Consider the following 72089-nt stretch of genomic DNA (forward strand, 5'->3'; position numbering starts at 1 on the left):
ATATTAATTCTTATTTTAAAATTGGAGTTGAATTAGGTGCTGATATGTTTAAATCAGCACACATGCTAATCAATGTAAAATTTATTATATATAATTATATTAATTATATAACTTATAAAATATATTAACATAATTATTTTTTTGCACTAAAAAGCATGGGTGATGATTTTAGAATCAGCACCTAATCCAAATCTTTTAAAATTACTAACAATATTAGGCATATAAAAATATAATAAAATAATATGACAACTCACTATTATTTTTTAATTAAATATTTTTTTTTACCTTAAATAACATATCCTAAATAAAATAAGTCATTTCGAATGGGACAGGGAGAGTTCTTAATTTTCATATAAATGTAAAAAATAAAAATAATTAAAATTTTAATTCGTTCGTATTGTATCAATTCTATATCAGGTACATAGCATTTTCTCATACAACAATGGTCCCGACTTCCTAAAAAATGACATTCGGGTGAAGCCCGACCTTGATGCCTTAGGCGCATTAGGCGACACCGGCTGGTACGTACTTACTATTAAATTTTTACACAACAAATTTCATGCCAAATCTCCTTAAAATATATCGATTTGGTAAATATCAATTTTTTGTATTTACACACACAAATATTAAATTTAAATACATTTCACTTTTTGTAAAAAAATAAAGTAAATATATTACAGTTCAGTCGATTAATATATAATTTTCTTATACTTATATTTTACCAGGTATTGTATAAGAGCAATCTTATGGGCATCCGATTACAACCTTCCGACAAAAGCCACAGCTCTACCAAACGTCGAGTTCAATGAGGCCGGCGTGATCCTCTCTTGTGGCGCATCTCTACAATTCTCCGATGGCAAAATCACAACTTTCTATTGCTCATTTTTAACCAACTTGACAATGGAAATCAATCTTTTGGGAACGGATGGCTATATTCGTCTCCACGATTTTGTCATACCTTTTCAAGAATATAAAGCACCATTTTACGTCCATGCCAATACCAAATTTGGCGAGCGAGCAATCTCTATTGAGCCAGAACCCGTAGAACACATTGTGAGTACGGATCTCCCACAAGAGGCTTTGATGGTGAAGGAGTTTTCGAATTTGGTGCAAAAAATTGAACGTGAAGGGGGAGAACCAGAGAAGAAGTGGGAAATAATTAGTCGGAAAACTCAACTTGTTGTGGATGCCGTGAAAGCATCGGTTGATAAGGGGTTTGTTGCTGTTGAGGTCGGGGAATAATCTTGTGGATGCCGTGAAAGTATCGGTTGATAAGGGGTTTGTTGCTGTTGAGGTTGGGGAATAATCTTAGAAAATATGAATAAATCGGGTTGTAATAATGTAAGAAAATTATGAAGGGCTTTAATGTTGTAATGTGGATGTTTTTGTTGTTGTATTTGAATACATTATAGGGTGTGTTTGTTTGGGAGATTGGATTTCCAATCCACTATTCGTTCCATTTTTTTTCCAAAAAAATATCAAATCATGTTGTAATTAAAATTTAGGAGAAAATATATAGATTGATCGACAAAGACTAGGAGAAAAAATGGCTCACTCCCATTCTTCAAGAATAACAGGATACAATATATAGAATAGAAGACTTAACTAAGGTCCACAAAATCAGGAATATAACTGATCACTACTTCACTACCAGTAAAGTCACTAAAATAGCAGTAGACTTATTCAAAATTATAATTATCTATTAATATCCCCCATTAATTATGATTTGGGAAAATTCCTACTCCAAGAGCATCTCTGAGTTTAGTGAATGTTTCAATCTTTAACGGCTTAGTGAATATATCAGCAACTTGATCTCCGGATTTGTAATACTTCAGCTCAATTTTTTTCTTTTCAACCTGGTTCCTCAAGAAATGATAGCGTAGCTCGATATGCTTTGTTCTCCCGTGCGTAACTGGGTTCTTGGCTAAATTTATTGTTGAGATGTTATCCACATATATTTTCAACAGCATTGTTGATAAAAACTTGACATGGCTCATAACATATTGTAGCCATAATCCTTGAAGAGTTGCAGAAGCTGCTGCAACGCAACATACTCAGCTTCACATGTTGAGAGTGCAACAATCTCTTGCCTTTTTAAAGACCACACACATGCAGTACCATTAATAATGAAGCAGTGACCACTTGTGTTTTTTCAATCGACCAAGTCACCGGCCCAATCACTATCTGATTAACCAATCGACTCACCCTTGTTGCTTGAGGAATAAAACAAGCCATAATTATAAGTTCCCTTGATATATCGCATAATCCTTTTAACAACTTGAAAGTGAGATTGTGTAGGATGTTCCATGAACCGACTAACCAAGCCAACAACAAAGCATATATCAGGGCGAGTACAAATAAGATACCGTAGACTTCCCACGATCTGCATAAAGTATTTAGAGTCTACAGCGTGGTCATCACCTTCCCTAGACAATCTGGTGCCCGTTTCAATGGGAGTTTTGGCAGGATTACAATCAAGCATATGAAACTTTTCCAAGAACGTAGTAGCATACCTTTATTGGTTGATAAAAATCCCCTTTTCAGTCTGAGTTACTTCTAGACCCAAAAAGTAAGACATGAGACCAAGGTTAGTCATTTCAAATTCTATCATCATCGAAGTCTTGATATCTTCAATGTCACCAAGGTTGCTACCTGTGAAAACTAAATCATCAACATAGAGACACAATATGAGTATGTCATTGTTAGAATTAGTTTTCTTATAAAGACCATATTCAGCTGGGCATTTTTCAAATCCAACATTCATAAGGAAACCATCAATACGCTTGTTCCAGGCATGCGGTGCTTGTTTAAGGCCATATAGGGCCTTGTTGAGCTTGTAAACTTTATCTTCTCCATCCTTCTGCAAGAATCCAAGAGACTGCTTAACATATACTTCCTCTTCAAGTGGTTCATTCAAGAAGGCCGACTTAACATCCATTTGGTGAACTTTCCACTGATTTTGAGCAGCTAAAGCAACGATAATTCTCACTGTTTCAATTCCTGCAACGGGAGCAAAAATTTCTTGATAGTCACAACCGGGCCTTTGTTCAAATCCCTTTGCCACAAGTCTTGCTTTATACCTTTCTACCTGTCCACTTGATGACATTTTTGTTAAACACCTATTTTTCACTTTTTATATTATACTAAAAATCAATTTTACATTCAAAACATCACATCAACACCTATTTATATCACATCATACAATTATTCAAATTCAAAATTTTTACTATTCAAATCCCAACTCAAAATCCAAACCCCCAAACAAACACACCCTATAATAATTCGTGTGGATTTTACTAAGGTATCGGAAGATCAAAATTCGATTTTTTATGAACTATAGTTTTTGCCATCAAATTCACTTGAAGATGTATTCTCTGATTTGCAATTTTTAAATATTTATTTTATCTTCATCTTACACATTACAAAATTCATTTTTAAGTTTATTATACTATACTATCATATTGAAAATTTATCAAGAGCTTATTCATTTTTGTTTTTGTCTTACCCATATTAAAGGATTTGAAGAATATATATTCTCTCAATTGTATTAACAAATTTATTATAATTTTATATAATCAAGGTTTTATTTCAACATCGTAGTCATGTTGTAAATTTAAGTATAGTATTTGCATAGTTGCGTAAGGGATGGTCTGGTGGTGTAGGGGTTGGTCTTGTGACCGTGAGGTCATGGGTTTAAACCCCTGACGCTTCCCATCGAGCCTGATTTGCAGGGTATTAGGTTCGGCCGGGGGTTTAACCCAGTGCGTACTTTCGGGTAGCGACTGCGGGTTCCCACGTCATTCAAAAAAAAAAGTATAGTATACATTTTATTAATGAGACGATATTTAAGACAATGATGTTTAATTAATTAATAATAATGAGTTATGATATTATTTTATTATTTATCATATAATTTAAAATAATTATAGTTTTGAAAGAAATTTAATATATATATGATTAAAAAAATTAGAATATATATTTAAATATTTTAAAACTTATATCACAACAAAAATATATGCAATATGAATATCATTTTGTAGAGAATAAAATTTTCTATAATACATGTAAATAAAAAAATACGTTTATTTATTTATAATTAATATACACTAATTTTATAAACAATGTGAAGTTATAAAGGTAGATAAAAATATTTATTTTTTGAGGAGAGAGATTGAACTAAATGAGTTTTTAGTGGGTCCTACATGATCTATTGATATTATGGCGGCGGCTGAATAATACATCGTGTGCTATTAGATATCACATAATATTACTACAAACAACACACTGTATATATTAATATAATACAAATATAACACATAAACAAAACACACATGTTATAGTCTTAACAACACACAATATTATTATAAACAATACACATTATTGCTACTGACAATATATTATATATGTTAATATAATACAAATACAACACATGAACTAACAACACATGTTATAGTCTCGTACATCACACACAATAATAATTAATTTTAGCACATGATATACTTGTATAAGACACACTTGTTATTATTAAAAAACAACACATACTTTTTTTTTTTGATCGGAAAGATCAAAGATTTTATAGATATAAAATATAGAGATATATACAAATATGTCGGGCATCCCCGGGGAATAAAAAAACTAACAAAAAATGAGGTACTACCTCAATTGTAGCCACGCGTCCACTAACCGAATAAATAATTACAATCCAACCCAACATAAACTAATAATTACAATGCAAAAATTCTGAAGTAATCTAGTGCAGAGGGATTATGGATCTGGTCCTCTCCTTCTCGCCACAGAGGTGCTTGCCATTAGGAAATTTCGATAACAGAAAATTTTAATTTTCGTAGAGGAAGTACTCGGTTCTAAAGAGAAATTCTCGAAAATCCCTTTATTCCTAGCAGTCCATATATAATAAACTGTAGCCGCAAAGGCAGCCTGTCTCATAAACTGGAGGCTAGGGTCTGAATTTCGATTGCCTTGGAGCCAAATAAATGATTTCTGAATGGAGTCGAGATTCTGCGGGATTTTCAGCCAAGCGCATATGTCCAGCCACACTTTCGATGTAAACGAGCACTTGAAGAACAGATGGTCCATGTCTTCAACACAATCCTAGCATATGATGTGTGTAATACTAATGTATACTGTTTGTATATATAGCGTGTGCTGATGTGAAAAATCATCGCGGTACTAATTTTTTCAAATCAACACCGTAATCATCCTCTGATATTATATTTTATGTAGTTAATTAAGTTGATTTATATTTGTTAATTATATTTTGATTTAGTAATTTTCACAAAAATAGAAAGATGTCAATTGTTATGGGATAAACAAAAATAAAAAATGTGTCAATTAAATTGGAACGAAGAAAATATTTAATGTAATTTTTTAAAAAACGACCGTATATGTTTTTTTTAACATAGAATTTAAATAGTAAAATACATAATAAAAATTAAAAAGAAAGATAATATTTTTCTAAAAATATGATATATAATATTTATTTATATTGAAAAATATTTCGTTTGAAATTCTCTCGAACATTAAAAAGAGACAAACTCCTCTGTGTAATGTGAAATAAAATTATATATGAATGATACTTGAAAAAATATAACAGTTAAAAAATAATAAATTCGTGGTAATCAGGAAAAATTGAAAAAAAAATTTCACACATATACCCCATTATCACTTTTGTCCTATATTTATCTCGCTGGCAAAATATATCTCATATGTTTGCAAAAATCGCTATTGCTATCATTTGGCCGCACGTGACTGCGTGTGATCGCGCGTAAGGGCGCATGGTGTGAATATTATGCACGGGCAAAAGATATAAATATCGATTTTTGTAAACATGTAAGATATATTTTGCCAACAAGATAAATAAAAAATAAAAAAAAAATAAAAAAAGACTAATGGATTGATAGTAATAAATTTATGTTCGTTCTCCATCCCCAATTTCAGGGCTCGTTCCGCACTGAAACGATAACAAAACAATAAATTAAATACCTATTTTTAGGTACAATATGAATAAATACATCAACAAACACACAATATTAACTAGTCTATTCTACAACCTCCTTTGTACCGCAACATGCAAGAAAGTAATTGTTATACTTTAATCATAAAAGCAACATAACACTTGTATAGTTGAGAATAAGTCTGCTACATGTTGGTCTCATTTTTGCTTAAACCTTCGATTTTTCATTCTTTAGATTAATCTCCGGTAACCTTGAAGTTACTAAAACATATTCAAACAGAGAATGAAACTTCAAAACTTCAAAACATTTGATAATTTTATCTTACTACAATTTTAACACCAACTTGTCGCACTCTCAAATACAGCCAAGTCTGACTTGTTTTTGACCAACTTTGGGACAATGGAATTGAGGTCATTAAATGACCTACAAATACTCTGAAGCACGTTTTAACTTCTCCATATGTTAGGCTTCATGTGACAATTTGAATATGTCTTGTAGCCTTCAACTTTAATCGATTTTGAGCCATGCAAAATGATCTTGTAAACCGATGTCAAATTTATGCAAGTTGTGCGATAGTTTTGCGAAGGTATTAAAGACTCTTTGCACCAAAATGAACATATATACTCTTCCATACGCATCAGACAAAATATTGACTTCAATTTGTCATTTTGATCAAACGTACACCAAATTGGAATGGGATAAAAACATGTCCGGCACCATTCTCCACACCTTCACATCTCTGTACTGTTTTAGTCTCATTTGTATTATTTCGACAAATATGACAATTTGAGATATTTTTGTATTATATATGTTAAAAAAAAGATTTTCCTAACAATTTTTATATAATATTATACTAACTAACTGTTTCATCTCTAAGATTATCAAAATTTAGAGCATGTTTCTTTTGATAGGTTCGGAAAAATATATATATTTTGTGACTTCATCTCTAAGTATATAAATATCAAATAAATATATATTATGTGATATATTTTGTGACTTCAAAAGGGTACATTTTTGTACCATTTTCAATAAATATATATTTAAAATATTAAATAAAAATATTATTTAAATAAAAATTATCATATTTCAAATCACAGTCAAACAAAGCGTTACTTTTTTATAATGTATTTTCATGACCGCTATAAGTTACGAGTGTGTTTCTTTTGGTAGTTTGAGAAAATTTAGTTTGAGTTTGATATTAAAATAATGTTTGATGAGTTGTTTTGTGAGAAAAAAAGTATATACTGCAAAAAAAAAAATAGTATATTTGTAACGGAATTTCATCCATAAAGTTCACGTAGCTAACATAATTTCATCTCTAATTTGGTCTTTAATATCATTATTAATAGAAAAAGTGGATTTAAAGACAAAAAAATCTTGTATTTTCTTGTAGTGATATTTTTTTGAGAATCGCATAGTCTAAATAGTAGAATTTGAAAAATTTGATCTAAAGTTAAAATATATTTATAAACTATATTAAAAATAATATATGTAAATAAAAAAAATTAGAAAAATTGCATGGGGATAGATTTTCGGGGGATTAAACATCCCACCGACACTATTAACCCTCAAAATCACAAATTTGAAATACTCCTCGCAATAACCAGAGATGACCGTACAAATTACTATCCATTATATTACACCACTCGATCCATTTTCCTCCATTCAACACCCCCCCCCCCCCCCCCCCAACCCTATCCCCCTACCTTATCCAATGGCCGCCGCCGAGCCGCCGGTGCGCTATGGGATCCTGGGCTGCGCCAATATAGCGCGAAAGATGTGGCGGGCGATTCTCCTCTCCGGCAACTCCACCGTCGTCGCCGTCGGCAGCCGATCCCTCGCCAAAGCCGAGGCTTTCGCTAAGGAAAACGGCTTCCCCGGCTCGGCTAGGGCTTACGGCTCCTACGACGCCGTCATTGACGACCCAGACGTTGACGCCGTCTACATTCCGTTGCCGACGAGCCTCCACCGGCGGTGGGCGGCCCTTGCGGCGGAGAAGAAGAAGCACGTGCTGCTGGAGAAGCCGGTGGCGCTGAACGTGGCGGAGCTTGACGAGATACTGGCAGCGTGCCGAGTGAATGGAGTGCAGTACATGGACGCCACCATGTGGATGCACCACCCCCGCACGGCGGCGATCGCGGCGGCGCTCTCCGACCGCTGCCGCTTTGGCCAACTCAAAGCGGTACCCCAATAAATGCGCCAGACCCACACACATACATATATATTATAGAAGGGTCTCATTTATTTATTTATTATTAGTATTATTTTTTTGTGTTTGATTTTTTTATATTAATTATTATATTTAAAGATATTCCTTCCGTCTACAAACATTTTATTTTTTTATTTGGTACGTCTAACAACTATTATTTTTAATCTCTACCGTACAATTAAAGATAAATTTATCAATTCATAACAAAAGACAATCACCTAAAAAACCGTGCAAATATATTTTAGGATAATAGAAATTGGACGGAGGGAATAGTATAAATTAAGTGAAAATGACAAAAATAAGTGCCTTATAATACTGTTATAATAAAATTTATATAAAAAATTAAATAAATATAAAAATATTTTTAATGTTAAATACATTGGCACAAATGGGACGAGAGTATTATTTATATATATAAGCACGTTTTAATACAAAATATAAATTAATATTTGAATTAATTAAATTTGTTGTTGAATGGATATATGTATGAGTGACAGGTACATATTATATATTCACACAACTGCGGTCCTGATTTCCTCAAAAATGACATTCGGGTGAAGCCCGACCTTGACGCCTTAGGTGCATTAGGCGATGCTGGCTGGTAATTATCCTTTTTTTTTTTTTTTTTTTTTTATTATTATTTTTTATTTTTAAAAAACTTGGTAAATCCAGTTCATATTCCTTTTAATTTAGAATTGGAAAATCACACGGTTTAATTTTAATTTTAAATTTGAAAATTTCGATAGCAATTTATTCTATTTTAAATTAAAGTTAAATATGAGTCATATATATTTAAAATTCACGAAACAAATGCCCACATTTAATAGTCATATTTTCGTTTTGCATGATTGTACTTAACATTAAAAATATATTTATATTTATATATATATTTTTTTACAAATGTCATTCTATTAGTATTATAAAACACTAATTGAAGTATTTTTGCAATTTTTTTTCTAAATTTGTACTATATTTTGATATAATAATTAATATTAAAAAATCAGCACGACAAAAAGTAAATGTAACTCTTAGAGCTGGACGGAAGTAGTATAATTTTTTTTGACTATATATATGTTTGTTTTAATAGGTATTGTATCAGAGCAATTTTATGGGCATACGATTACAATCTCCCGACAACCGTCGTAGCTCTACCAAACACCGAGTTCAACGAGGCCGGCGTTATCCTCTCATGTGGCGCTTCCTTACAATATCCCGACAACAAAATGACAACTTTTTACTGTTCGTTTTTAGCCAATTTGACGATGGAGGTCAATTTTTTAGGAACTGATGGCTATATTCGCTTCAACGATTTTGTCATACCTTTCGAAGAGAAAGTAACACATTTCTATGAGCATGCCAACACTCGATTTGGCGAGCTAGCAACTTCTATCGAGCCTTTGCCCACAAAACATGTTGTAAGATCGGATCTCCCACAAGAGGTTTTGATGGTGAAGGAGTTTTCGAATTTGGTGCAAAAAATTGATCGTGGGGGAGAGAAAAGTGAGAAAAAATGGGAAATTATTAGTCGCAAAACTCAACTTGTTATGGATGCCGTCAAGACATCGATTGATAAGGGTTTTGTTGCCGTTGAGGTCGAGGAATAGTGTAATAAAAGGGATTTATTGTAGTATGAATTGATCGTATTGCAATAATGTTAAAATGATTGGTAAAGATTCTATTGTTGTAATGTGGATTTGTTGTTGTGGATATGTTTCTTTAGCATAAATTTTTCAAATTTTACTATTTGAACTCTGCGTTTTCCGAAAAAAAAATATATTTTTTCATCTCACAAAACATCTCATCAAATATTATTTTCATATCAAACTCAAACCAATTTTTTTTCAAACTCATCAAAAGAAATACACCCTTAATTTTCCATTTGTTAAATTATATATATAATTTTCCAATCGGGTCTAGTTTGCAGATATTAGGTTCTGCCTGGATTTACCAAATGTACACTTTCGGGTAGCGGCTGCGGTTCACACATCATAAAAAGAAATAAAATAAAATAAAATTACACAACTCATCTTATTAATTTTCTTTCAAGTAACTCTCTCTGCACAAATTTAACCTTATTTTACTCCTAAACGTAAAGTTAGCAAAAATATCCCCGAAAAGTAAAATTACCTATTTATCCTTATTTATACACTAAAATTTAAAAATAAATAGACCATTGAAAATGGATATGTACTAAATTTTGTGTAGCCCAATAAAAAAGACATAGCGATGGTTTGGGCCTAAAATTGTGTAAGAGAGAGAGAGAGGGATTATTATTATTATTATTATTATTATTTATTTATTTATTTAAAGAGATAGAGAGGGCTTTTAAGGATTTTTTTACGATTCTGTTTTTTTTCAACAAAATATATCAATTATACATTATTTTTTATATTAAAATGAAACAATTTATATAAAAAAATATTATATCAATATTTATTTATATTATGTAAAATAATTATCTTGCAACAAACATTTGCAAGCAAGGAAAAGGAAAATAAAAAATCTTTATGCTAAATGTGAAACAAATGAAGGTCAAATAAATTATTAGGTGGAAAGTTTGGATTTCTTCTTAATATGCATATATATATATATTATTTTATTATATGGATTCCATATTGAAAAAAATCTTTCTTATTTAAAAAAAAAATAAAATAAAATAACATCTATATCCAAACAAAGTCAAATATTATTTCAAACTAATATGCTATTTCCTATATATAAAAAAAAATACACACCCGTTCCGTTCCAACTATATAAAAATTTAATTTTTATCATTTCATCTTTCAAATAAAAAATATCAATTATCGATGATTATAGTATAAATAATTATATACTAATACTAAAATATTTTTAATTCTTCCGATAAAAAAAAAATTTATTTTCTTGGATAATGCAAGAAACATCAAAGGTGGAGTAGTAGTGATCTTAAAGGTTCTAGTCATTGGGCAAATGAGAGATGCACGTGCAATTCATAATTTAGAGCATTGGACTTTGAAACCCTTTTTAGTATTTGTAATTAACTAATTACTTAATTAATTATTTAGTAGAAATTTAGAGGAGTGTGCATGCCTCAAATATCTATTATTTAATTATCGTCCCAACAAAACAAACATTCAATTTTTTTGGAGATATATAAAAATAAAAATATTCATGTTTAGAAAGTATATATAAATATATATCGATCACTTCAATAATAGTTAAGTGCAATCTACACTTTTAGACCACTTTCTAATCACTCAAATTTCTTGGACTCATCATAATCTCTTGAAGCGTAGGAATTATTCAATAAAATAAAATAAAATAATAAAAGAAATACCACCCATATTCGAAGTTCAATAAATAAATAAATAAAATAAATACAACCCATATTCGAAGTTCAAAAAATAAATAAAAATATATGATCAAACAAAGATAATTTGAGATCACAAAAAAATGCAAAAACACATAAAAAGATGATAATCTTAGTATTTTGGAAAAAAAGTAATATAATTAAAAAATAAATTTTACACTAAAAAAATTAATAAAATTTGATGACTAGGGGCCCTCGAGCCCCTTCTTAGAGCTACTACTGATATTGTGTGTAAGAGCATAAATACGATCGTAATTTATTTTTCTCTCTTTTTTTTTTCACTCTGAATTATCTCTATTTTTAATAAAATTTGTATAACAGAATTAATAAATTTATTTATATTTATAAAAATACGAGGTGAGCATATATAGATACAAAAGGATTAACACATTGTAAGAGAGGGGCCGGGGGGGGGGGGGTTGGGACACGTGTCATCCATGCAGACGTTGATTCATTAATCCAGCTGCTGCATGCGCTAATTAGGACATGCATATATATATATATATAATATAAATATATGTAAAGTAGCCAATAATATTGCAATGATGCAGACACAGACATGCATGAATATACGTATAAGTATGTATGTATTATGATGAGTGAATAATTGTGAAGTTAATTAAAAATGAAAAGGTTCCGATCAAATAAAATAAATAAATAAATAAATAAAAGATGAAAAAGACAGCTTGCTTCCCGGCGTTACACGCGCCGCCTCACCGCTGGCCGGCGCAACTAACTCCTAGTCCTACCTATCTAATCTCATATATATATATATATATATATATTTATATGTATTATGTATATAGAGATTTGTGCATTATACAAATTTAAATTTATTTATTTATATATATATATATATATTTATGTCTAGTTGGCTAATTAGAGTAATCAGTACCATATTGAGTAATTTTAATTAGCATATGAAATCCGTAACACAAATACAAAATATAATACTACCTCTGTGCACCGCCAATATATCCCTTTACTTTTTGCATGCTAATATTTGAATATTAATTATTATATCAAAACGTAGTACAAATTAAGAAAAAACGACAAAAATATTTTTATTGGTGTCTTATAATACTAATGTAATGACATTTGTACAAAAAATTATACAAATATAAAGATATTTTTAATGTTAAAGACAATGACGCCAAATACAAATGGATAGATTGGTGGTGGACGGAGGAGGTAGTAGATCTATTGCATAGTTCATATATGCCACAATTAATTTCAACATAAAATGTATATTAATACAATTGATATATAAAATACTCGCTCCGTCCGACTCTAAGGGTCTTAATTATCTTTTGTATTATTGTACTTAACATTATAAATATCTTTATATTTGTATAATTTTTTGCACAAATATCATTGTAAGAGTATTATAAGACACTAATTGAAGTATTTTTGTCATTTTTCATTAATTTGTACTACGTTTTCATATAATAATTAATAGTCAAAGATCAACACGTAAAAATGAGACCCTTAGAACCGGACGAAAGTAGTACAAAGTATGAAACAATATATGATAACAATATATATATATATAACATATTTTGTATTAATTCAATTTATGTATTGTCCGCCTATACTTCATGTGTTGATTATGACTAATTAACATTGTACTTCCTCCGTCATTTAACAATCTATCTATTTTTTCATTTTGGTCCGTCTCATAACAAAGTATAATTTCATTTTTAAGTAACTGTACTATCTACCTAGCATTACAAATACGCTTCCAATTTACAATATATTGCACAGGTGCCCTTACTTTTATATAATACAATACTAATAAGTATAGTTTATTTTTTTTTACCTTTATTTCTACTGCATCCTAATATAATACTAATATTTCTAAAACTCCGTACAAAAAGTAAATGAATATAGAGAGATATGAGACGAAGGGAGTACTAGCTAACAATCCCCATGTATGTATATCTACAAATTGTATTTGGGCTGTTGTTTGTGTGTTTTATATATATATTTTTTTGTGTTTTACATAATAAAATTTTTAATTAATAATATATAGTATATTTTTTAATGTCATATTTTTAATTAAAAAAACCAAAATATTGAATAAGAGAAAATTTAGATTGTATTCTTTTAGCATTTAGAAAATTGAGATTTTTTTTCTTTTAGTTACTTAAAATTATGAAAATTTTATAATTTTTTTTGCAGCGGATTTTCACATTATAAAAAAAAAAAAAAAAAATGCAAGATCATGTGACGTAATTTAATTACCTTTTGTTGATTGAGGAAGATATTTTTTTGAGAAATGCATTCATTTTATGGGAAAATGTTTAGTTAGTTTGAAAAAGGTAAAAGTGATTGTTTTAATTAAATTTTTACTTGTATATACCTAAAAGGCACACGTACGCCAACAAAATTAATAAAATCATCATCGATTCCTGGTACAATAACAAACATTAAAAATTATTGCAAAATTATTATTATTACTATTATTATAGGAACCAACAATTGTAAGTAGTACTACATACTTAGGTAATAGGTAGTCTAGATAGCCGCCCAATCTCCTAATTTATGCCAACTATGGTTCCACTTAAGAAAATTACTACCTCCGTCCAATCTAATATGAGTGTATTAGCGTAGACACGAGAATTTAGGTAAAGTATAATTAATAAGTAATTAAGAAATATATTAGTAAAAATAATTATAGATTAAGATTAAGATAACTAAATAATTTAATTAAGATTAAAATTAAATTAAATTTTAAATTTTAAAATATGATTAAAGTGTATAATTAATTTTTCAAAAAAGGAAATGACAAATTACGTGGGACAGATGAAAATAAAAAATAGGGACAAATTATGTGGGACGGATGGAGGGAGTATTAATTTAGGGGTGCTTTCAATTTTATTTAATTATTTCTTTCTTCTTCTTCTACTACTTTTTTCAAAATTTTATTTTAAAGTAAAATATGTTTTCCAAAAAAAGAAAAATACAAAAATGATAGGTAACATATATATATATATATATTACTCCCTCCGTTCAAACAATAAGTATACATTTACTTTTGGCGCGGAATTTAAGAAATAATAGTATTTTAATTATAGTTGGTAGGTAAAAGTAATGTAATGACATTTTTTCCCTTACTTTTAGGTATAAAAGTAATAATGATGTGATGTAAAGTATGAGTATTTATGAAAAAAAGATATTTAATGAAATGATTACTTTGTAATTGAACGCCCCAAAAATAAAAATATGAATATTTTGTGGGTGGACGAATGGAGTATATTTTTTTATTTAAACTATAACATATAAAAGATATCTTCCATACAAAATATAAATTCACAATATCACATCAAACATTTATTTTGTGTATTAATAATTGAAAAAAAAAAAACTCCCAAAACACAACTCATCTATATCTTTGTTTTGTGTATTAATATTAATCACTAAGTAAACAAGTTAATCCTCCTACTAATTCATGGCATTGCAATTCTTTATATATATATATATATATAATAACATCCTTATATATATATATATATTCATAATTTTCAATGACTATTATATAAATATAAATATATTCTTTTCTTTCATAGTTAATTTTGTTTCATTTAATTATATGTACTCTCATATAACTTTTCAAAAAACATATAACAATTAAAAAATAAAAAATAGAAAGCTTCAAAATAAAAACATGCAAAGGATGATTGTGCGTTGTTGTTGTTTAAGTCAGAATTAAATGTATTATTTACCTTGTGGCATTTATTATATTTACCTTGTGCGCACCGGGTAAATCCCCGACTGAACTTAATACGTATGACAAGCAAGTCACACTAGGCGAACCATGTATGACAGGTGACCTGAGACGTCGGGGGTTTGAACCTATGACCTCACGGTCACACACAGTGGCAGAGCCACATAGGGGCTCGGGGGGTCCCGAGCCCCCCGAGCCGTCGTCTCCGCCGTTACGTCGACTATATTATTTGTTACACAGGGTGTGTTTATTTAGGGGGATTTTGGGAAATTTTGGTTTGAATTTGGTTTTTATTTGAATTTTTAGTTTAATTTGAATTTTGATGTTTATTTTGTATTTAGGTTTGGTCAGGGGTTTGAGAAGTTTTGATACGATTGATTAGACTAGTAACAAATATAATAATATAACTGTGTATTAAGTTGTATAATTTAATTATAAATTTATATTATATGTACATATATATTTCTGAATTTTTATTTTTCTGTATTATAAAAAAAATTTATTCGCTATAAAATGACATATATATTGAATATATTTTATTAAATTATGCGTATTATAAAAATTTAAATTTAAATTTATAATTTAAATAAATAAATAAATAAAACATGTGCAGTACAAGAAGCCCGATTTGAGGCCTAAACCTGGGTCAACAGTGATCATACAGTAGTTTTGGCCAAAACACACTTATAGATAATTTGTCCGTTTAAAATATATATTTTTACCATTAATTTCGTTCAAAATAATAAAAATTACTTATTTTTCTACCTCAACGAAGTCTTTAATTAGCCATTCGGCGAAACAAGTTTAGCTCCGCCACTATTCACACATCCAACCTCCACTAAGCTAATACCATATACAAGTTAAATAATCCCTAAAAAATTAAAACAAGTAATGTGGATATAAAGCTCTTTAATTTAATTATTACATGGCGTAAGAGATGAAACTAAAGTCGAACATTCAAACATGACTTTTAGGACCAAGTTGATTGTTACCCCTTTTGTAAGTGACCTAATCGAAGCAAACCCTTCATTTATTACTTGTTTATTCTCCCCAAAAATATCATCTTTTCAAAATTAATTCATAATAATAATAATAATAATAATAATAAAAGTAAAAAGCCCTCCTTGTTCAAGAATTTCCACCTATATATACACCATTTCTTCTTCCCTCATTACCACCTCAAAGTGACAACAAAATCTCTATTCCTCTCCATACAAAAATAAACCCAAGATTTTAATTTCATTGCAATACATAAATATATATATATATATATATTCTAAGTAAATTTTGATTTTGGTTGTCTTAACTAATTGTCAATTCTCAGTTGTCATGGATTTCTCTAACACTTTTGATAACACAAAGTGGATGTTTTTTTACCTCCCCACACTCTTTGAATTACAAAATCTTGATGATTTCATGTCAATCTTGTTTTTCACTTTGGTTGCTTTTCTCATTCATGGGCTAATCATTTGGGCTTTTTCGGCCGGCGGGCCGGCTTGGAAAAACGGGCGCCAACAAATGGGCCGGGTTTCCATTCCCGGGCCAAAAGGGCTACCATTTTTCGGTAGCTTATTCAGCTTGAGCCATGGCTTGGCCCACCGTACTCTTGCCCGAATGGCTTCAAGCCATTCGGCAACTGAGCTCATGGCTTTTAGCTTAGGTTCAACTCCCGTTGTAGTAACTTCTGAACCATGTGTTGCACGTGAAATCTTAACTTCACCACATTTCGCTAGCCGTCCAATCAAAGAGTCGGCTAGGGAACTAATGTTTAGTCGAGCCATAGGATTCGCCCCCGATGGAGCCTATTGGAGAATGCTTAGAAAAATTGCATCGAGTCACCTTTTTGCGCCCAAAAGAATATTGGCCCATGAAGGTGTTCGACAAATTGAATGCTCGGCGATGTTAGGCGCTATAGGGAAGGAACAATCCCTTAAGGGTTTTGTGCATCTTAGGGAACATCTTCAAAAGGCTTCTTTGAACACAATAATGGAGATTGTATTCGGGAAAAGGTACAACATTGAGGAGCATGATACCCGAGCGAAGGAGTTGAATGAGTTAGTGAGAGAAGGGTTCGAGCTTTTGGGAGCTTTCAATTGGTCGGATCATCTTCCATGGTTGAAGTACTTTTATGATCCTTACCATATTAAAGAACGATGCGCGGATTTGGTGCCTAAGGTCAAGAAACTAGTGAAAGAAATCATTAAGGAACACGAGAATGGCGATCATAAAACACGAGATGAATGTGACTTTGTCGATGTTTTGCTCTCTCTCGACGGCCCGGAGAAGCTCGAGGAGGATGACATGGTGGCTGTCTTATGGGTTAGTATATGAATTTTAGTTAAATTGTCTTTCAATAGCTAGTTAACTTTAGAGTTTGTTTTCTTTACAATTTTTTTAGCAACCCTAAATATGATCCAACTAAATCGATGCACAAATTACTTTACAATTTTAAAGTATTAACATACTTAATTATTCTTAAATCCATTATTAATATACTAATTGGCATGATTATGTTCTATATATTAAATAATTAAAATAAAGGTAATCCCTTGAACTACAATCATATATCATTGTTTGATCTAGTTTCATTGATACTCCCCCATCGTATATAGTTTGTTTAATTTTTCATTTTGATATGTCTCATATATTAAATAATTATAACACTTGTATCTACACTGTATCAGACAACATAGCTAGAACGGAGACAGTATAATATCGTAATGTATATATCTACACATTAACTTGCTCTAAACCCTAATGACCAAAACCCTAATCTATATCCACACACATACATACATATATATATATATATGTAATACGAGGCAATCGATGACTTATTTTGTTCATTAATCCACAGGAAATGATATTTCGTGGCACGGACACGACAGCCCTTCTAACAGAATGGATAATGGCTGAGCTAGTCCTAAACCCTAATGTCCAATCCACACTCCATTCCGAACTCCAAACCCTAGCCCAATCCGGCCACGCCGCTGCCGCCAAGTCCCCGTACCTCGACGCCGTCATCAAAGAAACCCTCCGGCTTCACCCGCCAGGGCCCCTCCTTTCGTGGGCCCGCCTCTCGACGGCGGACGTCCGCCTCGCCAACGGCATGGCAATACCTAGCGGCACGACGGCTATGGTGAACATGTGGTCCATAACGCACGATCCGAGAATATGGGACGAGCCGTTGGCCTTCAAGCCGGAGAGGTTCTTGGAGTCGGGGGGCGGCGGGGGGCACAATGTGGACGTGCGCGGGGGCGATCTGAGGCTGGCGCCGTTCGGGGCCGGGCGGAGGGCGTGTCCCGGGAGGGGGTTGGGGATGGCGAGTGTGAGCTTGTGGGTTGGGAGATTGGTGAGGGAGTTTGAATGGGTCGAGGGCAGCCATGGGAGGGTTGATTTGAGTGAGGAGTTGAAGCTTTCTTGTCAGATGAAGGTTCCACTCTCAGCTGTGGCTATCCCTAGGGGAAGTAAAGGAGGTTCCTATTAGGGTTTCTTGAGGATGTTTTGGCTATATATACTTGTTTCTTTATATATATATATATGTATGTGTGTGTAATGTGTGTATCATATAAAAGCACGAAGACAAAGAATAAGGGTTAAGGGTGTAATAAATATATGTACAAGGTGGGATTAATGGCAATCGTATGTATGTGTGTTATGTGTGAGGTATATAGGTATGAAGAGAAAGAATGCGGGTTAAGGTTGTAATAACTATATATATATATATATATGTGATGGGATTAATGAATGACAATTCCATATATATTTGATAACGTGGAAATCACGGTTGTTACTTTTCGAATGTGCACTATTTAGATATAAACTTGTGCTATGTTTGTAATGAAGGTGCATTATGCTATTATTCGATTGAGCAATATATCGCTGACTTGATATGAATACTAGACACTACAAAATAAATAAATGAAATAAAATTATTAATAAAAATTTTCCTCGCAAAATAGACTTGGTCTTACAATTGGAATAATTCTATCCCACCGTCTCATACACACAGTGTGTATATGTACACATGTGTGTACGTATAAAATAATATTTTATACATACACATGCATGTATGTATATACACTATGTATGTTGGGATAGAGAGATCGGATTTGTTTTTTAGACGAGTGATCCTATGGGTACAACAAGCTATTACTAGAGGAAATCGGAAGTAGAGTTTTTGAAGTATCACTAGTGCTCACTTGTAACGAACATACGAACCCACATTTCTCCTTTTTCCCTTGGTAACCGCTTGCGACGGATTCAACAAGGGATGCTGACCCATATTTAAGGAATATTGATATTAAATTGACAGGGGTAAAAACTATGGATTAAAGATTTTTTTTTTTTTTTTCTTGTGAGTGTAATAGTGTAAAAAATAGTGGCAATTGTGTAATAATAATGAAAAAGTAAATGTAGTTTTATAATGATATGGTTATTTATAGAAATAAAACTATTGTTTTGATACGGACAAAAATTGTAAACAAGACTATTGTATTGGGACGGATGGAGTATATAATATTAAAAAATTTTAAAATGTGTATTTAATTATTTTAATAGCTATATTTTAAAGAGTTTTGAATATATATAAATTGGTTGTGGCTACAATAAGCACTGTGTTAAACAACACACAAACAATATTAAAATTATTATTATAATACAAACACAAAACACATAAACTAACAACACAAATAGCTAACAAATAATATAGTGACAAATACATCATTTATATTCATATAATACAAACACAACACATGAATTAACAGTACATGATGATATAGTCTCACACAATACGTGCAGCAGTTTATTTCAGCACATGACATATACTTGTACAACACACGTATAATTCTAAACAAACAGCACGTGTTGTTTTTAATAAAGACTTGTGTTATTTTTGTATTTTATGAGTGCTACTGATTTTTCCAAATCAGCACGGTAACCTTCCCCATATAAATATATTTTTATAATGAAAAGAGAGATAAAAATATAATATTTTGAATGAATTTTGAACGAGTTTCATACAATGTACTCCCTCCGTCCCAAACACCGTGCAACATTTCCTTTTTGATATGTCTCAAACACCCTGCAACATTTCCAAAATATGAAATAATTAATTATTCTTAATTTCTACCTCACACTTTATTCCATCGCATCACTCAAATAAAAAAATAAAATATATATTTCTCTCTCCATCATATCACCTAATTTTTAAACTATTCTACTTAATACTACCCACCTAAAAACTCGTGCCCAAAACAAATGTTGCACCTTATTTAAGACGGAGGGAGTAATAGTTTGGAAAAAAGAAAAAATGAAAGCATAATGTCAACCATAAGTCTCATATCATCGACAACTCATTCAACAATCATATCATAAAACAATATTTACCAATATCGCAAAATAAATATATCGACGGAAGCAGATTCAATACATACATCCCAAAATGGAAGCTTTTACCCCCTACATTGCCATCAAAGCTACGGCGTTCTATATATGCTCGGATTCTACAAAGCTCTTCCATGTCATAACATTTTGGTCGGGGATTGCCTACCCATTCTGCTAGAAGCCCATCATCCAATTGTCCACGTGCTCCATACAATCATCGACCATGCCAAACTACCCTCACATCTCTCAGCTCGTGTCATCTACCGAGGTCTAAATGCCCTCAAAACCATATCTCCAACTATTGTTAATGTTGCTCGACATCGGTATACCTCGAAATATAACCATCGCTACCAAAGGATGAATGATCAATTAACACCGTCGCAACCAAAGCCCCTAGCCCGAAAATGCGATTCTTCTTACATATCTTAAATATAGAGATCAATCATGATATTGTATGATTTTTTATTTTTTATTTTGTCTTGTGCGGTAAATTCATATGTTTTATTCGTATTATATTAACAATATATAATTAGAGTCTGGTTATTTTGGATGATTAAAGTGAATAATATTAGTATATACAAATTAATCACTCATTTGCTTTATCTTATTAAAATCATTAATTAGAGCTCGACATAATCATACAATAGTTAGGACCATTCATCATATTTAGATGGACGTGATTCTCCATACAAAATCGTATTCAAAATTTATTTTCATTCAAAATATTTTATAAGAAACTCTATTCAAAATATTACATTCAACACCTACTAAGATTAATCATATTATGCTCATAACATATGAAATACAAATTGGTCGCATATAAAAAATATAAACTAAAATATAAACTGGTAGCACATAAGATATAGACCGATAGCACAAAATGCATGTTTATATAATAAAATAATACAATATATGAACTAACAACACATGACAATAGTCCACACAATATGTAATATTACCATCGATCCCAGCACGAAAGATATATTAACAGGGCGCTGATTAATTCTTAATCAGTATCCTAACCGGTCCCCTCTAAAACATATCTAAACGCACGATTAATTCAAATATAGTGATGAACTTTGGTACTTACTTGAAGCCGAGACCGGAGCCAAAACCTTTTAACATGGTGCCACAGGTACAAACAAGTTTAACTAGATCCGTGCCCTCCCCTTGCATTACTAATCACTTCCCAATTGCGCCTCTCGCCTTTCAATCATGTCTCACCCGTAGCTTCCATTCAGTTCTGCAGCAATGGCTATTGAACTGAAGAACCTGTATGCTGTTGAAATGATGCTACAAGTTCCAGAAAAAGGCTAAAACACAAACCTCCGGCATATCTTTTGGAAGCATCAGTGAGTTTTTGGCCATTTTCAGTATCAATTGTTTGCATAATCATTGTTTCTAAACACTACAAATATATATATATATACATGTATACGTACATGCAGGATTACGGACGTTTACTTGTGAGCTCAAGAGCAGGAATTGGCTCATTGCCGGTCTCAATTCCACCAAGGCATGGAGGCTTGGCAGCTCCGTAATAGAAGAATGCCATTATCTTAGACAATTCATCAGCTGTTCGGATTGCTAAACACCAGAAAAAAAAATTAAAATTTAATCGTATGGAGAGAACACTTTATGATAGTAGACCCAGTTTACCTTTTTCTCGGTATAAAATCTTCCCAGCTTTAGTGAAAATGAGCTCGGGGAAAGTGGAGACTTGTAGAGCGGAAACCAAATCAAGCTCGGCATTGGCATCTATTGCTACACACTGTTTGATAATACTCATTAGTAGATTGTAACGAACAAATGAGCCCATAAAAAGATGATACTGTTACTTACTCGCGGTGATGGTAGCCGACAATTCCAAATGATTTGCACTGCTTTCTCTAATTCATCTCGGAACTTTTCATTTTCCTTTGGTCTGAAGATAAGCACGACTATTTATATATTTTCAAGCTTCAACTCTATACACATACAAACTTGAAAGCAAATAAGTTGATAATACAAAACATCCACATTCCTCACATGTAATGGGAGTAAATTAGAATTGCTATTTCTTGTAGGAAGCAAATCGTCGAAACATTGAGACAGGTAGCTCATCAACTTTCTTAATTTCTCGGAAATTCCACAACAAATATAAGTGAGACAAAAGCCTAAGATCAGATAACCGAAGGTAACCAAACAACTTGAGTACAAAAGAAAGAAATGACAGAAAAAAAAAATTAGCTCCAATTTGAAACCAAAGCTAGATTCATAACCATTATATATGATTCCTCTATGGTCTTGTTCCGACATTTCTAAATCCTATTTTAAATGCAACGAAACAACCGAATGAAACAGAACAACTTGAGTACAAAAGAAAGAAATGACCAAAAACTTAGCTCCAAATTTAAACCAACACTAGACTCATAACAATTATATATGATTCATCTATGGTCCTGTTCCGGCATATCTAAATCCTATAAAGTCTAGTATGATACAATTTCCAATTCTAACTGCAATCATAGCAAATGAACAATATGAGTGAACACAAATTGAGATAAAATTGATGAACATAACAATAACATATTCATAGGACTCTAATTATTACCTTTTGTAGCGATTATGAACAAGAACAATCAAAGGGCTGATGTCCTTGAACACAGCCTCCTCCCATTCCTTAGAGACTATATCCTTAATAGGGCGAATGTAGTCGTCGTCCTGCCACACTATTTCATCCCTACTATCACACTTCTCATCGTCATCGTCGTCGTCCTTCTTAACATTCTTTATGCTGATCTTGTTAAAGAATTGGCCGAGACTGAAACCCCATCCATCAGCATCTTCATCAGGCCAGTTTGGATCCTCCTCATCCACAACAAGAGGATACTCAGCTAAAAGCTTCTGTATTTTGTTCATTTTCTCCACAGGATCTGTCTCCTCTTCAACTTCAGGAGCTCTACCAATTACTTCTCGAATCTTCCGCCGCCACTCCTTCCTCTCATCTTCATTCATTACAAACGGTTCTTCATCTTCATCTTTTTCATCCGATTCTGATTCCGATTCGGATTCCCCTCCGCTCCCCTCGCCTATGTTTAGCAATTCCTCGATTTTCGAAACGTTCGACCCACTTCCTCTGCTGCCGACGCCCCCCTGCTTCGCATTCTAATTCCACACAAACCAGATAATTTGCGAGTATTACAGAGATAGGAACCATCAAAGTAGGTACGAAGTTATTCATTAATTTAAGAAGATTAAATCAGAGCGAAGGAGTACCATTACAATCGGGGCCATGGATTTCCGTTTGTGGAGGTTTGTACGGCCCATAACAAAGGGGGCAGGCAGAGGGCAGGCGTAGTAGCCCTTGCTCCGCATTGTAGAAACCGTAAAGGGCTCCTTATTGGCGGGATTGAAGGGTAATTTCAAGCCTGAGAAATGCGGCAAGAGCTCCATCATCACCTGGAAGCTCGAGTAACTATGCAGGGGAAGCGAAGGAGATAACTCTCTGTTTCAAAGCGAATTAGGTCAATTTTTTCACTATTGATGATGGTCTGGATAACACTGATTTTTACGAACCGAACCGAACCTTTCATACAGGCGATTCAATATGTATATACTCTCGTCCCTTGTTTATGTGTCCGTTTCTTTTAATGGTGTTTGAGGAATATTGACATTATACTGGATTATGGTAGGAATAAAGTTAAAAAAATTAACTGTGTATTTTTTTTAAAAGGGTTTGGGAAAATTTGACTTTGAGTTTGATTTTTATTTGAATTTTGAGATGGATTTGAATTTTGTTGTTTCTTTTGTGTTTAAAAGTTTGGTCGGAGCTTTTGGAGTTTTAATGGGTATTAATTTGATGAATAATGAATAAAATAATATAAATATGTATTAACTATAATTGATAAAATTAATAGTAGTATAATTTGACTATAAATTTATATTATATACAATATATATTTTTAAATTTTTATTTATTTGTATTATAGAAAATTTTATTCTTTACAAAATGATATATATATTATATATATTTTTTTAACCTATAATTATTATAAATATTAAATAAATTATTATTTATATATTTTAAATTTAAAAAATAAAATAAAATAACAAAAAAGCAGACATAAAGCTGTTGCAGCCTGCAATGTATTGTCCTATTTAGTGGCAACTTCGGTTTGGCACAGTAAATATCCCCAAACCGGGGCAGAAGAAATACGCCATAATATAATATTATTAGTATTATGTGATATAAAATTAATGAGATTTGTATAATATATTGGAAATTGTAAGAATATTTTTAATATTAGAAGAAAATACAATTACTTAAAAAAATAAATATTTTATTATAGACGGACCAAAATAAAAAAATTGATAAATTATTAAGTGAAGAATGAAGTATACAGGAGTATTTTTTGTTTGTTTGTGTGGCTTGTCTTTTATTTTAAACATACTTAAGAGTATAAAACAATTTAATTAAAATTTTAGCCTATTATGCATTATCACACAAAATTCATTTATTTATATCTCTCTTCAATTAACAAATATTTTTATTTATTTTAAAACTCTCCATTGTTTTATAAAATTAATTTATGGTAATAATAAATAAATAAATTTTATTAAAATTTATGCTTTACAAAATAATATTTATATTATATATTTTTTCTTTTTTAATCATTAAATAACTAATTCTAATTATTTAAATAATTAATTTATACCACCTCAATATATTTTATTTTATTATTTTTATATAATTAATAATATTGTGTGTTTGTTTGGAGGTTTGGATTTTGAGTTCAGATATGAATAGTAAAAATTTTGAATTTGAATAATTGTATAATGTGATATAAACAGGTGTTCATGTGATGTTTTAAATGTAAAATTGATTTTTAGTTTAATATAAAAAAAAATAAAAATAGGTGTTTTATTTGATATTTTTTGGGGGAAAAAATGAGATGAATAGTGTATTTAAAATCCAATCACCTAAACAAACACACCATAATAAAATAAATTTAATATATATGATTAAAAAAATTAGAATATATATTAAATATTTTAAAAAATATATCGAAATAAAAAATATATGCAATATGGGTATCATTTTGTAGAGAATAAATTTTTTTATAACATAAGTAAATAAAAAAATATGTTTATTTATCTATAGTTAATGTAAATAAACAATTTAGAGTTTTAAACGTAAATAAAAATATTTATTTTTTTTTAGGAGAAATATAAAAATAAAAAGATTGTGAGTGAGTTGGCACTCAATTGTCTATTCCCAAATTTTTCTATTCTTTCTATTTCAACAAATAAAATTATAAGACAGGGAGGGAGGAAAGAGAAAAATAAAGAAAAAGTAGATATGAATATGATTTAAATTTTTTTCTCTCAAAATTAATTATATTCAAATTATTTTTTATTTTTATTATTATATTATTTAATCATAAAAATACAATCAATTTATGTTTTCAAATATTACAGTCAAACAATATTTAAATATAATTTTATGAATAAAATATTATACAAATTACTATTTAAATTATTTTTATGTAATATTTAAATGTATAAAAAAATAAAAAATTTCAAATTTAATTTTATTCATATTATTATTTTTAAAATTTTTATTATTTTATTTTATAAATTTTGCAAAATTATATTAAATTTAAATAATTTGAATAGTATTTCAAAGGGTTTATCTTCTATATATTTTTTTAATATTTTGAAATAATAAAAAGTAATATATTTATAAAAAATATTTAACCTTAAGTTTTATTTTATTTATTTAATTTTTTTATTTTATAATTTTTTTAAAAATTATATTGTTCTTTAAAAAAAAATACATTATACTAAAATATTAAAAACGGTCAAATTTAAATACAAAAGAATAAATTTTTGAATAGTATGAAATTATAAACAACATTTTAGTATGATATTTAAAAAATATTCTATGATAAATTAATATAATAACGAAGATAAATATTAATTTTAGATATAATTTATATTTTTTATTTTTAAATAAATAAGATTGATAAGGAACATAAATATAATTTAAAAATACATAAATTTTAAATTATATTCATATCTTCTCTCTTCCAATATATATCTCATCCATGTGTCACAATTTTACTTGTTGGAATAGAGAAAATTGGGAGATTTGGAACAGAAGATTTGATTCCAGTGAGCCTTGATGTTATACGTCATGTAGTTAATTAAATTGATTTATATTCCCCGTCCAATTTCTATTGTCCTAAAGTATATTTGTACGGTTTTTTAGGTGATTGTCTTTTTGTTATGAATTGACAAATTTGTCCATAATTGTATGGTAGAGATTAAAAATAATAAATAAATAAAGGGTAAAAATGTAAAATTTGTATTTAAAAAATGAAATAGGATAATAGTTATTGGACGTCCCAAATAGGAAAGTAGGACATTAATTTGTGGACGGAGGAAGTATTTGTTAAATATATTTTAATGTAGTAAATTTTAACGACTTACAACATAGACAAAAATGAAAAAGAATGTCAATTAAAATTAAACAAGGAGACGACAATATTGTATAAGAGAAAATAAATTTATTAGTTAAATTTATTAGTATTTATTTTTTATTTATTAAACTTATGTATAATTTATTTATAGTAAAAGAAATATATTTACCAATAATCTATTACTTTAATTTTAATAAATAATAATTATTTTATTACTATTGGATGTATTATTTTGTATTTTTTTTTTTTTTTTATGAACATGAGTATATAAAAAAATTGAGTTGAAAATATAAAATATAGTAATATTTTGCATTGAATTGTGAACACTTGAAAATGAATGGAGCATATATATTATGTATTGTATTTCCTCTGTCTCACTTAATTTGATTATTATTTTTATTTTCGTTCGTCCCACGTAAATTTTTTTTCTTTTTTTTTAAAAATATAATTATACACTTTAATCATATTTTAAAATTCATAATTTATAATTTTTTTTAATTAAACTATTTATTTATTTTACTTTTAATTTATAATTATTTTTATTAAATCATAATTATTTTTCACTAATACACTTCTTAATTACTTGTTAATTATACAATATCTGAAATTCTGTGCCTAAACTATTTATTAAAATTAATAAAATTTTAAAATAATATCATTTCATTTTTTTTCATCTATTTTATTTTTATATTAAAAATTTTACTCCCTTCTCGTCCGATTTAAGATTCATATTTATTTTTTACGAATTTATTTTTGAATATTAATTATTATATCAAAATAGAGTACAAATTGAGGAAAAAATGAAAATATACTTATATTAATCTTTTATAATAAATGACATTTGTACAAATAAAAGAATTATACAAATATAAAAATATTTTTTAATATTAAGTACAATGACATAAAAGATAATATAACCTTTGGAGGTGAACGAATGTAATATTTTTTTAATTTATATATATATATATATCTAAATAAAATAAAATAATTATCCCAAATATAATATTCGATCCACAGAATTACTTTGCACAATACATGTTACAATATAATTAATCTAATCACATCGTATATTAGCACAATATAGATAAAGAACACATAATTTATTTTAATACAATACAATGCAGGATATGAACCGACAATAAATTACAAATAATTCACACAACACATATTTTATTGATCTTAGCACATATTTATACAACATAATACGTAATTTAGAGCACATGCTAATGATATACACAATATATATTGTACACGAACAATCATATATGGAATATATATTTTCCAAAAGAATATATCAATTTTTATACTTTCGTTTGATCCAAAATATATTTTATTTTGGGACAGACGAAAATATATAAATATCATGTAATTAAGAAATGTGTAAAAAAATTAATTAATTAATTTAATTTTTATTTACTTAACGATTATGGTATGTTATTTATTTAATATTAATCGTTATTTCTATTATATATAATGGTTCTGTTCGTCCAATGCAAATTTTGAATTGTAATTTTTCAAAAGTAAAAGATGTAAAAATAAAATAAAATTATATGAAATGATTTTATTTGGGTTTGTTTGAGTTTATGGAATATTAATTTTTTAAAAATATATTTTATTAAAAATGTATATTTTTTTTTTAATTAAAAATGATAAGATATTCTCAAAACTAAGATTGTGTTTTTAAGTAACTTCAAAATAGCAGAATTTTTGTTGTTATTATTAGAAATTATAAAAATATTTATTAAGAAACACAATGTATTTTTATTAACAAATACAAGCTAAAAAAATATTGTGAATGGTGTAAGATATAAAAGACAGAAAAAAAATAAAATAAAACAATTATGATAATTTCTAAAATAAAATACGATACTTCAGATTATTAATAATACAATATACATGATATATTAATAATAAACATAGATATCCATAAAAACACTTAAAACTATTCGATAATATAATTATATTGAATTTAATTTGTCTTCGGGCCTTTACCAGCATCAATCGGAGGCTTAGGCGGCGAGGTTCGCGCCACCGCCATCATCGTTGTCGCCAGAAGATCAGTTCCGGCCACAGCCGGTGGCGGCGGATCTGCGAGCTGCTCTGGCACCCAAGTTGTAGTAGAAAGAGGCTCACGATCACGATCACGATCATGATCACGACCAGGTTCGAATCCAAGGCACTTGAGCACTGCCGTTTTGATTTCCTGGAAAGAACTGCATGGAGATAGATAGGATTTTCCGGCGCCACTTCCGGCCAACTTCGTATTCTCCGGCGAAGATGTACCCTCCATTTTTTTTAATTTTTTTTTTTTTTTTTTTGGTTGTGGTTTCGAAAGAGGTGGTGTGGTCTGCCTATTTGTAGAATTCAATTAATGTTTGGTGGCCAGTAGAGTATTTAAAATGAGGCAGACTGATTTGGTGTGGTTTGTTACTTATTTATTGTTTAGCCTTTTTTTTTTAAAATAAATAATATATATATATACTTCATTCTTCTGCTTCTATAGGTCACAGTTGCATTTTACGTCATTCTACTTAACATTAAAAATATCCTTATATTTGTAAAAAATTATACACGTATCATTCTATTAGTATTATACAGTACTAATGAAAGTATTTTTGTAATTTTTTCTAAATTTGTACTATGTTGTAATATAATAATTAATATTCAAAGATCAACGAACAAGAAGTAAATGTGACCTTTAGAGCAGGATAAAAGTAGTATATAATTATTTAAGTTATTAATATTGTACTCTCTTCTAAAATATTGTATGAAATATGTATTTTCTACTCACATGATCATATCCAACAATTATTTTTATCACAAAATTATTAAAATAGAAAAAAAAATTTGCGGGTGTGTTTGTTTTGTAAAATGATTTGAAGAATTACTTTTTACGTGAGGTATAGAAAATTATGCAGTGAATATAAAAATAATGAATATATATAATATATTAATATTTTTTTAGGAAAATATGTATAGGTTTTTTCAAGTAAAAAAACACAATTTTTGTGAAAATATAAACAAATAATATATAATTTTCAATTAATATAATATATGTTGAATTAATTAAAATCATGTGCTGAAATTTCATACTTAAAGTTATTGTATGAATATATTTCGTGTGTTAGAATTATTGCAGAAATGACAAAATCAAGAAAAACACACAAGAACATAGGAATTTGGCGACCGAGTTCGATCAAGATAATCTATATTTGGGGTGGTCAAGCCAGGTATTTGCACTAAGTAATTTCAATGTACAATTTATAGAGAAAAATGAATAATATATATATATAATTATAGATCAAAGCGTAACACCCCACTTAAAAATAGGCTCAATATTCGAACCGACCAAACAACGAGATCTCATACAGCTCAGTAAAGTGACAAACAAACTATGTGTAACTCGAATTTAAGCTTCATGGCACATGAGAAATCAATGATAATATGTCTTATGTGGACAATCGTTCTATATTATTAGTTATACACTGTATTTTTATTATATTAACACAAATTGTGAATTGTTCATCATAATCTCGATCTTGTATTGTTTGTTGTTGTACATGATACTATCAATGCAATAATTAATAAAATTCAATACAGTTAGGATGAAAATAGGCTAGGCGATTTGTCAGGAGCCTACGGCCTGGTCTACATAAGACCTAGCCAGACTTGATTTATTTACTAAAAAAGCTAGGTTAAAAAAAATTTTAAAGCTTTTTTATTTAAATAGAACATACTTAGACTTTAAGAAAAGCTTTTTTAATTAACAAGCCGGTCTATTTATTATTATTTTTTTTGTAAAAATATTTTATTATTATTTTTATATATTAAAAATAATTTCTATCTAATAATAATATTTATTAAATAATTTTAATTATAAATTTATTATAAAAAATAGAATTTTTTAACTTATATATATTAAGGGTATATTTCTCCAACAGGTTTCGCGCCCATTTCTTCAAACCATATGTTTTTTTTTTCTTTTTTTTTTTAAAAAAAAAAAATTTAAAATTTAATTTAATATTTATTATAATTAAATGAAAATAAATATATACAATATATATGTCATTTTGTATAAAATAAAATTTTCTATAATACAAATAAATAAAAATTTAAATATATATATGTTGGGTATAATATAAATTCATAATCAAATTGTAAAATATAAATTTTATCAATTATATTTAATACACATTTATATTATTTTATTCATTATCCATCAAATCAATACACACGAAAACTCCCCAAACCCCAACCAAACCCAAACACAAACACAAAAGAAACAACAAAATCCAAACTCATCCCAAAACTCAAGTAAAAACTAAAATCAAACCCAATTTTTCTCAAACTCCCCTAAAGAAACACACCCTAAATAATTGTATGTACTTTATTTTTTTTATTTCTAATTAAATTTACAAATAAATAAATAAATAAAAATATTATGTAGTTTTTAAATAGACTTGTAGGACAAACCAAACTTTAAAAAAAAACTAGGCTCAGACTTTTTTTTTAAAAAAAAAAAAAAAGAAAATTCAGACTACCAGACCAGACTTAGATCAGATATATTTAAAATAAGCCAGAATTATTTAGCCAAAACCTAGCCTACTCCCACCCCTAGATACAGTCACTACAACCAATATTTATTGATATTGTATATATTAATGAAATATTGGTTGTGCTTTAATTATTATTATTAGGATAATTAGATTCATAACTTATTTTCAATGCAAACCACATGATATCTAACTACTCTACATTAACAATCCTAAAATCAATGCATGCTAATTTTTGTTTATATGATATTGGGAATACAAAATATATTAAGGAGTGTTATATTAAAGGCTGAATCAAACCATATAAATACATAGTTTTAATTGCAATATTATGTATTACTGTTATATAATTTTAATTAGATATATATCTTGAGCTCACATATTGTCCTATTGTAAACATATTATACTCCCACCGTCCCAGAACTACAGTCTTAATTGGATTGGACAGGAGATTTAAAGAATATTGATATTATATTGGTAGTTGGTAAAAAGTATGGATAAAAGACTTTTTTGCCCCTTTGAGTATATTAGTGTAAAAAGCAGTGACAATTGTGTAATAAAAATGAAAATGTAGGGGTAGTTTTATGGTGATATTGTTATTTATGAAAATAAGACTATTTTTTTTTTGGACGGACAAAAATGATAAATAAAACTATTGCATTCGGATGGTGGGAATACATTATAAGAGAAATGTGATGTTTAATAAGTTAATTATATAACTATAACTCTTCTAAGTCTTCATTCACATGTTACTTGATTATTTATTTACTCATTCTGTCATCAAAACTTATGTATATTTGATTGGGCATAGATTTTTTTTAAAAAAATGAATAAAAATATAAATTTTACTATAATACTCCCTCTATCCCATAAATATAGTCTTAATTGAATTGGATACGAGATTTAAAGAATATTGATATTATATTGGTAGTGGATAAAAAATATGGATAAAAGACTTTTTGTCCTTGTTGGTGTATTAGTGTAAAAAGTAGTGATAATTATGTAATAAAAATAAAAAAGTATGAGTAGTTTTACGGTGATATGGTTTTTTATAGAAATAAGACTATTGTTTTGGAACGGACAAAAATGATAAACAAAACTATTGTATTAGGACGGAGGGAGTATTAAAATTGTAATAGTTCGGGTGTTTGTCTTGTATTTGTACTTGCCCCAACTCAAGTACACGTGTACCCTCAAGTGAAAAATATCTCACTACCTAATTTACAAGAATTTGACTAAAATAAAATAGTGTTGTTTGTATAAGATTTTGATTTTTATTAATGTTAGACATTTGGATTTAATCAATTTGTTTTAAACTTATGTTAGGACATTAAAGATTTTTGAGTTTGCCATATTTCTAACATATCGTATACAATTATAAGAGCTCTTCCACGTATTGAAGAGTATTTTTCGAAGATATTTTACTCATGTCTGATTCATTTCCAAAAATATTGTTCTATTAAAATTATATTTATTTATATACATACTGTTGAAATTATTTATATTATTTAATGATTAATAATAACTTTTTTAAAAAATATTACATTATATATATATATATTTATTTCAATAAAATATTACAAATACTCAATTTTTAATATTTTCCAATTTCTCAAAAAATTTTAAAATTTTTAATACTATTCATTAATGGTAATGCTTTTTAAAAAAATCTTACATCAAATACTTAGGATTTGTGCGTGTCGGTAACATAAAAATTTATATTGAATATTACCTTTATGAGATGATAAAACATATATACTGAGTGTGTAGTTTAAATTAGTTTCATAATGAAAAATAATTGTATAATTTATGATATAAATAAATATTTAAAGAGATCTAATAATAATAAGAAAATATCTTTTTTCTTTAAAAAAATTTTTTTACTATATATGAATAATTTTTTTCAATAATTCACTAAGGTTTTTTTAGGGTGTTGAGAGTGACACGTGACTTTAATGACTAAGAAATTTGTAAGAAAAGATACTTTTTAGGTAGAATTATTTTGTTTTGATTTTGAGTTTTTTTATTTTAATTTTAATCTAAATTATATTTTAGTAAGAAGTTTTATTAGAGTAATTTCAAAAATATATATATTAAAAATAATAAGGGTTGAATAATAATAAAATTGTAACAAAAAGAACATTATACCGTTGAGCGAATTATGTGTGGCAAATAAACCTGAAATGGTCAGAGTCTGAACCCATAAACTCACGATAACAAGTTCACTTCTCCCACCACTAGATTATCCTTACAATACAATACTAAAACCTTTAAAATACAAAAGGAGTGTTTGGCTTGTGATTTTTTTTCTTTTTTTTTTTTTTTTTTGGTTAAAAGGTGTGTTTTTTGAAGTTCTTGTTTTTTAGAAAAAAATAAAAATAAATTTGGATTTAAATAATAGTAGTAATTGATATCATATATTGTGAAAAAAATATATATATTCTTATATTTAAAAAACGCACATGTATTTTTATTATTTGTTTAAAGAGTTATTTGATGTAATATTTTATATATAAAAAAAAATTAGTAACATATTTTTATTGAAGAACTAAATATAAGGAATAAATAATACTACATTCGTCCAACTTTAAGGATTCCAATTATTTTTTATGTGTTTTTATTTGAATATTGACTATTATATCAAAATATAATTCAAATTAATTTTTTTTAAAAAAAAAATACTTCAATTGGTGTTTTATAATACTATAAGACATTTGTAAAGAAAAATTATACAAATATAAATAATGTTAAGTATAAGACGCAATAAATATGACTTTCAGAGACTGGTGGATGAAGTAAAAAATAGATAAAATAGTAAACCCAAAGTGTATTTGATTTGTAATTCAAACTCAAATTTCTATTATTCAATTCAACCACCATAATTTTTCATAAAAATACAATATTATTTGTATTGTAAAAAACATATTAAAATATTATTTAAACTTAAATTCAAATTGATACCAAATAAATAAAAATAATTATTTAATTAGGTGAATATAATAATAGAAGATGATTGCAAATTACAAAAAATTAAAGTTATGTGTCATGCCATCACCCAATAATTCCTAAAATTATAACTAAAGACAACTTTCTTGTCTTCATTACACCAACTCTCTTTAATTAATTACTAACGTTTCGATTTTAAACTAAAGATTCTCATATCGATTCATGAGTTGTAATTTTCTAATTTTTATTCATTTTTTTCTTTTTAAAAAAGGATAATTTGTTTTTTTTAGTTCCGTAACTAAACTTTCTTATCATTTTAGTTCCGTAACTGAACCCCCTTATCATTTTAGTTTCGTAAGTGGAATCTGTCGCAAACTAGTCCCATAAGTAGAAAATTTTCATTGTTTTAGTCCTCCGGTGCCGAAGACGTCCGCGTGGCTCGCCGGAAGCCACGTGTCCGCCAGGTGTCCCGTCAGTTCAGCGACACTTAGCGGATACGTGAATTTTATTTTATTTTTTCATTTTTTTTTTATTTTTTAAATTTTTTTTAATTGGACCAAATAAATAAAAATAAAAATAAATTTTTTTAAAAATTTTAAAAAATAAAATAAAAAATAAAATCTACGTGTCCGCCAGGTGTTGCTGACCTGGTGGACATGTGACCTCCGGCGAGCCATGCGGATGTTTTCGGCGCCGGAGGACTAAAACAGTGAAAAATTTCACTTATGGGTCTAATTTGCGATATATTCCATTTACGGGACTAAAATAATAAGGAGGTTCAGGTACGGGATTAAAAATAACAGTTTACCTTTTAAAAAATAAATTATTTATTTTGCAAGAAATGTCGTCCAGGTTACATCATACAATATTGGAAATTCATGTAAACAAACAACACGATTTCTCAATTGATGACGTAAGGAAATAAAATTATTAGAGCTAATCAGTATCGTGCAAATAGAGCTAATATGTTAGATTTGATACTAATTACACTCTTTAAATTAAATATATATGTAGGGATAAATGAATTATTTTACTCATTTCGATTCAACTACCGTGTCCGGGTTAATATAAATACAAAAATTTAGAAAAAATATAATTGTTAAATAATTAAGAATATATTAATAAAAATAATTACTCTGTAATATAAAGAGTTATAAACTTAATTGATTAAGATAATTATATAGTCTAACTAAAACATAAAAATATAAATTAGTAAAATATTTAAAATGAGATTATAGTGTAATTTTTTTTTAAAGAAAAAAAAGACAAGAAACATGAAACATATATAAAAGAAAATATGGATAGCATGGTATTAGGTTCGAGTGGGGGTTTACCCGGTGCGCACTTTCGAGTAGCGGGTGCGGGTTTTCCGTCATAAAAAAAAATAAAATATATGGATCAATTTTATACTAAAGCAACAATGTTATCAAAAAATTATACTGAGTGTTTCTTCATTTTTTTTTAAAAAAAAATAATTTTTTGATTATTATCACCTATGCAATCGATAAGATCCATCATGTTCTACATGATTAATTAATATTGTTATCTTTTACTATATGATCATAATTGGAGGATAAATCAACAATAAAATTAGGTTTTGTTGTATTATGTGATTGTTTTGGTGAAATAACTGAAAATGCATATGTTAGATTCTCGATTTTATATGTTATGCGGTTAGTTCATTTTTTCCTCTATAAGTTTTTTGTAAATAATAAAATGCCAAAATATAAAAATCAAATTGCATGTATTTTGAAAAAATTAATTTTTTGAAAATAAGCATGAGTTGCTAAAAAAAAAAAATTAAAACTAAAGGTAAACTGTTTTTTTTTAAGTCTAGTAACTAGACCTCCTAATCATTTTAGTCCCGTGAATGGAGTCTGTCGCAAACTAGTCTCATAAGTGAAAAATTTTTGTTGTTTTAGTCCTCCGGCGTCGGAGACGCCCGCGCGGCTCACCGGAAGCTACGTGTCCACCAGGTGTTCCGCCAGGTCAGCGACACCCGGCGGACACGTGAATTATTTTTTATTTTTTATTTTTAAAAAAATTTCAATTTGACCAAATAAAAAATTAAAAAAGACAAATAAAATTTAAAATAAATTATAAAAAATTATAAAAAAAATAAAATCCACGTGACCTGGCGGACACATAGCCTCCGGCGAGCCACGCGAGCATCTCTGGCGCCGGAGGACTAAAACAACAAAATTTTTTCACTTATGAGACTAGTTTGCAACAAGCTTCACTTACGAGACTAAAATGATAATGAGTTTAGTTACGAAACTAAAAAAAACAGTTTAACCTAAAATTAATCGTAGAAATTTATGAATACTTTGATGCTTTATATATCTTTGTGGGGTAAAAAATTGCGTTTAGCCTTGATTTTAACATTTTTATCTATTTCAATTTGGTTGTATATTGATATGATTTTATTCGATTATTGCTTCCGCTAATTAAATTAAATCTTAGGGGCTGTTTGGTTCAAGGATTTTTCTGATTGGATTGGGATTTTGCTATTTATTGTATTTAAATTTGGAATCCTATCATTTGTTTGGTTGGGAGTGTTTGATTCAAGAATTTTAATTTTTGATATTTTAAATGACGTAATTATCCTTCCACAAATTTTATTTATTGTGATAAATTAAACTTTACATCTTTTTTTTTTTTTTCCATAAACTTTATTTTTTACTAAATATAGTGTATTCTAATAAAAAAAATTTAATATGATTTTCGATTAATAATAAAAGATATAATATATATTCATACAAAATATATACTGTAATATATAATCTATACACTAAAAAATACGACAATTTAATTATTTTTTATACTATCGACATTTTTTCTCATATTTATTATAAAAAATAATTTAAACTAAAAATACAAAATTAATACACCATTAAAATAAATTTAAATTATTAATTGATATTTTAAATTATTAATTTATTTAAATTATCATTAGTAAAAGAATTAAATAGATATAACATTTTTATAAATAAATAATATGATTTGTAGTAGTATGTTTAACTATAATATTATATTTTATAAAACCAATAAAATATAATTTAAATGTAAATATATATTTATATACATTTATATTAAAAAGGAAAAGAAATATAATTTTTTTTATGGAATGGTATAATAGTAAAATGAAAAATACAATTAGGATTTTAAAGTAACAGTGGTACACTGTTACTAAAATATCCTACAAATGCAGGATTTAAAATCCCATGCACTTAAAATTCAGCATTTTAAATTTTATTAAAATCTTTTTTCATAATAAGGTATAAACTTAGCGCGGACATTAAAAAAATAAAACATACATTATTTGGGTTTGTTGTTCATATTCAATTTATACACGAATTTTTATTATTTGAACTCTGTATTTTTCGAAAAAAATATATATATACTTACATTTTTTTTTTCAACAAAATGTGATATCAAATAGTAGTATTTTATTTAAAAGCTCAAACATCCAAACCCAATCTAGAATTCATAAAAATTATTCAGTACAAATATGGATTTAATTATGCATTGCAGAAATATTCGATATTTTATTATTTATTAGTAAAATTTATTGAAATATATTTCATACAATCTTATTTATCATTAAAAAAACCCTACTGATAAAAATTGCAATCATCCAATATTTTAGAATTCATGCATGAAAGAAGTCATTACAATAATATTTAATACTTCGTTCGTCCCAAAAATATAGTCTTGTTGGATACAAAATTTAAAAAATATTAACATTATATTGATAGTTGGTAAAAAGTATGGATAAATGACTTTTTTTGCTCTTGCGAGTATATTAATGTAAAAAGTAGTGAAAATTGTGTAATAATAATGAAAAAATAGTGATAGTTTTACAGTGATATGATTATTTATGGAAATAAAATTATTGTTTTGAGACGAACAAAAATAATAAATAAGAGTATTGTATTGAGATGGATGGAGTACAATATTAATAAAATGTGAACTACCATGTACGATTCAATTATATAATATATATTATTTCATTTTATTAGGCGTGATCGGAGTTTACCTAGTGCGTACTTTCAGATAGCGGCTACGAATTCTCACGTCATAAAATATATATATATATATAGCACTGCATGTATAAACAAAAGTAAAATAAAATTACTGCTACTTAATAGACTGCTATTATTTCAAGATTAGCTATTTAAACATTTTATTATCATTATTTAACATATTAAAAAACTCAAACAATATTGTATAAATATTAGTTAATAAAATCAAATTATATATTTATCATTTCAGGGTGTAAAATAATTTGAATATTTTTTTAAATATAAAGTATAAAAAATTGTATAGATAAAATAAAAATAATAAATATATATAGTATATAAATTTTTTTAAAAAAATATGTATAAAATTTTTCACTAAAAAGAACACGCCCTCATCTCTCAACTTTCTTCAACAAGTCTTACATGAAGAGATACGTGGCAAAAAGAAAACCAACAATGCTCTCTCGTTCCGCCAAATATGACTATTTTTTTTTATTTCATAAAATATGATTATTTTTTATTTTTAGTAAATTATTTATTTTAAATATATTTAATAAATATAAATTAATTTAATTAAATTTTTAATATTTTGCACGTAGCATTCACTTAAAATTATTTTATTTATATTTTTCTTCAATAAATAAATATTTTTATCTATATTTAAAATTTCTTATTTTTTTATAAATTAGATTTACGTTAATTATAAATAAATAAATTTATTTATTTATTTTATACTCCCTTCATCCATTTCTAAAAGTCACATTTACTTTTTATGTTATTGTATTTAACATTAAAAATATCCTTATATTTTTATATTTTTTTTTTGAAATGTTCTTCTATTAGTATTATAAGACACTAATTGAAGTATTTTTGCAATTTTTTTTAATTTGTACTATATTTTAATATGATAATTAATATTTAAATATCAATACGTAAAAAATAAATGAAACTCTTAAAGCCTAACATAGGTAATATAAAATTTTATTATATACAAAATGAAATTCATATTGTATATATTTATTAAGATATAATGTTAAGCGTATTTAAAATACCAACCAACAACACCACTTATATAAAAATATAATAAAATAATATTTTAATTTATTATTAATAATTTATTAATTTACATTATCTAAAATGTGTTAGAAGGATCTGACCCGGGAGAGAGAGGGGGAGAGAGTATAAAATATAAAATGATAAAAAAATATAAAAAATAAATATGAAATACACGAAGGAACCATGACATGTATGTTCAATTACTAAAACACCCCGTCATAATAAAATTACTAAAATACCCACAATTTGTTTTCTGTCCACCTAAAATTATATTTCCTCGGTCCGCCATAAATGACATTTTTTTTTTTAATTTTTTAACGTTCCATATAAGATGACCATTTTTCATTTTAGTAAATTTATTAATTTTAAATATATTTAATAAATATAAATCAATTTAATTAAACTTCTAACATCTTACACAGGATCTACTAAAAACTTTTTTATTTTTATCTCTCTCATCAATTAATAAATATTTTTATCTACATTTAAAACTCTTCATTTTTTATAAAACTAATTTATGATAATGATAAATAAATAAATATATTTTTTTATTCATTTGTATTATATAAAATTTTATTATCTACAAAATGATATTCATATTGTATATATTTTATTGAGATATAATATTAAAAATATTTAAAATACCAACAACACTACTCATATAAAAAATAATAAAATATTATCATAACTTATTATTAATAAATTACTAGTCTATACTACCTAAAATACAGTGTCTCTGACAAAAAGGTTCATGTTTCGCGGGACGGAGGGGTGTATTAATACCGTACAATGCAACTAATCTCAATTAATAATTTAATTTTATACTTAAACCGTTCCATTAAAATTGATTCATTTTGATTGTGACACAATATTTAAAGTAATATGGTTTAATTAGTTAATAATATTGAATTAAAATATTAATTTTATTTTTTTTATGTGAATAATATTATTGTAATTTTAAAATAAAAAATTATATATATAAAATTAAAATAATTTAAAATATGTGTTTAAATATTTTAAATATTATATCTTAATAAAAATATATGTAATATAGATATAATTTTGAAGAGAATAAAATTTTAAATAATACAAAAAAAATAAAAAATATATTTATTTATTTATAATTAAGGTAAATTAATTTTTATAGGAAATGAGAAGTTTTACAACTAAATATTTATATATTTGTTTATTAAGAAGAGAGATAAAACTAAAGAAGTTTTGAGTGAATCTAACATAATATATTATATTATAGTTATAAAATTAATTAAATTAATTTATATTTGTTAACTATATTTAAATTTAATAAATTTAAACATAAAAAGACAATTGAAATGGAACAAAATAAGGTAAAATTTTGGTTATGAAAAAATTTGGTTTTGATCCCATATAAATTAATCAACAAAAAGAGTGTTTATCTTAATTTTATTTTTTTTTAACATAAATATATTAAAAAGAGTTTATATATCTAACTAAAATTTTATCTACACAAAAAATAAATAAATAAATAAGTGGGCTTACAAATTTACAATAATCTCTATCCATATTTGGATCAGATTTAATTATTTATCAAAACAAATTTTTTATTAATACGATTTTCAGTTAATATATATATATATGTATATATTATTCAATATCCAAACATCAAATATGATTTTTCATACATATACAAAAAAAAAAAAAAAATACATCAAAATAAAATACTAAACCTAGGGTTTGTTATGAAATCTTAGGGTTTCGATGATCACTAACTTAATACAATATCTTGAATGAAACAAGAACATCATATAAACTCATGGATAACATAAATTGATTACAATCCTATCGTGTATATATATATAATCCAAGTCTTGTTGAATAATTTTTTTTCTTAGAAAAAAAAAGAAAAAGAAACCCTAGAAGCCATGGAACCTCTCATAACCCTAGAAGCCATGGAACCTCTCGTAACCCTAGAAAGCAAAGAGCCTCTCTTAACAACAAAGAAAACCATTTATTACAATTTCTTCCCAACCAAGGAGGAAGAAAATTCGTTGTTAACGAGCGGATATGATATTTCCGGCGACATTCCTCGAAATAAGGTTGTCGAGATACGCGACATCTACGCACCTCCGGCGGCTGACGGTATGTGGACAATCAAGAAAACCTTAGACGAGCACGACATTAGTACGCGCAAAATTGTCTTGACTTGGACCGATGTGTCCGAACACATTCTTCGCTATTGGTCGATTGGGATGGCCTATCAACTGACCATAATTCGGACAGAAGTCGATGTACCCATACTCAACCTGGCGGACGGCGTCGACGACGGAAAGTGCAAAGGTTATCTAAAGTTGGAAGAAGATGACAAAGTTGTTCTTTTTTGCGATGATTTTATGAGTAAGGAGTTGAAGGTTGGTGATGAATTAGGGTTGTTTTGGAATACTATAAATTCTGTTCTTGTCGTTACAATTAAGTCTTTAGATTTGCAATAATTAGATAATTATTCAGGGTGTTTTTTTTTTTTTTTTTTTTGTGAACTTTTTAATGAAATTTTGGCTTGGTTTATTTTATTTTTTAGATTTTTATTGATTTGGGGATATGCATTATTAAGTTTTATGTTATATGTCGACAAACAAGCAGGGAAAGTGGATTTAGAAATTGCTGGTGGGGGGGGGGGGGTGGGGAGAGGGGGGGTATTTTCTATTTTTAAATGGAATATATTCAATTTTCTTTAAAGAAAGAGAATAAAGTTTGTTTGATTGTAGTGTAAAATTAGTTTGAAAAGTGTTTTTCTGAATTTTAGTTTAAATATCGATATTTTGTGAAAAAAAATAAATTTTAATTTAAGTGTTAGATTTGAATTTTAATTTAGTTTAAATAGTATTTTGTTTTATTTTTTAATGAGAAGATGAAATAATTTTGATTATAGTTTGAAATTGATTGTTGAATTGAGTTTTCATTTAAATAATTAGTATAAAGTAATGTTTTGTAATATGAAATAATATTTTGTTGTATCTATGTATATTTACTGAAATTTTGGGCTTAGTTCACCTTTTGTGTTTTTAGATATATATATATATTTTTACGTTAGATATGAAAAATTATATCACTAATATATAAAATTAATATTTTGTATTGAATTATTTACTTTTGTGGGTGAATAATATATATTATATATACTTTTTTCATCTCTTAATAAACTATCCATTTTTCTATTTTGACCTGTCTTACTAGTCTTGTACCAAAGTATTCATTTTTTTTTTTTTAATATCAAACAATATTAATAAAGTTATTTTAGTAATTTCAACTTTATTTCTATTAATCCCAATATAATATTAATATTTCTTACAAAAAGGTTTTGCAAAAGAATATATAGATATGAGACGGAGGAAGTATTATTTGAATTTGAATAGTTATTTGATGTGATATAAGAGGTTGATGTGATGTTTTGAATGTAAAATAAATTTGTAGTATAATATAAAAAATAAAATTAATTGTTTGATGTAATATTTTTTTAGGGAAAAATAAATTTGAATAGTAAAAATCTATCGTAAAACTCACAAAAGAACACAATTATATTATGTAATTAAGGGTGGTTTGTGCTTTTGACTTCACTTCTAAAAAAGACATTTATTCTTATTTGTATTGACTTCTCCTCAAAAATTTTTAGACTCCAAAAGTGCTTTTTGAGAAGTATGCTTCTAGAAAAAGTAGAAACATCCTTATTATCTAAATTATAATTTTAACCCTAATAATAATAATAATAATAATAATTAATTAAATAAATAAGATGAAATAAACTAAAACGTTTCATTTATATAAAACTTAAATATAATTGTATTTTAATTATTAATTTATATTTTTTTATTTTAAATAAATTTAAAATATATTATTAAAAATATCAAAATTTAAAAATATAAATTTTAATTATATAGTAGATATTTAATATTTTTAAATATAATTTTTAAAGTTAAAATAATTTATAAAATAGTATTATTTAAATTTAATTATATTTTTAATTTTCATTTCTATAAAAAAAGAAAAAATACAAATCTAATTAATACATAAAATTTAATAAATATATTTTCTATTAGTTTAGATAATTTAAAATTTTTAAATATAATTTATAAAAATTTAAATAAATTATAAAATTTTAATAATTATTATGTCCTATTTGGTTATTTTAACGATTTAAAAGCCCTTTACTGAGTTTTTAATTATTCATACAAATAGAAAATCGAATTACTTATGTTTATTTTTTAAATCAATTCAAACTGGACTTCCCAATTAGATAGATGGTTCTTTTTTTTTTTTTTTTTTATCGTGAGAATCCATTGTTACTACGCTCAAAGTAAACTTTTGGTTGAACTTAGTAACTTATAAACTATGTTTCGATAAGACATGTCATACTATGAGCGACATTTTATTATCCTTGTTAATTTTCCAACAACTATCTTTGTAAAATTGGATTCGAAATTCTAAACTCGATGAATTCTCCATATTGAAGTCGAATTGCAAACCAATTCACCGAGTTAAAAATCTTCTTCCAAAAATATTACATCTTGCGACTCAATTTTTCACGCAAAATATCCAACAATTATTTCATCTGAAATATATTTTTAAATCAAAATATAATCCCAAAAAGAATTTAACAAGCAAACAAACCCTCTCCACATCTACCAATAAACTTCAAATAGATCAACTAGACATGCCATCAAAACTTCTATATATTGAACAAGCTTCAACAATGTTCCCCCAAACTTCTATCTAATTTAGATGATTTCCATTTTATCTAATCTAACCCATGTAAAAGAACAAAATTTTGGGTGTGATTCTTTTGATTTGGTTGAAAAAATAATTGATTTGAATTTGACATTAAAATAATATTTCATGCGATGTTTTGTGCAAAAATCGAATAAAGTAGAGTCAAAACAGTAAAGATCCGAAAATTGGATCAAAAGAAATAGACCCTTAATATTTATTTTTCATTCGAAACATAAAAAAAAAAAAATAAAACCTACTCCCTCAGTTCCATTGGAAGGGTGATATTTACTATTACATATAGATTTTTGAATATTAATATTATATTGAATTCTAATAAAAAAGACAAAAATACCCCTATTAGTATGATATAATATAAAAGTAATAATATTTGTGCAATATATTGTAAGTTGAAAAAGTATTTATTATGTTAAGTAGGTAATACAATTACTAAACTAGAAAATAGTAACCTTGTTTTGGGACAAACGAAAAAATAGAAAATAGAAAATAGAAAACAGTAACTTTGCAAGCGATGAAATTTAAAAGCTCAAAAGTAGACCTAAACTCAACCTAAGTACTATTTGGATTTTGCCAAATTCAATTCAATTCGAAAATCTAACAAAATTATTCGAAATTCAAAATTTCGGAATTCAGTTTTTTTTTTTCAAAAAGATGAGAAATTTGTTAATAAATAAATAAAGTCTAACAAATACAAGCAAGATTATATCTGGCATTTAAATACTTAAAAATAAATTCACTACCAAAATCCCAACTAAAAACCCATAAAACATACCATATATATGTACACATTATTATTATTATTATTATTATTTAATAATAAATAATAACAATTAAATATTCCAATTTCTCATAATTTGCTCAACCATATAAACACAGAAAAAAAAAAAAAAAATCCAAACCCACAGATCAACATATGAGAATTATTATCATCAAGTCCCTCGGAAAGCAATTAATTATATTATTAACCCAATCGGTTTACCGGCGTCGCCGATCAACACCCGCAGACCGCCGGCCGTTTCGTCGCCGCCCTACTCCCGAAGAAGAAGAACCCTACGCTGTGTCCGGCGACGGCGGCCACAAAAACGCCGCCGTTGAAGGACATGACGGCGAGCATCACCAGGTAACCGAATCCGGTCCTCGCGGCGTACGAGGCCGTCCGCAGAACCCTCGCCGCCCAACCGTCGGAAGATTTTCCAAGGACGCCGGCGGCGGAGGTCAGCCACTCGGCGGCGATGGCGAATGCGAAAACGACGAGGAGCGAGAGAAGGTACATCCAGAGGCGATCGTAGCCCGGCCAGCCATGGAAGAGGATCTCCGTGTTCTTCCCCCAGAAGAAGGTCATGTGCATCATCATGTGGTGGCGCCGCTGCATCGGCATCGTAACGTTCGACGGAGGCGCCGCGGCGGTGCCGTGGACATTGGCGTCGCTGATCATCTGTGGCGGCGGCGATAAGAATTAGCACTGCAATGGTTAAATGTTCGAGGTGAAAGGATACATAGGGAAAAGGAATTTTGCAGATTTAGGTTTTATTTGGGATTTAGTACTCCCTCCATCTTATCTATTATGGACCTTAACGATACGGAATTTAGGTAAAGTATTATCAATAAATAATAAACCTATTACTGTAAATACGGGAATTTAAATAAAATATGATAATTAAAAAATATATTAGTAAAAATAATTATTGAATTAAAATTAAGATAAATTTAAAATGACTAAAATGTATAATTATATTTAAAAAAATAATAGACAAATTATATAGAAACGAAAGAAAATAGAAAATAAGGACAAATTATGTAGAAGAGAGAGAATATTATTTATCATTTTTTAAAGATATATCCCTCCGTCCCATAAATTTTTTAATATTTTAGTTACTCATTTTTTTTATATTTTAATATATAATAATTATGAACACATATCAAAATATCTCAATTTAAATTATAAATATATTTTTGGGTTTGAATTTTCAATTGAAATTTAAATAGTAAAAATTTTGAATTTGAATAATTGTATGATGTGATATAAATAGATATTGATGTGATATTTTGAATGTAAAATTGATCTTTAGTATAATATAAAAAATTGAAAATTAGGTGTTTAATTTGATATTTTTGAGTGAAAAAAATGGAATTGACAGTGGATTTAAAATTCAATCCCAAACAAAACACACTCTCAATATATTTCATATGTCTAACTCAAGGGTACGTTTCTTTACTTCAATTTTTTCAAATTTTACTATTTGAATTATTCGTTTCTCAAAAAAATATATATATATAATTTTTTTTTTTCACAAAATATCCCATCAAATATTATTTTAATACTAAGCCCAAACTAAAATTTCTGAAACTCAACTAAAAGAAACACACCCAAAAAATTATAAACATTTTAATTTTGGTTTGCCTGCAAAATAACTATTTTGGAAAAGTATTATATTTTTTCACAAATAGTCTTCTTTTACAGCAAAAATAAAAATAAAATTATTTTTAGACTACTTTCCTTTAGGAATCATCCATTTTCTCTTATACTCTCTCCGATCAATTGAAACTTTTAAGATTTTGTAGTAAATTAAAAAATAATAGTATTTTATTATATATTAAGTATATTTATACTTAATAATATTTTGGTATTAATTATGATAAAAAAAAATTAAATAAGAAAAGAATATTTCGAAGTGAGATCATAATATTACTTTGTACAAAATAACAATTCAATCAAAAATATTATTTTTTATATTATCAATACTATTTTTCATACTTTATATAATAATATCAATACTTACTGCAAATCAAGACAAAATAACAAAAATATTTCTATTAATTTTTTATAGTACAAATATAATGATATTTGTAAAATAAATTATACAAATATATATTAAATACAATGACCCACAAAAAAAACAAATAGTGCTGATTTTATAAAGCTAGTACTAGATTTTTTATTATTATTATTTTTTTTCTGTTTTTAAATTCATTACCCAAAAATCCTATTTTAAGGATTCTATGCAACATATAATAAATAAAAAAAAAAAAGTAAAAATATTATTCAAATGGATAAAATATTTTATTATAAAATGTAGATAATTTTGACGGATATAAAAAATTATATTTAAAAATATTTAATATTTTAAATAGTATATGTATAACAATTATTTAATTAAAACAAACATTGAGTTTGTTCGTATTTTAATTTGAAATATTCTTTTGGTGTAAGGTACAAAAATTTCATTATTCATCCCGAAAAGTTTTGAATCAAAATATAATATTTTTTTCTTACAAATTATATCTATCAAAATACTATATAAACCATAACTCAGAACTACCATCAACTATTAAATCAAAACCAAACAAATCCTAAGGCCAGGCAAAATGCATGAAAACAAGTTAACAAGTGTCGAGAGCGTGAAACACCTAAAGTCGTTAAATTTTGAATTTGTGCGGTAGGAACAATGCCAAGAACCTACCGCTAATCGAGTGCAATAATTTGCAAACTATGCTCGACGAAAAAAGCATCACAACTATTCTTCTATAATATTTTGGGTGTGGATACCATGCCCAAAAATAAAATAAATTCAACTGTGTTTCGAAAAATATCCTATTTCATTTTATCGTGTACACATTTCAAAAAGATATAGAACATACCTCAACAATGCAAAACCTGTCCCATTAATATCCGAAAGGCGACCATCCGGCGACCACCGTGGATCCAACAAACAAGCATCGACACCTTAAACAGTAGCCAAAGAACTTCCAAACTTATATAAACTATATAGAGAAATGAAGTTCTTAATAAAGTTAAAAAAGAGTCGAATATTTATACACTTTGTGTTCATTGTACCTCCTCTATGAATCATAGAATTATTTGCCGATGCAGAATTTTCCGAATATATTGGACAAAACTTCTTCGGAAATGTCTTCTCCACTTATTTGTCCGAGAGCTAAAGCAGCTTCTCTCAAGTCGATTGTCCAAAAATCCAACGGGATCTCATCCTCTATTGACGACTGTAACCTGACAAAAGCCTCCCTCGCCCGAACAAGCTGCTCGCATTGCCTCTAATAAGCACAGCCGAAACTCACTATTAATGTAATACGAGGTTAAGAAATAGATACTAATTACTGTCAATGAGATTAAACTTTAAAATTGTTTCACCTATAAAGATTTATACTTTAGGATAAAAAGCAAATATGTTCGATGAAGGAATTAGAAATGGAGTAATGTGTAAGAATAACAACCTGATTAACAGTCCATTTGCGACCACCGTTGGGTATCTTGCTAAGCCCGACTAGCTCTGAAATAGCAGACTCTAAATCCGGGATCCCTTCACCCGTCACAGCACAGGTGAAAACATGCTTGTCGAAAGAGCCAGAAACAGCGTCAGCCAATCTGTGAGAGGAGGGGGCGGTTCGGACACAGTCTATTTTGTTGATGACAAGAATTATTGGAGAAGCCGATGAACATGCATCCTGGATTTTCGAAAGGGTTATTTACGACGCTGTAGCTTCTTTGGTCTTAATCCAGACAGTCAAATGGCATAATATAATAACAAAACTCATCCTCATGAATAAACCTTGCAATAAATCCATGTGGATTCGGAAAAAAAAATGTATTTTATTTTAAGCATTTAAGAAACTAGAAAGCAACTTCATAGAGATATTGCAAATAATGCATGAAGCAAACGTGAAGTGTTTTGAAACCTTATTGCTTTTAATTCGGGCAAGGAGTTGATCATCTTCCGACGTCCACCCTTCAGTAGCGCTTACAGTCATGATAATGACATCAGCACTTGTAGCAGCTGCTTCAGATCTTTGAACACCTGCCAATCATTTATTGATTTTTGAGGAAAATCGACACGTATTGGAGCACATTATTCAGGCGACAGAACAAACTTCATTAACAAACATTAGAAATAGAAATGGCAATCCATGGGGATGCCAAAATCAGAGTCAATATAATAACCCGAGTGAACCAAATCCCCCCTGTTGAATGATAAACATTTATGCTTCTTATTAAATAGATATATTACATTTCATTAATGAAATTTCCATGGTGTGAAGTGAAGTACTACTCATAGAAATTTCGAAAAATGAAATGCATTTTGTCTTATAAAATGAATACTTGATATGTTCAGTTCCTAAATTGTCTGAAGCTGAATCTGACACTAAGCTAGCCAACATCCATATCCGCAACCCCGTAGAGGATTATTTGAAGAAAAATCTAATTTAAGTGGCTTATGTCAGGTATAAAAACATTACCGATTTTCTCAACAGCATCATTGGTGTTCCTGATTCCAGCTGTGTCGAGGAGTGTGACTGGAATCCCGCCAACACTAATACTGGCTTCCACTATGTCACGTGTAGTACCAGCAATATCAGTCACGATTGCCCTCTCACTCTGCATGCAAGAATAAATTCATGATTATACAATCAGGCGCAGCTACCGTACATGCATATTCGAAAAATGTTGAGAATGCTAGAGTGTTTCAATTTCACATTCTAACTAGAATAGGAGAAAATGTAAACTCTATAAAAACACAGACTCCACTAAAATGGTTAAAATAACTAAACAATCATAAAAAGAGAGCCGAATCCTAAGCTTCATGTATATTGGCAAAATGAAACTTCAAAATGATGCATAGATGCGACAGCTTGTTGGGGTGACCAAGTAAAAAATGACATATTCTAGTGCCATACGCACACTAGGGGATGTGGTCGAAAAATTAAAAAAAAATGATACACTTCCTTAAAAAGTTAATCCTTAGCTAAGGCAGTAATTACACAACCACAGGCTCATCATATAACATTTTCAGTTTTGGATTCCTTGGTTTAGAAGGAAGATATTAAAGAATATTATGAGATCTGCTCTAAAATATGACAAAAACACAAAAGTAACATCTGGAGAAAAACACAGCAATGACACGCAGTTGCACACACACACACTGATAACCAAAAAAAAACTGTGAAACATACTTTGCTCCATGCATTAAGAAGGCTTGATTTCCCCACATTTGGCCGCCCAACAATAGCTACCTGCACAATTAATAGCAAGACCACATTTAGACATAAGGGAAAATTAATTAGAAAGTATGATAATAGGTTTTGGAACTATATATATATATATGTTCATCCTCATCAGAACAATCTTAGTACAGTAAGTTTATAGACTTTCCCAATGGTTTGCATCCACTTAAGTAAATAAAAGCAAAATAGTATCTTGAATATCCACTAGATACCTGTAGCCCAGACTGCAGAAGTTTATCATAATTAGAAGTTTCTAGAGCACTGTCCACTTCTTGCAACATCTTGTGTATCTTATCTATGACTAGGTTCACATCGAGGGGTGGCATCTCATCATCAAAATCCAAGCGAGCTTCAATCTCGGTAAGTAACTCGATGCACTGAGCTCTAAGTGATTTCAACATAGAAGAAAAACCTCCCTGGCATTGAGAAAAAACATAAAAGTTACATGATGCCTAGAAAAGAACACATGACCTCAGAAAAAAACAATTGATTCAATAAAGTATACTCGGGAAACTAATGAAAACTGTTTTATGAATTACCTGTATTCCTGCCAATGCAGCATCTGCAGCAGCCGTTGACTTGGCTGATATAAGTTTGGCCACATCTTCAGCTTGGGATAGATCCAGCCGGCCATTTAAAAATGCACGGAGAGTGAATTCACCTGAGAATTAAGGGAATAACTGCTGAGCTTCAATATATAGTTTTCCACATTTCAATAAATTACTTGTATTTTGATTTTATTTTTTGTCTTTAAGTTGAAATAGTTGTTGGCTATGATATTTTGAAATGAAAAATAGGCGTTGAATATTAGAGGAAAATAGTATATTGAATTGTGCTAAAAGAGTTAAACTCTTTGAGCTCCTTTTCTATTTTATTTTAACTATGCAATCTCAATCTTCCCCAAAACATCACACCACACCTATTTTCTATAACACAATATCATATTCAATATCTATCACCTCAAAAATATCAAAACCCAAAACACAAACACACAAGAAAAATTCCAAAAGATTCGAGCTCTGAAATATATCATATCGCGGTTATCTATGTCCTTTTTTTCATACTGATAAAGGACCATCCAAACAGTTGATTCATTATGAAACTATTAACATATTGAATTCAATAACCTGTTTAGCTTTCAATTGCAAATGCCTCAAATCACACAAGTTCTCAAAACACCAAACATACCTTCACCTCACATGTTTCTCCATTCTAATACCAATAAAAAAGTTCAAAAAACCTCAAAAATAATTATTTTATCATTGGCCACTATTTAAGGTCAATTGTCAAATTTATTCACACCCACATCCATCCCAGTGAAACTATATAATTTAAGCACCATTTGATTACTTTGTTACATTATCCCATCATTATATATTAGTTGCTAATCTCACAAATAAAATAAAATAAAATAACAGTTATTAAGGCTTACATAGTATATGTCTATAAACCTTTTGGGTATAATTTGACATCTGAATGTGTACAGACTTCCAAAAATCTATGTTTGTATTACTTGAGCAAACATAATAAGAAAGAAATAGCCAACCTGGCTCTGCAAGTCTTGCCCCTGCCTCAAGACAAGCCCTCAAGACACGGCGTAGACAGACTTCACTTCCATGACACTGAAGCTCAACCACATCTTCACGTGTGTAAGATTTTGGTCCCAGCATCGGAACCACCAAAACCTAGTAGAAGATAAGACATCGGCATTTTTATAGTATTGATATCTTTGTTCCAGGTGAAAGGATTGTCCAAAAACAAATGAAATTGCATTCATTGCCTCAAATTAACTTGTTATGGCCTTTCATAATTTGAACTACTTGTCAACCACAACTGAAAAATGAGCATGAAATACAAACCAAAACACTTCAAGTTAGATCATTTAAAGGATAATTGAAATACAAACCAAAACAATAATATAATTTCTTTTAACTCGACAATGCTTAACACAACACATCTCAAAAAATCAACATAATAACTGCCATCACCTCAAAAGTCTAAATACATCTTTGCGGACAAAATTGTTATTCCTAGTTCAGAAGGACCATTAAAAAATAAAATATAGATAATTTCAATCCATTTCATTGCATATTCTTTAAACATGACTAATTATAACTTACTATAAAATAATAGAATTTTAGACAAGATAATCCCATGAGATAAGATACATACATCCCATTCTATAAACTAAGCTTTCTCCAAAATGTTAAGTTGTAACAGCAAATGCAATTCACCAAAGAAAGATACCATGCAAAACAACTGTACCTCATCAATGACAGCACCATGAGAATCCAAAACAACACCATATTCAACTACATGGCTACTAGGGCACCATTCTGAACCTTTCATCCTCTTTCTAGAGACGGGACGAAAAACTCTCCCAGCAATAGAGACAGCTAACGGACCTGATAACCGCACAATCCCAACTGCACCTGGTGGCCCACCTAAAGAAGTCACAATGGCCGCAATTGTGCTCGATCCAAGCACAGGCTCTGCACAGGTCACCTCTGCATTCCCAAACCTCTCATCTTTCTTCAATACCAAAGTGTTCTCTACATTCCGGATTCAGAATCAAAAGACAAAATCTTCTCTATTTCTTGTTGGGTTTTGAGTCACCCATAATGCATGAAACAACAGAGTTTATTCAAAATCTTTAATATTTGTAATATTGATTGCAGAATCATCGTGTTTCTCTTGCTTTTCATTCCTAGAAATCAACCAAACTGATTCTGGCTGCAAAAATAGACAACATTCCGCTGTGCAACCAGATAAGTTTGATTATCGATACTTGAATTCCATTTGCTTCAGATACTTATTTAGGTTTACGTGCAAAACAGAGACTGCAACAAAGGGATAATATCTGTAAAGTCAGCATATGATCCACATTCGACTGCTCTTCTCCACTAAGGATAGAAATCTGTAGATTAATTTATACTCCGGAAAATTTTCACTTGTTGCAAGCTCCAATTAGTTCATTTATTTTCGCCAAAACAATTACCTCTCCAATAAACTGAAGAAACACTCATAACCAAAAAAAATATCGAAATTCAGACACCATACACTATCAGGAAAACACTTCAATCCGTTTTCCGGCAACTACAACGCTAAATAAGCTACGTAGAACTCACAGAAGAGATAAATAGAGCTAAGTATGGGCGCCTGCTGAGGCTTACCTTTAGCAGCTCCAGACACAGAGCGGGGACGATAATGATTTGGATTGTGAGAGGTAGAGAAGAGTAAAGATATAGCTTTAAGCTTGGGGAAGAATGAATTCTTGAGAAGCGGGGAAGCACGGCGGTGGAAGTGAGGAAGAAGATAACGGAATACCGGCGAGACGGCCATGGCGTCCGCTCGTTTGCGCCGCACTCGACTATGATTAAAATAGGCTTTTACGTAAATTGCAAAGTAATCCCACAACTTTCAAAACAATTTCAATTCACTACCACAAATTTGTAGAAAACTTTGAATTGACCTTTTAATTTAAAATAAAATTGTGCTACCCTCGTATCCAAGATTTGATTCTAAATAAAAATTTAAATTAAATAAGTTTAATAAAAAAAAAAAAAAAAAAACGTAAAATATTTTAAATAATATTTTTAAATAAATAAATAAATTATTAATTTTTATTTTATAATTTTTGAAAATAAATTGTTATTTTTTAAAAAAATTTATGTAATTTAGGTATTTATTTAGAATCATATAGGATTGGACAAAGAAGGTGCTTTGTGCACAATGTACAATAAGAAGGTTTCACTAAATAAATAAAATATAGATCTTTTTGTCCATTTTTACTAAAATAAAAAGAAGTATTTATCCATTTTTAAAAAAATTAAAATTATTAAAAAATTGTTGTAATAAAACACAATTCAATTATTGTATGTTATAAGTTATCATCAAACTCATATAGACTCCAACGACATACAATCGATCATATTCCGGAGCAAAAATGCGCTTTCTAGAAAAATGCATACACCCGCCGTAAATAAACAGTCGATCATTCTCGGTCACATTTTTTCCGACAACCTTAAACTCTTCAAACCACATCGACAAACTTCGGCGAACACATTTGAACGGCATCGGCAACGGTAAGATAGATCTTGTCCTCGCCTATCATATCAACAAATTTTGAAACGTGTAGTTTGTCCATCACAACCGGTCCCGGATTCGCCAAAACAAGCTGTCGAAAACAACCAAAGATAATCTACAACGATGTTCTTTCAAAAAATCATCCTCGTTTCTATAAACACGGCCGTATTTAAAATTACCTCGACAGATCTCTTCTCGAGACTTCTATAGAGCTCTTGTAATGCATGAATCCCGCTTGTGTCGATATCAGTCACGGCTGCACGCAACCGACGACGCGTCAAGAAAAAAACGCTCGAATATGCAAGAACGGAACGAGAATGAAAGATTTCTTACGCGACATTTCGACAATCAAAAACCGAGTCTTCGGAAGGCCTCCAGCTCTTAATTTCTCGTCCTCGTCGATGAGCCATCGCAATAGCCTTAAAACGCGCAAGACAAGAACATAAATTCGACGCGAAAAAATCACTAGAGTATGAAAAAAAAACGAAATTTATCATGAAAAAATCACTAGAGTATGAAAAAAATGAAATTTATCGCGAAAAAAATCATTAGAATATGAAAAAAAAAAAAAAACGAAATTTATAGAGAAATTTACCTCTCGCGGATATAATTTGAGTTCGAGAAGTAAATCGCTGAATCAATTCTTATTATAAGAACGCCGGAGATTTGGGTGGCTTCCGGATACTGTAGGATGTTGCGGTAAACGTTTGTTCTAGGAATTTTCCCGAGCAACGCTGTCCGCGGACGGGTCACTTGTAACAACAGTTTGGCGAAGGATATCGAAACCTAAGTTGTTTTTTCGACGTAAGTGTGAAAAATCGAATCACTCGATCGCTCGCTACAGTTCATTTTAAATTTGAAATTAAACTTTCGCTTACCGCAATCAATAGACCGACTTCAACGGAGGCAAAAACGACGCCAAAGAAGGCGCCCATGCACGCTACAAAGTCGAACTTGTCGATCTTCCATATGAGGATCGCGGCATCGTAGTCGATGAGGCTAACAACCGCGGATATGATTATGGACGAGAGGATCGCGTTCGGAGTGTACTTGAAAAGCGGCGTGAGGAATAGGAGCGTTAGGAGTACAACGGCGGACATCACAATGTTAGACACGGCCGTGTGGCATCCAGACATGTAGTTCACCGCAGAGCGCGAGAACGAACCTAAGACAAAATACAAACATAAATAAGTACAATACTATTCATAAGACCTAATCGAACCTTAAACCTTAAACCCTAAACCCTGAACCGTACCTGTAGCGATATAGCAAGAGGTCATCGATCCGGCAATGTTCATGGTTCCGAGGGCGACCATTTCCTTGTTCCCGTCTATTTGATAGTCTTTCATCGCGGCAAAAGTCCGGCCGATGGCAACGGCTTCCTAATACATAAAAACTTCAGTCTCAAATTTTACTATTTGAACTCTGATGTTTTTTTAAAAAAATATATATATATACATCTTTTTCTCACAAAACATCCTATCAAATATTATTTTAATACTGAACTCAAACCAAATCAAAAGAAACACACCCTAAGCTCTTATGATACAATATCATACAAACGACGGATATAGAGAAGTTACCGTTAGTCCAACCATGCCGGCGACCAAGCCGATCTTGAGGCCTTTCAACACATAGTCGCCAGTGAAGTATATTTGCTTCACCGAGGGACGATTGATACCTTTCTCGATATGTTTAACCTAAAGTAACAACAAACACGACATTCGTTAGTACAACAAGATACGCAAGTCTCGTAACAAAGAACCCGAGCCAAGTAAAAAGCCTCACGATTTGCACGCCGTGCCTATCGGCGCGGGTAATGTAGACGAAGAACGTAGCCAAAACAACCGATAAAAGAGGCGCTATAGCCGATACCCAAAAGAGCTTCTTCTTCTTCTTACCCTACAGAATCGTATTACACATGAACAAACAAGTACTAATACGACAGATTGAACATCGAAAAACGAAGTACTCACAACATGTTTGGCTACAAGAAGAAACACCAAAAACACCGATCCTATAAGGATCGTCGGCCAATTCCACTGCGAACGACGAACACACTATAACCATCTCGCCAGAAGATTACGATATACAAATTTCTTTAATAGATGATCGAAAATCTTACGCCGTGATGCGCGGATTTGACAACGGAGTTCATCACGGAGATTATATCCGATTCCTTGGTGAACTTGACAATCCCCAAGAAGCCCTTGAGTTGTTGGAGGGCAATGGTGATGGCGGCGCCGGCCATGAAACCGACAATCGCAGCGTGCGATAGGAAATCGATCAAGAATCCCAATCTACACACACATAAAAAAAATTATTACGAAAAAACAACACAATCGAACCAGAATCCTTTAAAACGACAAGATCACCTAAAAATTCCAAGAGTAGCTTGCGTTACACCCGCGAAAAAAGTAGCCGTAAACGCAAGCCTACGATACTCATAACCATTCTCGACGGGATCGATCTCATTTTGCAAAAGTGTCCCCAAAAGAAGCGAAACTACGGCCACCGGCCCGATCGCAATGTCCCTCGAGCTCCCCATCAAAGCGTAAACCAAAGGTGGCACAAAGCTCGAATCTAACAACAACCAAACAAACCAAACACAAATTACAACTCACCAAAAAAAACAAAAAAATGAATCGTCGATGGCCTGGTAGTGTGGGGGTAAACTCATGACCGTTAGTTCATGGGTTTAATCCATCAACGCCTCCAGGTCCATTTGTCACACATGATTCACCTAGTGTGACCTGCCTTATGTGCACTCAACGAATAGCGACTACAGGTTCCCACGTTATCAAAAAAAATTTTAAAAAATAAATAAATTTGAGCCGTCAAGAGCACACATTGCTCGAAAAAAAAAATCAAGAAATGCTATGGAAAGACACTCACATAAGCCATATTGAGGCGACAAATTTGCGAGCTTCGCGTAGCCGATGTCTTGAGGAATGCAAAGGCTAGCAATGGTGAGACCCGCGACGACATCTCCTTTAAACTTCGATAAATCGTAATTCCGGCCCCATTCTAGGATCGGGAAAACCGCCTGCAATCCTAAGATGATCTTACGAGCGCCGGGCTGATGTTTGAACGGACGGAGGGGATCGTCCGAAAAGAATGCTTCTTTGAATCCCGACGAGAACTCTTCCCACGGCTTTTGCTTCGGAGGCACGGCGACTTTGTACGGCGACGATGACGAGGAGCTTCCATCGTCCATTTTAGTTAGTTTTTGCTGCTAATGTCGACAATGGTGAGGACTTCAGACAAGAACACAATTTGGGAACTATGTGTGTGTGTAAATATATATATATATATGTGTATGTGTATGTGTATGTAGAGGTGAAGGAACACTTTTTGTGACCTTACAATGTGGGCATCAATGTCTACAGAAAGGTAGTAGGGAAAAAGCAGAGCTAAGGTATATATTTCAGACAACTATGGATGGAGGGAAGATTGGTTTAGTTCATATTCATATTCCTTGTTATCATCATATTGCCCATTGGAAGAATGTTGCAGGTCAAACTTTGCTTATTAAGATACTATTTGAAAGGTTAGCTTCAAAATTATTTTTTATATTCTCGACACAATTTAATGTCTCGTATAAAAAAAATATATTTTAAACTAAAATATTAAACAAATATTTATTATATTCAATGTTTTACTTTTTCCTACTTGGAATCTATATCAATTTTTGTTCAAAAGTTCACTTTCAACGAGCTTAGCGTCAAACACTTAGATAGTGTTGTTTTTGGATTTTTACTATTGGAATTTTTTTTTCCACAAAAATATCAAATCAAATAATTTATTATTATTTATTTGATATAAATAGAGGTTGATGTGATGTTTTAAATATAAAATAAATTTGTAATATAATAGTATAAAAATAAAAAAAAATAATTATTATTTTAATTTGATATTTTTTAAAGGACAAAAAAATCTGAATAGTAAAAGCCTAAAACCCACAAAAGATCACAATCTTATTTTCTAGTTGGATTTTCTCGACAAAGCTAGTATAATCTTAATCAAACCTTAAAGAATTAAAGAAAACTCTAGCCTTCAAAATCATCGTATAAAAAATTTAAATTTTCATTTAATATATTATTAAAAAAAAATGAATAAAAATTTCATTCAAGACATCATTTCCAATACAATTTCAATTCAAATATTTACTACCATTTGTCAGGTTTGAGTGTGTAAGTTTGAGTTATCTTTACCCGATTCCAAAATTATTACCTAAAACTGTAGTATTTTCACCATTTTCACAATTTTTCATATTTTGCTTTGCAACAAAAATAGCTAAAACTATAAACTTATCTATGTGTTTGTTTGGGGGATTGGATTGGATTTACACTGTTCATCCAAATTTTTCCCTCAAAAAATATCAAATCAAACACCTATTTTTCATTATTTATATTATACTAAAAATCAATTTTACATTCAAAATATCAAATCAACACCTATTTATATCACATCATACAACTATTCAAATCTCAACTAAAAATCCAAACCCCCGACAAATTCGCTCTAAGATTATATAATAACTTAATTGGAGCTTGAATATGGATGTTTATTTCAGCAATGATATCATTCATCAAATGTGCTTCCTAAAGTATGATTTTATTATTACAAAACACAAATATAGTCAAACAATCATTCTCAAATTAGAACACTTTGGAAATTAGTTCAAATATGGTTGGAAGTGAATCCAAGCAGCCCCACAAACTAATAATCAAACCTCCTAAACTAAAAAACGACAAAAAATAATAATAATAAAAATAAATAAAATCAAACAATACTAACATAATTAACTTGAAAGAAACAGCCAACATCAAGGGCAGTCAATATTACCAATTATTATTATTATTATTATTATTATTATTATTATTATTAAAAAAAAGCATAAAAGGGGTCAAAAAAATAAAAAAATAAAAAAAAGACTAAAAAATAAAATAAAATAAAAAGAGAATCGAGAAATTAGGTATAGAGCAATTACCCCGATGAATGTATTCTATTTCTAATCTTCATACGCAGATATGTCCAGGTTCAATGAATCTGACGAGACGACGATGATGCTCCCACTTCTTGATTTCGCAGGTGCCCTCCAATATAATATTTTTATTTTTATTATTTATAAATATCACTGTTTCTGGGCCATAATCACTGTTTAAAAATAAAATAAAAAAATAAAATAAAAAATCGATGAAACCCTAATTAATGGAATTGCGAAACAATTGCAGATATCTGTGGTTAATTTTGTTTTCTTCTTTCTGGGAAAATTAAGAAATTAGCAGAGAAAGATGTTAGGCAGTATAAAAAATGAATAAGTGTGATTTATATGATCCAATTTATTCTCGTACTCGGGGACTCCGAGGTCTGATGTTTTTTTATATATGACGCTGTACGTGGACGGGTTTTGTTCTTTCTGGCCGTATTGTATGTGGACTTTATTTTATATATGGATTTATTGTATTTCGAATGAATGTGTATTAAGGGGCTTGTGCAAATCCAAATTTAGTAATTTCGTTCTACGATCTATTTTCTAAATTTTATTATTTAAACTTTCTGTTTTAAAAAAATATATATATATTTTTTTATAAAATATTCTATCAAATATTATTTTTATACTAATTTTTTTTTTCAAACTCATCGAAATAAACACATAAGAAATTTATCGTATTCCGAATTTCTTTTTTTTATATTAGTTACTCTCTTTAAGATAATGATGATATATTTATTTTTTGTTTTCTAAAATAATTTTATTCAGATTTCATTGTTTTTTTTAATCAATAATAATTAATTTATTAGTACTTTTTTACTTATTTTACTACTTTATTATTAAATCTTTAATAAAACTTTTATATATTATATTTTAGTTTTTATCTATTTTAATTTTATATTAAAATATTATTATTATTTATTTTCCGTGTCCACATATTGTAATATAATTAAAAAAAAAAGTAATAATGATATACTTACACGGTTCCATATTATTTGTCCATTATTTTTATTTATGTCTATTCTACTTTATTTATTTTTATCTTTTTAGGAAAAATAATTATATACTTTAATAATATTGTAAATTTTATAATCAATAATTTTTTATTTTAATTAAATTGAATAATACATTAATCTTAATTTATAATTATTTATATTATTTAATAATTATTTATTAATAATTTTTTTTAATTATAAACTAATTATATTTTATTTAAATTTTCATTTTATAGTAAAATGAAAATAAAAATAAGACGGATGAATTAATATTTAAAGACTAAACTGAGGCCATTTAGTGAAAGGATCAAAATTATTATATTAAAAATAAAATGACTAAAACGATAATATCTGTTGCAATAATTTAAATATTATTGATATTTTATTATCTATACTGAAAAATTAAATTAGTTTATATATATATAATAATAATAATAGTAATAATAATAATAATAAATAAATAAATGTAAATTATTTTTTAATTTTATATCCTATATCCTAGAACATACATATGCCTTAAAATTTTATGGCTACATAAAATTATATTAATACACTTTACCCAATAATTTATTTTCTTTCTTACTCTTTTTCTAAAAACTATATTAATATAATTATTTATTTTGTTATAAATATTTCATTCAACATTATTAATTTTATTAAGTCTATTATGTAACAATATTAAATTTATTTTAAGTAGAATTTATTTTATTATTATAGTACAATAAAAATTAATGATAGAGACTTTTTTTTTCTATTTTTATTTTTATTTTTATAAAACTTTTTTTATTATATGAAAAATTAATCTTTGTTTTATTCGATAAATTCTTTTCGGTCATTAAGTTTTTTTTTTTTAACTATTATTGAAATAATACAAAATAAAAGTAATTAATATATATGATCGTTCACTCTTATTTATTTATTTTACTCCTTTATGACCGTATTATTAAATTAATAGTCAATTAACATAGTAAAAAAATAAAATATTTTACTATTTGTGTAAAAAATACTACTAATATATTTTGGAATGTTATTGTACTAATAATGGATATAAGCTCTGTACTTTCTGAAATTAATTTATACTCCCTCCGTCGTATTTATCATATCTACTTTTCTATTTTCATTTGTTTTACTTATTTTGTAATTTTTTTTGAAAAAATTATATATTTTAATTTATTTTTTTTAATTTTTTTATGTTAATTAGATTAATTAGTTATTTAATTTTAATTTATAATTATTTATATTATACCATAATTATTTTTAATAATATATTTTTAATTATTTACTAATTATAATCCTTCTAAATTTTCGTAATAATAGCGGCATAGCGCAGAACAATGAATATATATATATATATATGTAAAAGGTTTGGCAGTCAAAGAAAGGTATAGGCTTAGTTGGGACAGTGACAGAAGCCATTTTGCTTGGCTTTTATATATCATCATTACACGACACCTTCATTTGCCCTAAAAAACGAAAACAAAAGATAGGGTGTATTTATACAAATAATTTTTTTTTTTACATAATTCTCAATTAATATTATAAAAAATATAATATATTAATACATTTATATAATATATAATATATTTTTTATAAAAAAAAAGTAAAATTTTTAATATAAATTATTTTTATATATTATCCATACGATGACACGAAGAATGACGTATCAAACTAAAACGTTAAACAAATAAACGCATAGGTTCCGTTATATACAAGTTTTAAAGTTATTTAAAAAATAATAATATTTGACTTAATATTCTGTATAAGAAAAAAAAATTAATGCAAATTATTATAAAAAAAATTTACTATTTGATAAATAATGTAAAAAATTTTATAAGTATCTATATAAGCATAACTTAATTAATTAATTTCACTAAATATACTCCCCATTGATCAAACTTAAATAACAACAAAAATATAAAATTAATAGTAAAAAATGAATATAAATTGGTAATTAATTTGAGACTATACAGACTATAAATGAAAACTTACTATTTTGTTGAAATAAATTTAAATGAAAATTATGTTTATTTAGATGGTTGGATTTAAGATTATGTTTATGTTAATAGTGTATTAAACATCACATTAAACAATTGGATGAATAGTGTACTAAACATCATATTAAAAAAATTGGATTAATAGTATATTTAAAATTCAATCACAAACGAAAAAATTATGTTTATTTGAATAGTTATTAATAGTGTATTTAAAATTGTTGTGACACTTAATGTTGATATTACTTAATCTTGATTGACTTGACTTAATTGGTGTTGATGTCTCAGAAATGTTGCCTTGGGCCTTTGCTACATAGACTACCTTGGCTTGTCTGGTCTGTTTTGTTTGACTTGAACTGTATAGCCTGTATTAGGAGAACTACGTATGGCTTGATCCCGTTTGGGTACGTAGGCAGCCCACTTTGGGTGCAGCCATTCGATTGAGCGTACCCTTCTCCCAACATATATCACTTCGTCGATCAAAAGTCTCCTTCGAGCGGATGCAGATGGTCTCCCGACTTTCCATTTCAGGTAGCAGGTTTCACCTTCTTTACTAGTTTTTTATGGCACTTAGTTTTGATATTACTTACACTTGATAGATTTAGTATTGTTTGGTTGGCGTTAATGCCTCAGGCATGCTGCCTTTGGCCTTTGCTACTTAGACTATATTGGCATGTCTGGTCTGTTTTGTTTTACTTGGACTGTATAGTCTGTATTAGGAGAACTACGTATGGCTTGATCCCGTTTGGGTACGTAGGCAGCCCACTTTGGGTGCATCCATTCGATTGAACGTACCCATCTCCCAACATATATCACTTCGTCGAACAAAAGTCTCCTTCGAGCGGATGCAGATGGTCTCCCGACTTTCCATTTCAGGTAGCAGGTTTCACCTTCTTTACTAGTTTTTTATGGCACTTAGTTTTGATATTACTTACACTTGATAGACTTAGTATTGTTTGGTTGGCGTTGATGCCTGAGGCATGCTGCCTTTGGGCTTTGCTACTTAGACTATATTGGCATGTCTGGTATGTTTTGTTTTACTTGGCTGTATAGTCTGTATTAGGAGAACTACGTATGGCTTGATCCCGTTTGGGTACGTAGGCTGCCCACTTTAGGTGCAGCCATTCGATTGAGCGTACCCTTCTCCCAACATATATCACTTCGTCGAACAAAAGTCTCCTTCGAGCGGATGCAGATGGTCTCCCGACTTTCCATTTCAGGTAGCAGGTTTCACCTTCTTTACTAGTTTTTTATGGCACTTAGTTTTCATATTACTTACACTTGATAGATTTAGTATTGTTTGGTTGGTGTTGATGCCTGAGGCATGCTGCCTTTGGCCTTTGCTACTTAGACTATATTGGCATGTCTGGTATGTTTTGTTTTACTTGGACTGTATAATCTGTATTAGAAGAACTACGTATGGCTTGATCCCGTTTGGGTACGTAGGCAACCCACTTTGGGTGCAGCCATTCGATTGAGCGTACCCTTCTCCCAACATATATCATTTTGTCGAACAAAAGTCTCCTTCGAGCGGATGCAGATGGTCTCCCGACTTTCCATTTCAGGTAGCAGGTTTCAACTTCTTTACTAGTTTTTTATGGCACTTAGTTTTCATATTGCTTACACTTGATAGATTTAGTATTGTTTGGTTGGCGTTAATGCCTCAGGCATGGTGCCTTTGGCCTTTGCTACTTAGACTATATTGGCATGTCTGGTCTGTTTTGTTTTACTTGGACTGTATAGTCTGTATTAGGAGAACTACGTATGGCTTGATCCCGTTTGGGTACGTAGGCAGCCCACTTTGGGTGCAGCCATTCGATTGAACGTACCCATCTCCCAACATATATCACTTCGTCGAACAAAAGTCTCCTTCGAGCGGATGCAGATGGTCTCCCGACTTTCCATTTCAGGTAGCAGGTTTCACCTTCTTTACTAGTTTTTTATGGCACTTAGTTTTGATATTACTTACACTTGATAGACTTAGTATTGTTTGGTTGGCGTTGATGTCTGAGGCATGCTGCCTTTGGGCTTTGCTACTTAGACTATATTGGCATGTCTGGTATGTTTTGTTTTACTTGGCTGTATAGTCTGTATTAGGAGAACTACGTATGGCTTGATCCCGTTTGGGTACGTAGGCAGCCCACTTTGGGTGCAGCCATTCGATTGAGCGTACCCTTCTCCCAACATATATCACTTCGTCGAACAAAAGTCTCCTTCGAGCGGATGCAGATGGTCTCCCGACTTTCCATTTCAGGTAGCAGGTTTCACCTTCTTTACTAGTTTTTTATGGCACTTAGTTTTCATATTACTTACACTTGATAGATTTAGTATTGTTTGGTTGGTGTTGATGCCTGAGGCATGTTGCCTTTGGCCTTTGCTACTTAGACTATATTGGCATGTCTGGTATGTTTTGTTTGACATGGATTGTATAGCCTGTATTCGGAGAACTACGTATGGCTTGATCCCGTTTGGGTACGTAGGCAGCCCACTTTGGGTGCAGCCATTCGCTTGAGCGTACCCTTCTCCCAACATATATCACTTCGTTGATCAAAAGTCTCCTTCGAGCGGATGCAGATGGTCTCCCGACTTTTCATTTCAGGTAGCAGGTTTCACCTTCTTTACTAGTTTTTTATGGCACTTAGTTTTGATATTACTTACACTTGATAGATTTAGTATTGTTTGGTTGGCGTTAATGCCTCAGGCATGCTGCCTTTGGCCTTTGCTACTTAGACTATATTGGCATGTCTGGTCTGTTTTGTTTTACTTGGACTGTATAGTCTGTATTAGGAGAACTACGTATGGCTTGATCCCGTTTGGGTACGTAGGCAGCCCACTTTGGGTGCAGCCATTCGATTGAACGTACCCTTCTCCCAACATATATCACTTCGTCGAACAAAAGTCTCATTCGAGCGGATGCAGATGGTCTCCCGACTTTCCATTTCAGGTAGCAGGTTTCACCTTCTTTACTAGTTTTTTATGGCACTTAGTTTTGATATTACTTACACTTGATAGACTTAGTATTGTTTGGTTGGCGTTGATGCCTGAGGCATGCTGCCTTTGGGCTTTGCTACTTAGACTATATTGGCATGTCTGGTATGTTTTGTTTTACTTGGCTGTATAGTCTGTATTAGGAGAACTACGTATGGCTTGATCCCGTTTGGGTACGTAGGCAGCCCACTTTGGGTGCAGCCATTCGATTGAGCGTACCCTTCTCCCAACATATATCACTTCGTCGATCAAAAGTCTCCTTCGAGTTGATGCAGATGGTCTCCCGACTTTCCATTTCAGGTAGCAGGTTTCACCTTTTTTACTAGTTTTTTATGGCACTTAGTTTTAATATTACTTACACTTGATAGATTTAGTATTGTTTGGTTGGCGTTGATGCTCAGGCATGCTACCTTTGGCCTTTGCTACTTAGACTATATTGGAATGTCTGGTCTGTTTTTTACTTGGACTGTATAGTCTGTATTAGGAGAACTATGTATGGCTTGATCCCGTTTGGGTACGTAGGCAGCCCACTTTGGGTGCAGCCATTCGATTGAGCGTTCCCTTCTCCCGACATATATCACTTCGTCGATCAAAAGTCTTCTTCGAGCGGATGTAGATGGTCCCCCGACTTTCCATTTCAGGTAGCAGGTTTCACCTTCTTTACTAGTTTTTTATGGCACTTAGTTTTGATATTACTTACACTTGATAGATTTAGTATTGTATGGTCGGCGTTGGTGCCTCAGGCATGCTGCCTTTGGCCTTTGCTACTTAGACTATATTGGCATGTCTGGTCTGTTTTGTTTTACTTGGACTGTATAATCTTTATTAGAAGAACTACGTATGGCTTGATCCCGTTTGGGTACGTAGGCAGCCCACTTTGGGTGCAGCCATTCGATTGAGCGTACCCTTTTCCCAACATATATCACTTCGTCGATCAAAAGTCTCCTTCGAGCGGATGCAGATGGTCTCCCGACTCTCCATTTCAGGTAGCAGGTTTCACCTTCTTTACAAGTTTTTTATGGCACTTAGTTTTGATATTACTTACACTTGATAGATTTAGTATTGTTTGGTTGACGTTGATGCCTCAGGCATGCTGCCATTGCCCTTTGCTACTTAGACTGTATTGGCATGTCTGGTATGTTTTGTTTTACTTGGACTGTATAGTCTGTATTAGGAGAACTACGTATGGCTTGATCCCGTTTGGGTACGTAGGCAACCCACTTTGGGTGCAGCCATTCGATTGAGCGTACCCTTCTCCCAACAAATATCACTTCGTCGATCAAAAGTCTCATTCGAGCGGATGCAGATGGTCTCCCGACTTTCCATTTCAGGTAGCAGGTTTCACCTTCTTTACTAGTTTTTTATGGCACTTAGTTTTGATATTACTTACACTTGATAGATTTAGTATTGTTTGGTTGGCGTTGATGCCTGAGGCATGCTGCCTTTGGCCTTTGCTACTTAGACTATATTGGCATGTTTGGTCTGATTTGTTTTACTTGGACTGTATAGTCTGTATTAGGAGAACTACGTATGGCTTGATCCCGTTTGGGTACGTAGGCAACCCACTTTGGGTGCAGCCATTCGATTGAGCGTATCCTTCTCCCAACATATATCACTTCGTCGATCAAAAGTCTCATTCGTGCGGATGCAGATGATCTCCCGACTTTCCATTTCAGGTAGCAAGTTTAACCCTCTTACTCTTTTTTTGGGACACTTAGTGTTGATATTGCTTCACTTGATAGACTTACTATTGTTTAGTTGGGGTTGATGCCTTAGGAGAATTGTCTTTGGCCTTTGGTACTTAGACTACCGTGGCTTGTCTGGTCTTTTTTGTTTTAATTGGACTGTATAGACCTTATTAGGATAACTACGTATTGCTTGATCCCGTTTGGGTACGTAGACAGCCCACTTTGGGTGCAGCCGTTCGATTGAGCGTACCCTTCTCCCAACATATATCACTTCGTCGATCAAAAATCTCCTTCGAGCGGATGCAGATGGTCTCCCGACTTTCCATTTCAGATAGTAGGTTTCACCATCTTACTTGTTTTTTTGTGACACTTAGTGTTGATATTACTTAACCTTGATAGACTTAGTATTGTTTGATTGGTGTTGATTTCTCAGGAATGTTGCCTTGGCCTTTGCTACTTAGACTACCTTGGCTTGTCTGGTATGTTTTGTTTGACATGGACTGTATAGCCTGTATTCGGAGAACTACGTATGGCTTGATCCCGTTTGGGTACGTAGGCAGCCCACTTTGGGTGCAGCCATTCACTTGAGCGTACCCTTCTCCCAACATATATCACTTCGTCGATCAAAAGTCTCCTTCGAGCGGATGCAGATGGTCTACCGACTTTCCATTTCAGGTAGCAGGTTTCACCTTCTTTACTAGTTTTTTATGGCACTTAGTTTTCATATTACTTACACTTGATAGATTTAGTATTGTTTGGTTGGCGTTAATGCCTCAGGCATGCTGCCTTTGGCCTTTGCTACTTAGACAATATTGGCATGTCTGGTCTGTTTTGTTTTACTTGGACTGTATAGTCTGTATTAGGAGAACTACGTATGGCTTGATCCCGTTTGGGTACGTAGGCAGCCCACTTTGGGTGCAGCCATTCGATTGAACGTACCCTTCTCCCAACATATATCACTTCCTCGAACAAAAGTCTCCTTCGAGCGGATGCAGATGGTCTCCCGACTTTCCATTTCAGGTAGCAGGTTTCACCTTCTTTACTAGTTTTTTATGGCACTTAGTTTTGATATTACTTACATTTGATAGACTTAGTATTGTTTGGTTGGCGTTGATGCCTGAGGCATGCTGCCTTTGGCCTTTGCTACTTAGACTATATTGGCATGTCTGGTATGTTTTGTTTTACTTGGCTGTATAGTCTGTATTAGGAGAACTACGTATGGCTTGATCCCGTTTGGGTACGTAGGCAGCCTACTTTGGGTGCAGCCATTCGATTGAGCGTACCCTCCTCCCAACATATATCACTTCGTCGAACAAAAGTCTCCTTCGAGCGGATGCAGATGGTCTCCCGACTTTCCATTTCAGGTAGCAGGTTTCACCTTCTTTACTTGTTTTTTATAGCACTTAGTATTCATATTACTTACACTTGATAGATTTAGTATTGTTTGGTTGGTGTTGATGCCTGAGGCATGCTGCCTTTGGCCTTTGCTACTTAGACTATATTGGCATGTCTGGTCTGTTTTGTTTTATTTGGACTGTATAATCTTTATTAGAAGAACTACGTATGGCTTGATCCCGTTTGGGTACGTAGGCAGCCCACTTTGGGTGCAGCCATTCGATTGAGCGTACCCTTCTCCCAACATATATCACTTCGTCGAACAAAAGTCTCCTTCGAGCGGATGCAGATGGTCTCCCGACTTTCCATTTCAGGTAGCAGGTTTCACCTTCTTTACTAGTTTTTTATGGCACTTAGTTTTCATATTACTTACACTTGATAGATTTAGTATTGTTTGGTTGGCGTTAATGCCTCAGGCATGCTGCCTTTGGCCTTTGCTACTTAGACTATATTGGCATGTCTGGTCTGTTTTGTTTTACTTGGACTGTATAGTCTGTATTAGGAGAACTACGTATGGCTTGATCCCGTTTGGGTACGTAGGCAGCCCACTTTGGGTGCAGCCATTCGATTGAGCGTACCCTTCTCACAGCATATATCACTTCGTCGATCAAAAGTCTCCTTCGAGCGGATGCAGATGATCTCCCGACTTTCCATTTCAGGTAGTAGGTTTCACCTTCTTACTTGTTTTTTTTGTGACACTTAGTGTTAATATTACTTAAACTTGATAGACTTAGTATTGTTTCATTGGTGTTGATTTCTCAAGAATGTTGCCCTGGGCCTTTGCTACTTAGACTACCTTGGCTTGTCTAGTATGATTTGTTTGACTTGGACTATATAGCCTTCATTAAGATAACTACGTATTGCTTGATCCCGTTTGGGTACGTAGGCAGCCCACTTTGGGTGCAGCCATTCTTTTGAGCGTACCCTTCTCCCAACATATATCACTTCGTCAATCAAAAGTCTCATTCGAGCGGATGCAGATGGTCTCCCGACTTTCCATTTCAGGTAGTAGGTTTCACCCTATTACTAGTTTTTTGTGACACTAAGTGTTGATATTACTTACACTTGATAGATTTAGTATTGTTTGGTTGGCGTTGATGCCTCAGGCATGCTGCCTTTGGCCTTTGCTACCTCGACTACATTGGCTTGTCTGGTCTGTTTTGTTTTACTTGGCTGTATAGCCTGTATTCGGAGAACTACGTATGGCTTGATCCCGTTTGGGTACGTAGGCAGCCCACTTTGGGTGCAGCCATTCGATTGAGCGTACCCTTCTCCCAACATGTATCAATTCGTCGATCAAAAGTCTCTTTCGAGCCGATGCAGATGGTCTCCCAACTTTCCATTTCAGGTAGCAGGTTTCAGCCTCTTACTAGTTTCTTGTGACAGTTAGTATTGATATTACTTACACTTGATAGATTTATTATTGTTTGGTTGGTGTTGATGTCTCAGACATGTTTGTTTTGGCCTTTGCTACTTAGACTACATTGGCTTGTCTGATCCGTTTTGTTTGAGATGGACTGTATAACCTGTATTAGGAGAACTACGTATGGCTTGATCCCGTTTGGGTACGTAGGCAGCCTACTTTGGGTGCAGCCATTCGATTGAGCGTACCCTTCTCCTAACATATATCACTTCGTCGATCAAAAGTCTCTTTCAAGCAGATGCAGATGGTCTCCCATATTTCCATTTCAGGTAGCAGATTTAACCATCTTACTTGTTTTTTGTGACACTTAGTGTTGATATTACTTACACTTGATAGACTTACTATTGTTTAGTTGTTTTTGATGGCTCAGGCATGCTGCCTTTGGCCTTTGCTACTTAGACTATATTGGCATGTCTGGTCTGTTTTGTTTTACTTGGACTGTATAGTCTGTATTAGGAGAACTACGTAAGGCTTGATCCTGTTTGGGTACGTAGGCAGGCCAGTTTGGGTGCAGCCAGTCGATTGAACGTACCCTTCTCCCTACATATATCACTTCGTCGATCAAAAGTCTCATTCGAGCGGATACAGATGGCTTCCCGACTTTCCATTTCAGTTAGCAGGTTTCACCCTCTTACTAGTTTTTTGTGACACTTAGTGTTGATATTACTTACACTTGATAGATTTAGTATTGTTTAGTTGGTGTTGATTCCTCAGGAATGTTGCCTTGGGCCTTTACTACTTAGACTACCTTGGCTTGTCTGATATGTTTTGTTTGACTTGGACTGTATAGCCTGTCTTAGGAGAACTACGTATAGTTTGATCCCGTTTGGGTTTGTAGGTAGCCCACTTTGGGTGCAGCCATTCGATTGAGCGGACGCTTCTCCCAACATATATGACTTTGTCGATCAAAAGTCTCCTTCGAGCGGATGCAGATGGTCTACCGACTTTTCATTTATGGTAGCAGGATTAACCCCCTTGTTTTTTTTTTAAACTTAGTGTTGATATTACTAATACATTGTAGTCTTAGTATTGCTTGATTTGTGTTGATGCCTCAGGCATGTTGCCTTTGGCCTTTGCTACTTAGACTACTTTGGTATGTCTGGTCTGTTTTGTTTGACTTATACTGTATAGCTCGTATCAAGAGAACTACGTATGGCTTAATCCCGTTTGGATATATAGGCAGCCCAATTTGGGTGCAGCCATTCGATTGAGCGGACGCTTCTCACAACATATATCAGTTCGTCGATCAAAAGTCTCATTCGAGCGGATGCAGATGGTCTCCAGACTTTCCATTTAAGGTAGCAGACTTCACCCTCTTGTTTTTTGTGTCACTTTGTGTTGATATTACTTAGACCTGATTGACTTAGTATCGCTTGATTGGCGTTGATGCCTCAGGCCTGTTGCCTTTTTTCTTTTTCACTTAGACTACATTGGCTTATTTGGTCTGTTTTGTTTGCTTTCGACCGTAAAGCCTATATTAGGAGAACTACGTATGGCTTGATCCAGTTAGGCTACATAGGCAACCCACTTTGGGTGCAGCCAGTCATTTGAACGAACGCTTCTCCCGACATATATCACTTCATCGAATCAAAGTCTTTTTCGAGCGGATGCAAATAGTTTCCCGACTTTTCATATCAGATAGCTGGCTACATCCACTTACTTGTTTTTTGTGACACTTAGCGTTGATATTACTTACACTTGATAGACTTAGTATTGTTTGCTTGGTTTTGATGCCTCAGGCATTTTGCCTTTGGCCTTTGCTACTTAGACTACATTGGCTTGTCTAGTCTGTTTTGTTTGACTCTGACTGTATAGCCTGTATTAGGAGAACTACGTATGGCTTGAACCTGTTCGGGTACGTAAGCAGCCTACTTTGGGTGTAGCCATTCATTTGAACGGTCGTTTCTCCCAACATATATTTGATGTGATATTTTGAATGTAAAATTAATGTTTAGTATAATATAAAAAATAAAAAATAGGTGTTTGATTTGATTTTTTTGAGAAAAAAATTGAATAAATAGGGTATTTGGGGGAAAATCCCCCAAACAAACACACCCTTAGAGACAGACGG

General features: G+C 30.3%; 7 protein-coding genes across 8 annotated transcripts in view; 3 read left to right on the forward strand and 4 right to left on the reverse strand.

Moving 5' to 3' along the window:
* Positions 1-1429, forward strand: part of LOC127257186 (uncharacterized oxidoreductase At4g09670-like) — a 5610-nt gene extending 4181 nt beyond the window's left edge. The window contains exons 2-3 of the mRNA XM_051283562.1: positions 418-521; positions 726-1429. Coding sequence (XP_051139519.1) covers positions 418-521; positions 726-1242 — 621 coding nt within the window. The 3' untranslated portion in view covers positions 1243-1429. The remainder of the gene's footprint in view (positions 1-417; positions 522-725) is intronic.
* A 6236-nt stretch (positions 1430-7665) lies between these two features.
* Positions 7666-9890, forward strand: LOC127257187 (uncharacterized oxidoreductase At4g09670-like). The gene is made up of 3 exons (XM_051283563.1): positions 7666-8154; positions 8679-8782; positions 9269-9890. The coding sequence occupies exons 1-3, from the start codon at positions 7687-7689 to the stop codon at positions 9783-9785; spliced, it is 1089 nt and encodes a 362-aa protein (XP_051139520.1). The 5' UTR covers positions 7666-7686; the 3' UTR covers positions 9786-9890.
* A 6696-nt stretch (positions 9891-16586) lies between these two features.
* Positions 16587-18852, forward strand: LOC127257456 (cytochrome P450 78A7-like). The gene is made up of 2 exons (XM_051283887.1): positions 16587-17576; positions 18115-18852. Exons 1-2 carry the CDS (start codon positions 16587-16589, stop codon positions 18742-18744), a joined length of 1620 nt encoding a protein of 539 aa, XP_051139844.1. The 3' UTR covers positions 18745-18852.
* A 2661-nt stretch (positions 18853-21513) lies between these two features.
* LOC127257449 (thioredoxin-like fold domain-containing protein MRL7L, chloroplastic) lies at positions 21514-24204 on the reverse strand. 2 transcript variants are annotated; one of them, XM_051283880.1, is made up of 6 exons: positions 23901-24204; positions 23236-23789; positions 22485-22566; positions 22302-22413; positions 22085-22229; positions 21514-21885 (listed from the first exon to the last, which is right to left on the reverse strand). In XM_051283880.1, exons 1-5 carry the CDS (start codon positions 24078-24080, stop codon positions 22093-22095), a joined length of 1065 nt encoding a protein of 354 aa, XP_051139837.1. In that variant the 5' UTR covers positions 24081-24204; the 3' UTR covers positions 21514-21885; positions 22085-22092. The 2 variants fall into 2 exon arrangements, with proteins under 2 accessions (XP_051139837.1, XP_051139836.1); XM_051283879.1 differs by having other exon boundaries at positions 21514-22229.
* Positions 24205-45223: 21019 nt separating this feature from the next.
* On the reverse strand, positions 45224-45980 carry LOC127257290 (copper transporter 6-like). Its single transcript, XM_051283668.1, has one exon. It carries the CDS (start codon positions 45874-45876, stop codon positions 45433-45435), a length of 444 nt encoding a protein of 147 aa, XP_051139625.1. The 5' UTR covers positions 45877-45980; the 3' UTR covers positions 45224-45432.
* Positions 45981-47836: 1856 nt separating this feature from the next.
* On the reverse strand, positions 47837-53819 carry LOC127257523 (uncharacterized). The gene is made up of 11 exons (XM_051283984.1): positions 53630-53819; positions 52722-53008; positions 52003-52141; positions 50996-51117; positions 50669-50872; positions 50406-50465; positions 49692-49830; positions 49134-49252; positions 48672-48902; positions 48277-48491; positions 47837-48165 (listed from the first exon to the last, which is right to left on the reverse strand). Exons 1-10 carry the CDS (start codon positions 53796-53798, stop codon positions 48297-48299), a joined length of 1665 nt encoding a protein of 554 aa, XP_051139941.1. The 5' UTR covers positions 53799-53819; the 3' UTR covers positions 47837-48165; positions 48277-48296.
* A 525-nt stretch (positions 53820-54344) lies between these two features.
* LOC127257245 (sulfate transporter 1.3-like) lies at positions 54345-57801 on the reverse strand. Its single transcript, XM_051283629.1, has 12 exons — positions 57438-57801; positions 56918-57125; positions 56668-56842; positions 56519-56584; positions 56331-56444; positions 56126-56242; positions 55798-55924; positions 55421-55707; positions 55138-55328; positions 54876-54961; positions 54722-54798; positions 54345-54633 (listed from the first exon to the last, which is right to left on the reverse strand). Exons 1-12 carry the CDS (start codon positions 57757-57759, stop codon positions 54490-54492), a joined length of 1914 nt encoding a protein of 637 aa, XP_051139586.1. The 5' UTR covers positions 57760-57801; the 3' UTR covers positions 54345-54489.
* Between the last annotated feature and the right edge of the window lie 14288 nt (positions 57802-72089).

This window comes from Andrographis paniculata, unplaced genomic scaffold (genome assembly GCF_009805555.1).
Source record: "Andrographis paniculata isolate CXL003 unplaced genomic scaffold, ASM980555v1 Contig57END, whole genome shotgun sequence".
NCBI classification, from domain to species: domain Eukaryota; kingdom Viridiplantae; phylum Streptophyta; class Magnoliopsida; order Lamiales; family Acanthaceae; genus Andrographis; species Andrographis paniculata.

Bases quoted from the DNA above. Each gene is read 5' to 3' on its own strand.
- LOC127257187 (XM_051283563.1), top strand. From the start codon at position 7,687: ATGGCCGCCGCCGAGCCGCCGGTGCGCTATGGGATCCTGGGCTGCGCC. The intron at 8,155-8,678 runs GTACCCCAATAA...TATGAGTGACAG, and splicing joins GCTTTGGCCAACTCAAAGCG to GTACATATTATATATTCACA. The intron at 8,783-9,268 runs GTAATTATCCTT...TTGTTTTAATAG, and splicing joins GCATTAGGCGATGCTGGCTG to GTATTGTATCAGAGCAATTT.
- LOC127257456 (XM_051283887.1), top strand. From the start codon at position 16,587: ATGGATTTCTCTAACACTTTTGATAACACAAAGTGGATGTTTTTTTAC. The intron at 17,577-18,114 runs GTTAGTATATGA...ATTAATCCACAG, and splicing joins ACATGGTGGCTGTCTTATGG to GAAATGATATTTCGTGGCAC.
- LOC127257449 (XM_051283880.1), bottom strand. From the start codon at position 24,080: ATGATGGAGCTCTTGCCGCATTTCTCAGGCTTGAAATTACCCTTCAAT. The intron at 22,414-22,484 runs GTAAGTAACAGT...ATTATCAAACAG, and splicing joins GTCGGCTACCATCACCGCGA to TGTGTAGCAATAGATGCCAA. The intron at 22,230-22,301 runs GTAAACTGGGTC...TCTGGTGTTTAG, and splicing joins GATTTTATACCGAGAAAAAG to CAATCCGAACAGCTGATGAA.
- LOC127257290 (XM_051283668.1), bottom strand. From the start codon at position 45,876: ATGATCAGCGACGCCAATGTCCACGGCACCGCCGCGGCGCCTCCGTCG.
- LOC127257523 (XM_051283984.1), bottom strand. From the start codon at position 53,798: ATGGCCGTCTCGCCGGTATTCCGTTATCTTCTTCCTCACTTCCACCGC. The intron at 51,118-52,002 runs GTTGGCTATTTC...CTTAATTCTCAG, and splicing joins GGCAAGACTTGCAGAGCCAG to GTGAATTCACTCTCCGTGCA. The intron at 48,903-49,133 runs GTTTCAAAACAC...TCGAAAATCCAG, and splicing joins CCCGAATTAAAAGCAATAAG to GATGCATGTTCATCGGCTTC.
- LOC127257245 (XM_051283629.1), bottom strand. From the start codon at position 57,759: ATGGACGATGGAAGCTCCTCGTCATCGTCGCCGTACAAAGTCGCCGTG. The intron at 54,962-55,137 runs GTAAATTTCTCT...GCGCGTTTTAAG, and splicing joins TCAAATTATATCCGCGAGAG to GCTATTGCGATGGCTCATCG. The intron at 54,634-54,721 runs GTAATTTTAAAT...TGTTTTCGACAG, and splicing joins TCGAGAAGAGATCTGTCGAG to CTTGTTTTGGCGAATCCGGG.